Raw genomic sequence first — 72,089 nt, forward strand, 5'->3', positions numbered from 1 at the left:
CTCAAGGAAAAATTCTAAGGAACGGGAAAATTTTCAGGGAGAAGCACCTGTTGTGTTTCGGAGGGGAGGGCGTGTATGTGTGTGTACACAAAACGGTATTTTGAGGTTGCATAAGGATTTTTTTGGCATTGTTAGGGAAATGTCATATGTGTGATTGTGTTCAACGATTTGGGTGTTATCAGTCAATAAACATTTCATATTTAGTGGCTGATGAGATGAAATAGTTTACCAAATGGAAGAATTTTGGTCATATCTCACAAAGGTAAGCCATAATTGTTTGTCATTAAACCTAAAATTTGTCTCAATTTTCCAGAACTAAAACAATGTGAAAATCTTAAGCAAAGAAGAAACTATGAAAATGCATGGTAAAAACAACACCGATTTTAAATTAATAACATCGAATTTTGCCCTAAACCGAGAAAAATATCACCGAATTGCAGTAAAAAATACCATCGAAATTTAGGGAAAAATAAAACGAAAACTTCACGTCCCTATTTATACTACACAAAAATTAAGGTATGATACTTTATTTTAATTTTTTTAAAACTTGCTACGTTGCACTCCATGTACGTGGTTTGAAGACTGGAAATAATTTCGACGTCGATTTTCTATTGGAAAGTTACGTATCCTGAAGAACGCCTCCAAAGCTCTCCATTAGTTCACTTTTGCCTTTCGGTTCAATAAATCTCTGGTGGTATAAATTTTCATTTCTGTCTCTGTCTCTCTCTCTATTCCTAGCGTTATCCTCATCCCCACATCTCTTGTCTCTTTGAAATTCGTATACCGTAGATATTGATTTGCTTGTCGAAGTTTTATTAAAAGCTCCTTTTGATCATATCCATTAGAACATTCTGTCAGATATAAATGTAACATTGTCCACAAAGAGCATAGTTAATTTATAATGCATTAGTAATTACTTATAGGGCCTCTTCGGAAATCGTCAAGGTTTAAAAGAACAGATGGACGCAGAAAAGTGGTTTGAAACCGTAGCAGTTCCCTTGGATTTTGGGGAGAGTATTATCAATCTAATCTTTCCAATTAAATCTACAATAATGACATTGGGAATGAAAAATGACTGTGCTTTATAGGGTTTCTGGTTATTCAAATTTGGTCTTTTTATAAAAAATACATTACAGCCTTGGTAGCATATGCATCATATATTTGCATGGATGAATTCGGGCAGGTGGTACCCTACGCATGCTGTACTTTAGGTTTTTAAAATTTCAAGACCATGCCTAGCCTGTTTCTGCAGCCTAGTAGTTAGCATAATTCCTTGCTGTTCTATGTCCAATGTACGAAGTGAACGTTTCTTTGTTTCTTTTCTTATTTATTTTATCAGTTATCGGGGGGGAAAATGGGAGGCTTTTTGACGGCGTTATAATTTCAAAACGTTACCAAAGACGACCGTGCCAACACTTCGGCCATACTCAACGGTCCTGCAAGGCCACTACCGCAATTTGTGCCATTTTGGCACTTATGTCGGATCCCCATCTTATTTCGACAAGCTAGAGCTCTTTTGTAGCGTTCAGTGTATTCACTGTTTCAGACTGACACCATAAACGTAAGGGTTTTATTAATTTATTTAGATCTTATTTTATATGGCTCAGAATTAGGCTCGTTCTTTGTCTTACACTCAACCATAATATTATGTCATAATTTAAAATATAAATTCATAATATGATTCGCATATAAACACAGAAAACAATGAACATACAAAAACGTTTCACAACAGACAAACCACAGTAAAAATATAGTAATTCATAGACATACCCAAAACATACATGGAAGGCCAGGACAATGTACTTGTATGAAAGTATGTGGCATATAATTCCACAAAGCTTCTTCTTACTATTCTCTTATATAACATATATATATATATATATAACCTATTGAATCTAATTTTCTTATTTCATGTGAGAGTGCATTCCAGTCTCGAACCACTGATACAGTAAGAAAGTTACAAAACATTTCAGTTGTATCAGTTTTTATTGTTAACATATTTGATCTTTCAGACCTTGTGCATGATAAATCTGGGTTTCCTAGTGGAAGCAATCCCTCATAGTGATGTACAAAGGATTTCCTGTAGAAAGTACCTTTTATATATACATGTCAAGTAACACTAGTTTTCTATACCTACGTCTTTTGTTCTTTCTAATCCAGCCTAATTTATTATAATATTCTGTCAAATGATCATACCTCTTAGTATATCATGTACATTTGTTCTGATTTTTTTTTTCAATTCTCATTGCCAGAATCTCACTTCAATTGGCATGTACACTATCACAATAGTCAAAATGAGAGTGGTAGATGGCTTGTACAAGTTGCATAATAGATGTAAGGATGCACAACCTTTATTACATATATTATTAATATGATTAGACCAAGTTAGGTTTGTATCTATTATCACCCATACGAATACAGGTAGATTTCACTGGTCAACAAAGATTTTGTAAAATGAGTAATTTTTACTGATTCTTATGTTCTGTGGTGTGCCGATTCTGAATATGTAGTCAGAATTTCTCTATCGGGATCCATTTTTTGTAACGCGTTTATTTGTTTTCTCCTTGTAGCCCATTTTTAACCATTAAGTTCAATTATGGTAGCAAAAGTGTAAGCAATATGAGTTACAAAATATGAATTGAAGTGAGTTGCTTTACTTAAAATGCTTCTGCGCAAGCCAATTGATGACGACAATGTCATTGTTGACAACAATGATAAAATACTGTTTCATTACCATCAGGATAAACAGCAATGGTAACATTTCACTTGAAATCTAGTTCTCTTAGGTTTGTGATATAAATAAGTTTTTGGCACTAATTTGTGCATATTTTGTGTCATATACAGTGTGTATATATTTTAAAAATGCCTCATAAGTGTGTTAACCATCTAAACAATTTTTGTTCTATTTGCGGTCAGTCAGTGGCAGGTCCAGAAATTACAGTTGGGAGGGGCGAATTTCATTCAGGTACCTCACCTCTCCGAGAAGCTTTTCTAACCTATACCTGCACTGTTTCATGTAAACAATTTAGCGTACTGTAAAAAGAAAACACGCTAACTTCCATGTTCTAGAGATTAAAGTATTGTTTCACAAAAATAGGTGTCCAGGGCTGGAATAGATACAGTAGATATTATTGAGTGGAAAAAAGTGAGTAAAAACTAGATTAGGTCTATACTGATTTATTGAACATCCGTCTTCTTTTTGGAGTATAAATATTAATTTCTTGAACTTGTTTGGATGGGCAATCAGTGGGATAGAGCTATTTTCTTAAGGGGTAGGTCCAGTTGCGATTGACCTATCTGAGGATAAAGTTGATTTAAATCAAACTTTGAAAAATATTCTCGACATTAAACATGGTGATAAAAGAACATTTGAGCCTTCAAAAACATTAGTCATAATAATATATCCAATAACACCTGCCAGTTGGGAGGGATGATAATCCTTTTCACCCTCCCCGTGGATCCCCATCTGCTGTGAGTCAACTTCGAAATCTCGAAAAAGAAGCATAACTCAATTGATTAGGAAATCGTATGAACACTATTTTGGCTGCAAATTAGGTGACCAGAGGATAAATCTTGAGCCCTCATATCTGCTATGTTTCATGTGAGACACTTATGTGTGGCTGAAAGAGTTTGTCACATGCCATTCGGAGTGCCCTTGATTTGGAATAAACAGTTGAACCACACAATGGATTGCTACTTTTGCATTACAAAAATATCTGTAATAACTGCGAGGACTAGGAATATCGTGAAATACTATGATATTACTTCTGCCTGTGCCTCACAGTTCAGCCCTTCCCAGGTTCGAATGAAACTGATGTGGCACCAAGGGGATCACTCCAAGAAGTTCTAAAGAATTTCCACGGAAATCACAAGGTAGATAACTACAAAGAACTTGTAAGGTAGCATTTTGATAACTACAGAAACTGAGATGTAATGTGTTCTATAAATCTATTTGTTGGTCTATCATTTTCACTTATTCCCCTTGAAAAATGGCAGTGTAACTGACAAACAAGGACAACATTTCCATCTGGAAATATACACAATGGAAAACCGTTACCAAGGTAAATGAAACCCACGTATGTTAGCCGACTACTCCTGGACTCTCAAGGGAGATGCTTCTTAACATACATACAGCAGAAAATCCTTTAGAAGTACATTTTTGGTCAGTGTACAGAATATGTAACACATAATAGTTTCAATATAGCAACATTACAACAAAAAATGTGTATTGCAAAAAATCTAAGCCCGACAGAGAAAAAAAGTATACAGGTTTGAAATAAGCGGAAAAAAATACTATAAGATTCACCATTTCCTTTCCATTTAACAGAGAAAAAGTTAAAATTTGTTGTCCAGTGCTATTTACAGACTTGAAAAAATGTATACATACACCGTTTAGTTTTACAGTTGACATATGAACAAAATTTATTGCCTTTAGCTCACGTGATCTAATTAATATACATTGTGATTTGTTATAGTTTATATGCAATCCATGGCAGGTAGCCAATTTACTACGAAATTTCCATATTCGTCAGCTCTATCACACGTGATAAATTCAGTAATGAGATCGATATATATATAACACTGAAAATCTTCGGTGTACATATGATATACCAATTCCTTATGGTTATGTAAGGGTCACCCCTTGCATCCCAAATACAAGATAAATATCGCGGCTGTAAAGGGGAACTTCCTCTCACCAACAGAGCATTTGCAACAGGCGAAGAAGCAAACACATTGTCCTGACAGCCAGAAGCCAGGTTAATGTTTCTCGTTTGAACACTGTTCGAAATCTGTTAGCTCTCAAATACATCCATCTAAGTTTCTGCGAATGGGAGAGGCATAGCGATGGAATTGAAATTATCATGTCCTTTTCGAGGGAATGTTGGTGCACAGTCAAGCTAATGTATAAATCGAACGATAATAGAAGCAACATGCAGCACGTAACAAGTTTATCGTGTCCGTTAATGAGATTGATATTAGCGACAAGGAATGTCGATACAGAGTACAAAAGCATAACAGTTCTCTTAATGCAATTAGGCCTACATTCCATGCAGCGACTTGTCCCACGTTTTCGTCCAGACATGAAAGCGTGCTCTCAAGAACTTGTTGCCATCAATCGAATTTCAGCAATTCCATTTGAGAGAATGCACGTACACGCGTGTGCTTGAAGGTGTACGTGCCAGGGTGGAGTGGGGGTGATTATTTATTCATTGTAATTACTCTGTAAACTTGTATATTGGTAGTGCCAATCTACACGCTTGCTAGATAGCGTAGTGATTAACGGTATCTCTTTGTAATCAAGGGTTACAGGCTTCAATTCCCGATGGAGACAAACGTCCACTTCATATGGAGGGTATCAAGGCGAATAACTTTTCTCAGTGACGTTTTGCTCGTCGATGCCTAGTTTTGATATCGGCAATTTTTATCCTGTACGTTTGTAGCCTCGCGACACATATCCAGGATTGCCACAGGCATTTAATTTTCTGTCGGACACACACAAAAAGGTTTGGAACTATATCATGTCAGCAGAGAGGACAACTTGTTGAAGTATCAGCGTTTAACCCTTTCCCTTTAAATCATGTACGTATCACGTATGTACGTGTACAGTCGCATATCCTATTTTATGCCTTTTGCATCAACTAAGGGCTTTGTAAATTTTGTGTAGAATTATTCACATTCGAGAGTGTGAACCTTGCATTACACAATCTGTCTGTAGCGTATGAAAAAAATTGTCGTTTTGCGATAGCGATTTTGTGAGAGAAAAATGAAAACCTAGGCTGCTTACATACAGGATAGAAAATGTAGTTTTTGAGGGCTCGTAGCGTCCAAACGACACTAAACGAGCATAGTATTACTAATTAAACTTTTGGTGTTGATGCACACGCTGTGAAAGTTTGCCGCTGTTGTTTGGCGACACACTGTGCATCTTATGCTTCTGTACAAAGTGGTCTAGGCCTCCCCGATGTAACGTCATCGCCTTGTAATCAACGGATGCAGGGTTCGATACCCGGTGGAGGCACATAGTGGTTCGGATCTCACATTAAACTGTCCGTCCAGCCCCGATTAGCCTATCTGTGCATAAAGTGGGCTTTAAAACAATCTCAAAACGAAGGTGGGTTACATAGAAAACATACATTGTTTTACCCACAAACTTTGTGTAGTCGATATCGTCCAGTGGTGGCAGCACCGGTTGTGGAAACCAGGGTTGTTAAAGGTCCAGGAACCCATAAATTCTAATGGGTTCTATTGGGTTCCGCTGCAGAACCGGAACCTTTTTTCACAATTTAAATTCGGTCCAAGTTGCGTATTGTTACATTGAAAAAAGGTTCCTGGACTGTATTTAAATTGATGAGGGAAAAAATGTTCCTGGACCGAATTGAAATTCTTCCGGAATAGAGGTTCCTGGACCGAATTGAAATTAATTCTGAAAAAAAAAAAATTCCTGGACCGAATTTAAATTCATCCGAAAAAAGGGTTCATGGACCGAATTGAAATGATTTAAATATGAAAAGGGTATACACTGTCTACAACTCATTTACGTTTGCTAATTTTCTCTCCCAGTCCGGGATTGAATTTATTTACAATTCCTGGACCAGGGTTGACCGATTAAAAGTTGCCTTGTAAAAATGTCCGCGAGTACGTTTTACATTGGAATGTCACACTGCGGTTGTAGAAACCGTAGCGACGGAAATAGATCAAAGCGCTGTTGTTCTCTGGTGGGCCAGGTTCAAAAACTCCCTTATGGAAGAGTTACTGTACGTACATAACGCAATGGACTATATTAGTGTGGCATCACATGAGTTCAAACAAACCCGTCACGTGCTGCTCCGGCATCCGATCCAGGAACCGCAGCCAATAGGAGCCGTCGATGAGGTAACGTGAGGCTGCTGTGTTCCCAGCAGATATAGGGACGGGCAGTGCTGTTAAAACCAAGTGAAGGAACGCGCGCAAGAGAATGGGGCTACATGAAGAGGGGCAACGTGACTGCAGCGTTTGCGTTTCGCCAATTTCTACCTTGTACTACCTTAGATTCTCGAGACAGCCAGCACCTGGATTAGTCTTTCATGCTCACAAGTGGATAATTGTTTATCGTCAGGTCCATATTCGATCCAAGTTGCGTATTGTTTCATTTCAATACGGAACTTGGATCCTATTTGAACTGATTCGGAAAAAAAGGTTCCTGGACCGCTTTTAAATTGATGCTGGAATAAAGGTTCCTGGACCGAATTGAAATTCATCCGGAGAAAAAGGTTCCTGGACCGTATTTAAATTCATTCAGAAAAAATGTTCCTGGACCGTATTTAAATTCATTCAGAAAAAATGTTCCTGGACCGTATTTAAATTCATTCAGAAAAAAGGTTCCTGGACCGTATTTCTATTGATCGAGAAAAAAAGGTTCCTGGACCGAATTGAAATACTTTACAGATAAAAAGATTCTTTAGTCCAGAACCCATTTACACTTGCTGATTTTCACTTCTGAACCGGAATTGAATTTATTTAAAATTCCTGGACCTTTAACAACCCTGGTGGAAACTCCTAGCAGACCTTAATAAGGAGCCTCATACACATAGTCTCTCATAACACTCCTGTTTCCAGTCCGAAAGATAACACACTACTTGATTTTGCACGCAAATTCAATTGGGATGCATGATGATTGCGCTCTGTCTCGGGAATCTCTGGAGAAAGGTCGCGCACAACGGTAGAGAACGGGAGAAAGCGAGGGGGCGGAGCAATGCAGGGCGGGCTACTGCAAACACCTGGTAGCCGCAGCCGCGATTTCCCCTCCATGCACTCACTTTCCCTCTCACTCGAGTCCTACTTGCGCAGAGGACTTGTCTTCGTTCGCTTTTTCCTGATATTCCCGGGACAGTGGAGATGAAATTGATGAAGGGACACAAACAAAACAGGGACTCGAACCCGGATCCTTGGATTGCCAGTCGGCCAATTAAACGCTCTCGGCACAAATCTGCATCTTTACGTGCCAGGTTGGCGATAACATAATGGTAACGATGTCGCCTTGTAATCAAAGTGTTCAGGTTTCCATTCCCGGCGCATTGGTTCGGATCTCAGTCCCGATTAGCCTATCTGAACATAAAATGAATATAGCACAAACTGTACGCGCGAGAAACGGTTATCGTTGATTCCCAGCGATCTTTGCTCCATGACCTTTACACTTTGACACAGAGGTGTAGTGGGCGGGCTTGAATATTGCGGTCGATCAGAAGCTGCATAATATGCGGTACACAAGTCCCATTCATTGCTTATACAAAGAACAGACAATTGCTTTCACTTTGAAGCAAACGACTCTTGTTAATGATTTCCTAAAACAGAAAAAGAGAGGAAAAATAATTCCCTTCTAACAAATGGAAATTGGCACGTGTAGGATAACACATTAGCACTATTCAGCACGAGAAAGTAAGGAAATGGAACTCAATGACTTAATATATTTATTAATTTTCTTCTTGTATCTCTTCTCTGTAACAAGCCCTTCCCGACATTAAAATGCTGCGAAATTTCGAACTGCTATAATTTTGCAAACGATAGACGACGATGCAAATGCTATTTGAATATACTTGAAGGTACGTATTTATTGTACTTGCGATTATTTCACTTCACTTTTCTTCTCCAGGTTAATGGCGACGAAGAGGATGAATGGTGATTTGGTAAAATGCATGAATGAACGCAAAAAAATGTTCATTGCTTATCCATGATTGGAACCTAGGAGTTCTGCTTTCGAAACACCATTCCTTATCTTCTCTGCCATACGTACTGGCGTTAAAGATTGGATATGTCCCCAAAACCATATCCGTATTGGCTTCAACGTAATTATGATAGTTATTTTGAACATTTTTTCCACTTGTTGAGATCATTTTACTTGTTCCAGAATAAATTATATTATTTACCTCCTTCAACTTCCACCATTTTAAATAAGTTTAGAAGAAATAAAAATTAAAATGAATGCAAATTTTAAATTAAAATGATAATAGTTAAAAACTTGAAAGAAACATCTTACTGTTTGGCACGCAATCTATTTCAGAAGTGGTCAGCACAGTGCGCTACGATATTATGAGTCCTGGGTTCGAATCCCGGCCTGGGCATGGGTGTAATTTGTGAGAGTTCCCTCGTCAATTTAATCATATCATTACTCATCCTCATCATCGCGATTAGCCAAGAGTAGTAGAAATACGCGACGATAAGGATGAGTGATGATATGAAAAAATTTAGAGATGGGACACTCAACCCAGGCCGAAATTCGAACACGGGAACCCTGGCGTCGGTTCTCTAGAACTATAATCACATCACATAAAATATACTAATATTAACCCTTTTGAACAATGACTGCAGAGCTCCGTTATATAAAGAAAACTTCCGTGCATCAGTAACGGATGTGCTTTCGACTTATGAGGACGGTCACTAATCCTATCACATGCTGTGCATCCACATGAGCAAACTTTACTCTCCGTATACGCCAGAGACCGTCCTGTAACCCCTTCGCCGTCTCCTTGAACTGCAGTAATTTCGAAACCTGCTTTCAAATCCAAAGACGTGTGTAAATGTACGGCTTAGGGTGAGTGAAACCATTTTGTAAAGCTGGAATGGGTAGAGCTGTGGAGGAAGGAGGAATGAACTCCGGAAACACCTTTTTTTATTTTATAATGAACGAAAAGTGGTGTACATTGAAGGGACATTCTGTGTAAAATGTTTAATCCTCTCCCAATAAAGCCGGAAGTTTGAATCCCACACTGCCTTTTTGTTTCTATACGTCAAGCAATTTTTGCAGAGTTTTACTCAAAGCCTTTTTCTTGTATAAAAAATATTTTTACGGCATGCTTTTTCATGTAGTTTCCATTTGCTTTTCACACACGCTTACATACAAATTTCATGTTGGTAAGACTAAATGCATTACGATATCTACAAATTATGTATCAATATTAAATGTTATAATGTTAAATATTATTTGGCTTTGTAATTTTCCGTCTATATTTTAACTTTCATCGTAGGCAGCACTACTCCCCTAGTGAAGAGATATGATGGAACTTTGTAGACATGATGATAGGTGAGTACCTGAATTAAATTTCGAAGTTTCATGTTTTTATAGTAGGATAAAAGAGTTCCCACTAATAGTTCGGTGCTGTGTATTAGTTGCCCACACTCTATATGGACACATTACCACTTGCTTTGTGTCAAAGTTGTACATTTTCCTTTGGGTCTCCCACATTGCGTAGTTAGCTTGTAATCAAGGACTCCCGGATTCGATTCCCGATGAAGGTACGTTGAAGAGCGATTTAGATCCCACTTTAAACTGTTTATCCAATTCCCAATAGCCTATCTGAGCATACAATGGACTTTGTACTTGGACACATTCTTAGCATTTGTAGATCATCTTGAAATCCTTGAACAGAAATTGTTCAACCTACTATATTGCAGCGATGGCTTTATGCACGATGTGGAACGATTGATTTCATTCGAACATAATCAAAGAAATAATGTACACTTAATTTCATTTAAACGGTAGGGATATACGCTGAAGGCACCTGATATGTCTGATCTATCAAATACTAAGAGCAAAGTCGAAAGTTGAATGTAACAAAAAGCTTAGCAGTTATATAATAGAATATAACTTGAACGTCAACTGTCAAAATATCCTCACCAAATAAAGTTAGGGGTAAAATAACTGTAAATTCTTGTTTCTGAGAAAACGCACATCTTAAATGACCCCCTTCCAAATTCAAAATGTGGAGGTAATTCCAAAATGGCTGTTTTCAAGATGGCCGCCATGATGCATACTGGCCCCATCTGGTGTGCCCCCACCCCCGTTGCCCATATCCAAAGTTTCATCGTTCTCCGTGAAGCCATTTTCAAATTAAAGAGTGGTGCTGGACTATTGCTTCACCCTGTAGAGTCAGTAATAGTACATACAGTATCATCTTGTCGATGATTTTGAACACTTTTGATCAAGTGTTCGATGTGTTTATTGTTCAAATCTGAATATAAAAGACAACCAATCAGAGTTTGCTAATTTTCGGATATTTTGAGCGGCCATATGTCTCTTACACTATATTTTCAACTCTTCCAAATATTGGGACCTTGAATCAGCTGTGAGACTTTGTTAGCTCCACTCACAGGACCATAGACACACTGCCTGGGTAAATTTCACCCACACGTGCGCTCATATGTTTCAGTTAGGTATTTTAACATGTTCTTTTTTCTCATTTAAATCAATTGTGCAATACAATGAAAATGTTCAAAATTAATAAAATTAGTTTAATCAATAGTAGTAATCGTTATTTAAATGCTTTACGCACGGCGTATCCTTGCGTTCTGTCCTTGTGTTTTATCAACACAATACAAAAAAATATTCAAACTTAATGAAATTAGTTACATTCTTTAAAACAATTATAATTCGGTCTTAAGAAGCAATTTTCCTTGGGGTAGTTTTTACCCAGTGTGCGTCCTGTCAGGTTGTACCTTAAGTTTTATCATCTTGAAAATAATTGTAAATGATTAATAGCTCTTAGCCATGCATTTATTGTATCCACACTATTTTTCTAAACTGCCATATAGTCTCTTATCGGTGGAAACGTGGAAAGCAATGTGAAATGTGAATGCATTCTTCATATCATTTCTTTTCTACTTCACAAATTTATATTTACACCTAATACAATGCCTCAGTTACATCTAAAACTTGCTCAAATTTTTGATAGTGTTTTATTGTGTATAAGAATGGAATCTATACATTGTTGTAGTAATTTATAAAACGTTTTGTATTTGCATTTGTTTCATTTGTTCATTTAATCATTGAACAGTTTGAAGGAAAAAGTCACCATCCTTTCTAGAATGTAGCCTAAAATTTTCTTAGGTGTAGTTTTCTTTGGATGCGAGCGACACTTTTTTCTTCTAAAGGCAAGCTACTTTTTAATACAATTTATGAGCCCCTCGCTCCTTGTTTTCTTCAGACTTCTGGACGAGCCTTCTTTCAACGTTGGAGATAATTGGTAAAATCTGACATTGATAGTACTCAACGAAGATTGTGTGATGAAATGATGCCGCCGTTATTAACCTCCGAACCTGAACGTTCCTCCCATGTGGCATTAAGTAATCTGCGGAAGTCACCATCAAGTGAACTATTGACGTCATCTTTCATTATTCTCCCTTCAGACAGGGTTAGTGTTAATTGTGAATGAACGCCTAATGAAAAAGGTAACTAACCCCTGAACTTAAGGGAAATGCATCACGCGTTCTCTGATATCTGCTCGATGACAATCAATTGCACTTCATTAACATATCAAAATGTTACTAAAGCTGTTTCATTCATCGAATTAGTATAAATACTATCTGAAATCTGTATGCAGAAAAGAACATACTTCATATATTTACTTATTTTCTTCCAGTCTCTCTCTTAGTAGGGTTAATTAAAGTTAGCGAGTTTAATATTATTCTTAAATCCTCGAAGCTTTTTCGTCATTATGAAGCTTTAGAAGTTAAATTATATCATTAATTCCTACTAATTTATTAAATGTATCACTCTGTTTACTCCTACATATGTAGGCTATATGTTTCAACATTTTTCTACTTTTAACACTGGGCATCAAAACCATCAAGTACGACAGGAATAGGACGGAAAAGTTGAAACAATATTTGTAATTTTTAAATTGTTACATATTTACATGAGCGTGCATGTGCGGATATGCCATAATAAATGCTTTCCTGAATAATTTTATACATGCTCATATATTCTGGAATTTTCCTGATTTCTTAGATTTTGGTATCATTTAAACTGGTCTAAATTTGTTGTTGTAATTAAGTGAAAACATTAAGAATCAATAATGTTTATGAAGGTCATTTTTAACTTACTTATTTGTCTGTTCATCTTTAGATCCACATGTTACATACCGTATTTTTTATTACAAAGAAAATTGTCGCTGTAAGATTGCGTGAAAGTCCTTGGGATAATATTTCGTAACTGTTGCTACATAGCAACGACACACATAAAGTCAAGAGATGAGACACTGCATGTAGCCTACGATGTTTTGTTAGTCTGTGCATAGTCTATGGTCTGTGTATCTTGTTTCTTTTCTAGAAGATCAGCGTATGCAACGGATACTCATGTATTTATTTATTCTGTCGTTCTGGTTTACATGTGTATGAACTTTCATTGTATAATATATCTAATTTTACTAATAAAACAACAGGTTATGGGCCCAGTCATGGATATAATCTGCGTGAAGTTTGGATTTCGTTTTGAAAAGTACATGTAAGGCCCGTAGTGGATTACGAATCTACACGAAATGGCGGACACTGTGAAGTTTGCGATTCCAAAGTTGAATAATAGCAACTACCAGACTTGGAAGTACAAGGTAGAACTGTTATTAATAAAGGAAGATTTATGGGATGTCGTGACTAGTGAGAAACCCGCGGATCCAGATACAGAATGGATTAAGAAGGATGGAAACGCTAAAGCAACGATTGGATTGTTACTAGAAGATAATCAACTCGGGCACGTGGGTCGACTTGAATCAGCTAGAGGTTGCTGGGAAGCTTTGAAGAAATATCATGAAAAATCGTCGCTGACCAATAAAGTGTTTTTACTGAAGAAACTCTGTCGAATGCAACTGGATGAAGGAGGTGATATGGAAAAACATATCAACTTGATGCTGAATCTTGTGGATCAACTTACTGGATTAGGTAAAGTTTTAGCAGAACATTTAGTGGTTGCAATGTTGTTGTGTAGTCTACCAGACACCTATCAAACCTTGGTTACAGCACTAGAAACTCGACCTGAAGAAGATTTGACACTTGAACTTGTTAAAGGTAAGCTAATAGGCGAATATAAACGAAGAAAGGAAGTGCAAGGTACTTACAGTGATAAACCGGAAGTGGCACTAAAAACGATGTCTTCAAAGAACAAAGGTGTGTGTTACTTTTGTAAATTACCAGGTCATTTTAAAATAAATTGTGGTAAGTACAAGGCATATCAAAAGTTAACAAAGTGAGAAGTTATGTGAAGCATGATCAAGATAGTGATGAAGAAGAGAAAAATATTTGTGATTATGTATGCTTTAAAGCAAGTGAAGGAAATCTAAGTTCACAAAATTGGTATGTGGATTCTGCTGCTACCTGTCATATATCAAGTAACAAAGAATTTTTCAATGTGCTTGATTCAAATTTAAAAGGTAAAGTTCATTTAGCAGATGGAAGCACATTGGATGCAGAAGGTTTAGCAGAAGGCATTCTGAACATGATCAAGAGATTACTGTTAAATCTGTATTGTTTGTACCGGAATTATGCGGTAGTTTGTTGTCTGAACATAAGCTAGTAGAAAAAGGTTTGAATGTTCAATTCAACAATAACAAGTGTTTGATCAGTAAAAGTAAAAAGGTTATTGCTGTGGCAAAACAAGAGAATAATTTATATAAATTATGTATTGATATTGGACCGCAACAAGTTTCACAAACAGTTCACATGGTGAATGTATTCATGTTTGGCACAGGAGGTTAGGGCATAGAAATCCTGTAGACATTAGAAAAATGAATGAACAAAATTTAATTGTGGGCATGCATTTAACTGAATGTAGAATGACAAAAACATGTGAAGAGTGTGTTAAGGGTAAAATGTTTCGTAAGAGTTTTCCCAAGATGACCAACAGTAGATCTTCAGAAATATTAGAATAAATTCATTCCGATGTATGTGGTCCAATGCAAACAGAAATACCAAGTGGAAATAAGTATGTATTAACTTTAATCGATGATTATAGTAGGTATACAGTAGTGTATTTGCTGAAAAGTAAATATGAAGTTGAAGAAAAGATACAGGAATATGTTAAATTTGTAACTACAAAAATTCATAAAAGACCAAAGGTAATACGTACAGATAGAGGAGGTGAATATATGACATCAAAGTTGCAAGCATATTTTAAGCAAGAAGGGATTGTACATCAAACGACTGTTCCTTATACACCTCAGCAAAATGGTGTGGCTGAAAGGAAAAATCGTAGCTTAATGGAAATGTCCAGATATATGCTGATTGATGCAAAAATGCATAATAGATATTGGGGTGAAGCTGTAAACACTGCTAATTATTTGCAAAACAGTTTATTAACTTAATCTGTTGATGGGACTCCATATGAAAAATGGTATGGTAAATTACCATATGTGGGACATATAAAAGTGTTTGGAAGTATTGCATATACTTTAATACCAAAGGAGTAAAGACGGAAGTTGGATGTAAAAGCAAAGAAACTTATATTGGTGGGATATGAAGAAAATACAAAAGGTTATAGGTTGTTAGATGTGACTACAAATAGAATTACCATTAGCCGGGATTGTGTATTTATTGAAACTCCAAGCCATTCAACTCCAGTTTCAAAGAATGAAAACTTAAGTGAACATGAAAATGAACTGGATACTGAACATGAAGTGGAAGTGGAACTGTCAAATACAGAAGCTGTAGTGAAACATGAAGAGAGGAAGGAACCGATATCAGGAACCATAAGGAGATCTGAACGCACTACAAAAGAGAAGTTACCAGCAAGATTTGCACAAAAGGTGGTTTTTGATAATAATGAAAAGTGTATTGCTAGATGTGAAGAAGAACCAAAATCATATGCAGAAGCAGTTACGGGACCTGACCAAGAAAAATGGAAGGATGCTATGGAAGAAGAAATGAACTCGCTGCATTAAAATGGTACATGGGATCTGGTTCAACCACTAGAAGGAAAGAAGATCATAGGAAGTAAGTGGATTTACAAAATAAAAGAAGATTCTGAAAGAAAAGTTTCACGTTATAAAGCTACGTTAGTGGCACAAGGATACTCACAAAAGTTTGGGGATGATTATGATCAGATATTTGCACCTGTAGCAAAACAAACAACACTGAGAGTACTTCTTACCATTGCAGGGGAAAGAAAGATGAAAGTAAGGCATCTGGATATAAAAACATCATTTTTATATGGGGAACTACAAGAAGAAGTGTATATGAAACAACCAGAGGGTTATGAACAACCAATGAAAAAACATTTAGTTTGCAAATTAATGAAATCTATCAATGGTTTGAAACTAGCTGCTAGATCATGGAACCATAAGCTAAATGAGACACTTGAGTCAATTGGTTTCAAAAGAGGTAATACAGATTCTTGTTTGTACACAAAAGAAATAAGTGGAAAATTAGTGTATATATTAGTGTTGGAGAATTATCTCTAGAAACTAACCACGATATATCTTTTTATATATTCTTGTATTCGCAAATAACAGAACTTTTCTCTTGCTCATTTTGCTATGCATTTGTTTTTATATAACCAATTGCTTATTTTGTGTATATCCAGTGCTTTAAAAAACCTGCACTCCCATTGGTCAGTTCATATCGGGTGCGGTGCCTAGTTGCCGCCATCTTTGCGTGGAAGCTTACTTCCGCCAGTGTTCGTGCACAAGTCACTCCGGCAACAGCCGAAAGTCACCGCGTTGCGGATATTCATCAAAAACGTAAGCCTAACGTGGCTACGTTTCATTCAGCATATCAGTGAAGTGCAGTGATATGTAGTTCAGTTTCACAGGAACATTACAGTGCTGATATCATTCAGTGAAGAACTAGTGACGTGTTATTGTAAAACCGGCTTCCAATTTCATATAAACAGTTTACTGAGGCAGGAGTGCAGGACAGTGTAATTACGTGTACATATTTATTATTAATATAACGTTATAGTTTTAGTAAGTGCCTTCATTTTCTTTACACCTTATGAAGATCGCGGTGAACTCAGCTCTATGGTGATACAATCCATTCCAGGGAGACAATCAGGGTCCTACCGGGCAGCAAACGCAATCATTTATGGTCCTCCGCAGGCCGCGATCTCCTTTGTATTGAACATGAGGTACGTTACCATCAGTGCTTTTTAGTGACATTGTGTTGTGCAAACATTATTTTCAAGTACAATAACTACAAGTTACTGAAAGCATTACGTTATTCGTTGTAGCGCGAGATATTTTCCACGTGGCTGAAGGACGATCGGGACTTCCCCGATCGACATTGCTCTCGCTGTTCGCTTGTCAGTGAATTTTCACACTCCGCTCCCTTCTCCCCTCCTGCTGTGTGAGGAACAGTCGGCGACCAGTGACATGACGTCATACACCGGTGGTGTGTCGCCGAGTTATTTTTAGACTGCAGTTTTTTGTTCCTTCACGGGACTGGCTTTTTCGTTCGTTTTCGTGCGGAGAAACGTATCGCGGAGAGTTGCATCAAGCAGCCCACGCGTGCAGACGTGACATCACCATAGCGACCGTGCATCAGCTGTTCCAGTACTCGTCAGTGTTGCAGCCTAACCAGGAGTTCAGATGCCCAGATGGTCCAGTGAATGCCAGATCGGTGAGTACAACAGTGTTTGGTTCAATATTTCCTCACTTTTTCCTTTCATTTCAATACGCATTGCTTTGTCCCTCCTACCTTGAGGCATGGCAGACTTAGCACATCTTCTAAAGCAACGTGCCGCCTACAGGGGGCAAATAACGAGATTGCAGTCGTACATTAGCAGTGTTGATCCAGAGGCGCCGAACGTTCAACAGATCAAGGTTCGGCTGGAGCAACTGAACACATTATGGCCCAAGATAGAAGAAATTGAGGATTGCATTGAATTTGAAGCCACAGACGATGAACACACGGCAGTTCGAGAGACAATCGAACTTTCATATTTCGATCTCAAGTCGCAGATGCTAACATTAATTGAGGGAAATCATTGAAATGCAGACGGCGCGGAAAATGAACACAGGGCTTCGTGCAAGTCTCAAGTCAAGTTGCCATTAATAAAGCTTCCGCATTTCAGTGGAAATTACACCCAATGGGTATCATTCAAGGACACATGTTCTTCGCTCATACATGATAATTCGGATATTTCAGATATTCAGAAATTCCAGTATTTACGTGTCGCACTGAAGGGTGAGGCATTGCAAATCATTGAAAGCATACCAATTACAGCATCCAACTACGGTGTAGCGTGGAAACAACTCCAAGAGCGTTTTGACAACAAGCGTCTCATAGCTGCTTCACACGTCAATGATATTTTGCATATAAAACCAGTGTCGAGAGAAAACGCAGAAGAGTTGCGAGCGTTCACAAACACAGCTATCAGTTCCATCTCAGCGTTAAAATTATTAGCAGGAGATAGTTCACTATCAGATATAGTGTTAGTTCAACATCTTACTTCTCAGCTTGATGCCACCACACGAAAAGCTTTTGAATTAGAAGTGAATGATTCTGAATTCACCACTCTTGACAGTTTGTTTCAATTTCTAGAGCACAGAACCAAGGCTTTAGAGAAATTCAAACCAATTTCCAATGAAAAATCAACATTCAAACCACAGTTTAGTGGCAACACCAAACAACAAAGTCACAAACCTGCGCATCCTTCTCCTTCAAGATCGTATGTTTCTACTGTATCTCCTTCATGCCTGTATTGCAAGGATACTATGAAGAATAATAAGAATAATAAGTATCCGCTGTTTGCGTGCAGTTCTTTCAAAGCAGCTACTATAGCTCAGAAGTACAAATTTCTTCGAGAAAACCAGACCTGTTTCAATTGTCTTGGACAGTCAGATCACCAGGGATTTAGGTCAGGATGCAAGGCAGGATCTTGCAAGTACTGCGGCGAGAAACATAATTCCCTTCTTCATGAAGATAAGAACAGCAGAGAACGTCAAACACAGAAGCAGCCCAGTAAATCCAGAAGTAAATCGGCAGTAGGCGATGATACTCGTTTTCAGGATAATGATGCCCAGACTAAAGCAACATATTGTTCTGTCAAGAACAGAGAAACTTCGCAAGTTCTCCTAGCCACAGCAGTCATAAATATCAAGAACGCATACGGCGAGTGGCTCCCATGTCGTGCACCTTTGGATGGAGCGTCGCAGAGTAATATTATGACAGAGAACCTTGCTCAGCAGCTACGCATCAAGAAACAAAAACGCCGAATTCCAATCCAAGGGATAAATGAAGCTACAGTGGAAGCCTTTCACACCCTGGAGACGCAGATTAAATCCAGCATAAGTGGATTCACCATGGATATATCTTGTTCCATCTTGCCAAACATCACAGGTTCGATGCCAGCGCAGAGGCTCGAAACTTCCACATGGGGAATTCCGAGTGACATACATTTAGCAGATCCTAGCTTCCATACACCTGGCAACATTGACCTACTTCTGTCTGCAGATGTGTTCTACAGGATTCTCAAGCCAGAAAAACTTTCAAGAACAGGAAACTATCCAGCGTTGCAAAACACTGAATTTGGATGGATTGTAGCAGGAAGGATTCCCAATGCACCATCTACGAACGGACCTTCGAAGTCATTCTTTGTTCGCACAGAAGATACAGTCAATTTCCATTTACAGAGATTTTGGGATTTGGAGGAATTCCATGATAAGTTGCCTTCACCAGAAGAAATCACCTGTGAAAAACATTTCCAGGAAACTACATCTCGTGATCGAGAAGGTCGATACACGGTCAAGCTACCCTTGAAGAAGGACAGATCCGTTCTTGGGGATTCTCTGCAAACAGCGATTTCACGATTTAACCAATTAGAAAGAAGACTTGATTGGAACATGGAATTGAAAAGAGAGTACACAGAATTCATGGTCGAGTACCAACAACTCAAACACATGCAACCAATTGGGGCATTGGAAGATGTATCCAGAGACAAGGAGACAAGGTACTACATTCCACATCACTGTGTGATCAAGGAATCAAGCAAAACTACACGTTTAAGAGTGGTTTTTGATGGAAGCTCGCCCACAACTACGGGGGAATCGTTGAACAGTATACAAATGATTGGTCCCACGATACAAGAAGAATTGTTTTCAATCCTGCTCAGATTTCGTAGTCACAAAATCGCACTGACTGCAGACACGGCTAAAATGTATAGGCAAATTAACATGCATTCAGAAGACAGAACACTTCAATGCATCTTATGGAGAGCATCACGTGACGAACCGATCCATGTTTACAGTTTGAACACAGTCACTTATGGATTAACTTCAAGTTCATTCTTGGCCACAAGATGCCTCAAACAGTTGGCAGAAGATGAATCATCAAATTTTACAGTTGCCACTCATGTCTTGACACATGACTTCTACGTTGACGATTTTCTGGGAGGAAATCATTGCATTGAAGGTGCAATAAAGCTGCGTGAAAGTCTCACAGAATTACTCCAGAAGGGAGGATTCAATTTACGTAAATGGTGCTCCAATAGCAAGGCAGTGTTACAATCTATTCCAGAAGAATTGAAGGCAGTACAGGACCTAGTGCAATTCGACACAGAAGGCACAAAAACATTGGGAATTTCATGGCGCCCATCCACGGACGAATTTCTTATGGACAGCAAGGTCGCCACAACAGTGGATGTAGGCTCGTTGAAGATCTTCTCAAAGCGCCAAGTTGCCAGCATAATTGCACAAGTGTTCGATCCAATCGGACTAATATCGCCAGTGGTGATCACATACAAGTCATTCCTGCAGCAGTTATGGCTCCACAATGTAGGATGGGATGATCCGCTTCCTATAGATTTGCAGAAAACATGGGGTCGTCATCATTCGCAGCTCACATGTATTAACGAAGTAAAAGTACCACGGTTCGTTTTGGCTCCAAGAAGACGAGACACAGTGGCCATCATCCAGTTTAGCATTCCGTCCAGACGACAACAATATTCCAGAGCAGCGTAAGATAGCAGCTACCACATTGGTCACTCATGTATCAACTGAAGAAGAAATCATATCTAGATATTCAAGTTTATCCAAGCTACTGAGAGTAGTGTCACTCTGCAAAAGGTTCATCAACAATTGCAGAAACTCAAGAGACAAAAGGAGTGAAGACCTTACCACCTTTGAAATTCAAGGCGCCACACTTGCCTGCATCAAGATAACCCAACGTGCATTCTTCTCTCAGGAAATCAAAGATTTGTCTGACAAGCAGCAAGTACACAACAAAAGCATTTTGAGGAACCTTCATCCATTTCTCGACAATGAAAAAGTAATTCGTGTCGGAGGAAGATTGGAAAACAGTGAATTGGAGTTTCAAAGCAAACATCAAATTATCCTTCATCCGAAGAGTCATTTCGCGAAAATTCTGATAGCATCAGAACACAAGAGACTTATGCATGCTGGTCCACAGCTTCTGATATCATCACTTCGTGAGAAATACTGGATACCTCGCATGCGACAGGTGGTCAAACAGATCATTCATCAGTGCAACATATGCTATCGTTTGAAGGCTTCAGCCGCCCAGCAGCTGAGTGAGACCCAGCAAGGCATTCCATCACGTAGGCGTTGATTACGCAGGGCCATACCACATCAAGACCGGAGCCGGAAGAAGCAGATCCACAAGAAAATGCTACATTGCAGTTTTCACTTGTCTTGCCACAAGGGCAATTCATCAAGAGATTGTCTCAGACTTGACATCACAAGCCTTCATCGCAGCTCTACTACGCTTCACCGTGAGAAGAGGAAAGTGTGCAAGTATTTTTTAGCGACAATGCTACGACGTTCCATGGTGCTAAAAATGAATTGCAGGAATTACGTAAACTCTTTCAATCACAAGAGTTCAACAAGGACATCAACAGATTTGCAGCAGAAGAGAATTTCCAATGGAAGTATTCTCCACCACGCAGTCCATCATTCGGCGGGATTTTTGAAAGTGCAGTGAAGTCTATGAAATACCATCTTCGCAGAGTAGCAGGAAACGCCGTGCTAACATACGAAGAACTAGTAACTCTGCTATGCCAAATAGAGGCCTGCCTCAACTCCCGTCCTCTTTCCACACTCCCTGATTCTCATGATGAATTCAGCTACATTACCCCTGGTCATTTTCTTATTGGAGGTCCTCTAACCTCATTTCCTGAACCAAACATTACAGATCTGGCTGCCAACAGATTATCCAGATGGCAGCGCATACAGCAGTTCCAGCAGCGAGTGTGGAGGAAGTGGTCTCAGGACTACCTGCATAGTCTGCAGCAGCGACAGAAATGGACAGCCGTTCAGTCGAATTTGAAGCCTGACACACCAGTGCTATTGAAGGAGGACAATCTTCCACCACTCTCGTGGAGAGTCGGCGTCATCCAAGAAGTGTTTCCGGGAAGGGATAACCTAGTGCGCGTAGTCACCGTTCGTACTAGAGACGGAGTCTACAAGAGAGCATTAAGCAAAATTGTGCCTTTACCACATTGGGAAGAAGACACTCCATGAGCTAAAGCATTGACAATGTATCCCCTAGTGTTAGGTTGGATGTGAACATTCCAACGGGGGGGAGTATGTTGGAGAATTATCTCTAGAAACTAACCACGATATATCTTTTTATATACTCTTGTATTCGCAAATAACAGAACTTTTCTCTTGCTCATTTTGCTATGCATTTGTTTTTATATAACCAATTGCTTATTTTGTGTATATCCAGTGCTTTAAAAAACCTGCACTCCCATTGGTCAGTTCATATCGGGTGCGGTGCCTAGTTGCCGCCATCTTTGCGTGGAAGCTTACTTCCGCCAGTGTTCGTGCACAAGTCACTCCGGCAACAGCCGAAAGTCACCGCGTTGCGGATATTCATCAAAAACGTAAGCCTAACGTGGCTACGTTTCATTCAGCATATCAGTGAAGTGCAGTGATATGTAGTTCAGTTTCACAGGAACATTACAGTGCTGATATCATTCAGTGAAGAACTAGTGACGTGTTATTGTAAAACCGGCTTCCAATTTCATATAAACAGTTTACTGAGGCAGGGGTGCAGGACAGTGTAATTACGTGTTATGTGTACATATTTATTATTAATATAACGTTATAGTTTTAGTAAGTGCCTTCATTTTCTTTACACCTTATGAAGATCGCGGTGAATTCAGCTCTATGGTGATACAATCCATTCCAGGGAGACAATCAGGGTCCTACCGGGCAGCAAACGCAATCAATTAGTTTATGTTGATGATGTATTGATTGCAAGTGAAAATGAATCTTCAATTGCTGATATTGAGAAAATTTTGTCCCAAACATTTCAAGTTAAGGATTTAGGGAAACTAAATCATTATTTGGGATTACAAATTGAAAGGAATGAAGAAGGAATATTTCTTATTCATAAAGCCAACTACATTGAGAAATTAATAAAAAGGTTCAGATTGGAAGATGCAAGGACATCGAAAGTTCCAATAGACACTGGCTATTTGAAAAATGTAAATACATCAGACTTATTAAAAAATAATGAGTACTATCGTAAAGCAATAGGAGCATTATTATACATTAGTGTGAATTCAAGACCAGATATAGCTGCAAGTGTATCGTTATTGAGTCAAAAGGTTACACAACCAACACAGTTAGACTGGACAGAAGTAAAGAGGGAGGGACTAAGTCGTAGAAACTAAAACTTGGATGCAAAGAAGAAAAAGGAGATAGTAAATTAATTGGGTATGCAGATGCAGATTGGGGAAATGATTTACATGATAGAAAATCAAATAGTGGATATTTATTTAAATAGAAAGGTAGTATAATAAGTTGGGCGAGTAAGAAACAAACATGTGTAAGATTATCTTCTGCGGAAGCAGAATATATTGCTGTTTCGGAAGTTTGTCTAGAAGCAAAGTGGATTAAACAATTAATCAAGGAAATGAAAGATAATTGTACTGAACCAATTGTAATGTATGAAGACAGTCAAAGCTGTATTAAAATCATTGAAAGTGAAAAGGTAAACACTAGAACAAAGCATATAGATGTAAAATATAATTTTGTTCGAAATTTAGTCCACAATGGTGAAATAACACTAAAGTATTGTCCAACAGATATTATGATTGCTGATATTTTGACAAAACCATTACAAGGTGTAAAAACAAAATAAATTTGTAGATTAATGGGTTTTGATGTAACTTGAATGTTATTTAAAATTGCATACTTTATTGTGTCATTGAGGATGTGTGTTGGTATATAGCAACGACACACACAAATTCAAGAGATGAGACACTGCATATAACCTACGATGTTTTGTTAGTCTGTGCATAGTCTATGGTCTGTGTATCTTGTTTCTTTTCTAGAAGATCAGCGTATGCAACGGACACGCATGTATTTATTTATTCTGTCGTTCTGGTTTACATGTGTGTGAACTTTCATTGTATAATATATCTAATTTGACTAATAAAACAACAGTAACCAATTACAGTCATGGACACTTCTATTGGTTGTCCATTGGTTGTGTACATAGACGTTCATACTTTCATGTATTCTTTTTTTATCTATTCTATCTTGTTATCTATTCACAGTGTATTATGTTCAACATAATTGGGAAATGTATCCTGTGCTGAACAAATAAATAATAATAATAGACTGTTGGGTATATGAGAACAGCGTTGCCGCTTGCCGCAGGGGCGAGTAACGGACATGCTGGCAGTGAAAGTACAAGACCAAACAAACGTTTGTGGCGCTTGAATCGCGAGTACGTGCAAATTGAAGAAATAAGTTCACGGTGAGCTATTATTAAAAACAAGAAACAAATTCACAAAATTACATAAACTGAAAGAATAATTCTTAATGAACTTACTTTTCTCTCACATGTCACTCCAGGGGGTTAATTCCTTCCATTGCAGAATCATCACCAGAATCATTTTCTTCTGTCAGATCATCACTCTCGCTGGAATCTTCACCCAAGTGGATTATTATCTGATCAACGTCATCCTGCAATTCATCTGCATTCCACATTTCCTTCTCTATGTCCATGACATGTTTTACGTAATTTTGCCAGTTTTCAACTGTTACTGTCTTAAATGATTCAGTGATTAAATTGTCAATGTCTTTAGTTTTGAATGTAGTGTTGTTACACCGCACATAATGTTAACCTGTGACCACACAAGTTCAATCGGGTTCAGTTCGCAATGATATGGGGGCAAACGAAGCACCGTATGCCCCAACTGTTTTGCCATCTCATCGATCTTATACTTATCGTACTTAATTTTATGAATATTTGTCAGTTCCAGAAGATCTCTCCGTAACATGTCGTCATCATAACGAATGCCATGAGATTTCAACCATTCTCCTAAATCATTCTTCTTCCACGAGGTTGTCGGCATTGGCTCTTGCTTGCGGCTATGATAAGAGGCATTGTCAACAACAAAAACAGATCCCGGAGAGAGATTGGCGAGCAACTGTTCCCGAAAATACATCTCATACGTTTCTCCATCCATTTCATCATGGGCATCTGTTGTATTCTTTTTGCACTGAAACACAAGTTGGGCGTTTTGCAGAAAACCGCGTTCGTTACCCGCATGCACTAAAGCGTATCGCGCTCCGCGAGATGTTGGATTTTTTAAACCAGTGGAAAGACCTGCCAGAAACGCTTGTTTTGCAGTTGTAATTGTCTTGTCTTTCCATTCATAATTGACTGAGTTTCCGGTGTTCACCCAGGATTCATCAGTGTAAACAATATTTCTATTTTCACGCCTAAACTTCCTAATCTCTCTTAAATATTTATGGCGAAGAGAAATTAAATCTTCTCTTTCCATTAACATGGATTTGTTGCCCCTTTTCTCATACGAAAAGCCAAGTTCTTTGAGAAAGACATGAAACATTGATCTTTTAAAATTCGGTAATGTGGAGTCAGAATTAACAGCAACAAGAACAGAATTAAGTGTTGGGGGTTTGTTTTTAAAAAATAATTCGTGAACTTTACGTCGCACAGCACTTGTGACAAAATCATTATATTTTACATTTCTACTTGTAATTGGAGATCTTTTCCTGGGTCGTTTCTTACCTGGTGTTTCAAGAAGACCTTAGTAGAATCAATAATACTTACCGGCTGTTTTCATCGATTATCTGTCATTTTTAATTATGATTAATGTTTTTTTTAATTCAGTATCGAGGGGTGACGCTATTGTTAATTAATCTAGCGCCACGTGTTGTGGGTGGTGGAGGAGATGAGTCATCGATGACTCATGCACACGTGTGAGTTTGGAATTAATGGTTTTCCATTAGTGCACAAAAGACACTATTATGTATTCCGTTTTTACCCTAACCTAACACTATTGTTGTATTTTATTAATGCGTTTCTGCCGGATATGAGTCATGGGTGCTTTATACAGACGTGGGAACTTGGAATTAATGGTTTTTCCATTAATGTACAAAAGACATTTTCGGCCTATTCTAAGGCGTCACGTCCGGCCATTTTGGCGTCGGTGGTGAGTCATATTTGGTATAATTGAGGAGCTCGAACGGTCCTGGGTAGAGGCTAGAAAATATTAACCAATGAGAGAAGGTTTTTAATAAATGATTCAACCAATCAGAGAAGAGTAATGAAAATAATATTTATATTGACTGGCCTTTTGTCTAAGAATCTATAAATATCGAGCGGAAGACGAAGCGGTCCAAGAGAGTTCTCAAGTGTTTGGCTTGAAAGTCGTACAGATTTTTTAGCGTGACTGAGTTGTTCCAGTGCAACTAAAGGCTTTTTAATTTGGTAAGTATCTTTTTTTGTGTACTATTCTTTATTTCAAGTTGTTTTTTTAACGGCCATGCAAACAAAGTTTAAGCGTTTTGCATTATTTTTGAAAATATTATACAAAGAATACTCGAAAATAACACTAACAATATGTATTGTTATTGTTCCAGGTTCTGTCACTTTCTCTCTTTTTGAATTCCACCCATTCTTTTGTCACTGCGACGTTTTTTAAAAAATATTATACAAAGAATACTCGAAAATAACACTAACAATGTGTATTGTTATTGTTCCAGGTTCTTTCTCTCTTTTTGAATTCCACATACGAGGGAAGAATGGCTTCCAGCTCCAGGTCCAACATCAGTGCGGTGAGTACAGCCGAATCCATTTTAACCGATTTTAACCTGGGATATTACACTTCTCCAGATGATATTATTAACGCGTATTACAAGTTTTGCGAGAGGGTGGTTATTTACTACGATTACCCATATTCTGATCCAACTTTGTTTTGCGAGACTGCTCACAACATATTGAATCAAATTGGTGCTGGCGAACCCCTTTTTTCAATAGCGGGGGAACGGAACAGATATTTTAGACGCTTTGCCATGCTAGGCAGGGAGGTTTCTTTTGATATCCCAGCGCAGGTAGTCGGGGACCCCCATTCTTTTGTTAGATCGATGTTCCAGTTCATGATGAGAAGGGTTTTTTATGATGTTGTACCCGAAAGTCAAGTTGGGGTGATTATTTCTGCGGGAGGTAACGACAGGGATATCTATATCCCGTGGCGTCGCCTTTCAGCGCTAAATGTGGACATTATCCAGCATTATGTTGCCAAAGTGCTCAATAGCAACGAGTCTTTTTTTGTGGGGAATACCGTTAAATGCTCGGCGCATATTGTGGAACCGCGACGCGGAAGAGGAAAGAGCAAAGTCCCTCTCTACAGAAAATATGCTCCGTTACTAACAATGAACAATCCTAATCAAAGACAACGGGCTATCACTGTAATTAACAATGATGATAATTTGTGTTTACCACGGGCAATTACACTTGCCAAGGCTAAAATTGACAAGGATACTAACAAAATCGATTCTTTCCGGAGATATGACAATACATTTAAAGAAGCTGCTATGCGTTTGTGTTATGAAGCAAGCGTCGACCCTTCCAACGGGTGTACAGTGGAAGATATTATGAAGTTTCAGAATAAGTTAGGGCCAGAGTACCAGATTATTGTTTTTGCATTGAAAGACGGGGAAAGGGACTATGAGGTGATACGGGCTACTTTGTTCGCCCCTAAACAAATCAATTTGGTGTATCATAACGAACACTTTGACATAGTCAATTCAGTTCGGAATCTTCTTGTGAAAAAATACTACTGTGCAAAATGCCAATTAGGCTATAATAACAAATATCAACATAGTGAGTGTACTTTGCATTGTTCCAAATGTGAAGGTACTCATTTAGAGGAAAATACTAACTCTGTCCCGCGAAAATGTGGAGAATGTAACCGTACGTTTCTGTCTGGAAAATGTTTCCAGAACCATTTACGTACGGAAGGCCGTAAATCCAGTTTGTGTGAATCCATTCAACAGTGCACAATCTGTTGCAAGATTATTAATACAAGGACCCGTAAAACTCCCCATAAATGTGAAGAATTCTTTTGCAAAAGCTGTAATGCTTTTGTCGACCCTACCCACAAATGTTATATTCTCCCGGTCAAAGTAGAACCAATTAGTAAATTTCTGTATATTTTTTATGATTTTGAATGTATGTTGGTTGACGGGGAAGATGCGCAGAAACACGAAGTGAATCTGGCTGTTGCCAAGCAGGCTTGTCACGCATGTAAAGACTCTGAAGCAGATTTCTGCGAAACGTGTGGCCCTCGTATGCATATTTTCCCCAATATTGAGGAATTTATGCATTATATTCAAACACCCAGGGAAGGATTTGAGAAAATTGTGTGCATTGCACATAACGCGGGACGTTACGATTCTCATTTTGTACTGAACTATTTGATCACTAAAGAAAATATTATGCCTTCAGTAATTATGAGAGGGCGTAATATTATTGAAATGACCGTGGGCAAGAAAATCATTTTCCGTGATTCATTAAATTTCATGTTAATGAAATTAAAAGACTTGCCTACAAGTCTGGGTCTCGGAGATGAACTGTGTAAAGGCGACTTTCCCTATCTTTTCTCTACGCCTGAGAACCAACATTACGTGGGGCCTTACCCTGATATTTCTTTTTATGATGTGGACGCCAAGTCCACTAAAGAACGGGAGGAAATTCGCAAGTGGCATGAGGAAACTGTTCAGGCTGGTAAAATATTTGATTTCCAACAAGAGTTGCGACAGTATTGTATTAGTGATGTTGAAATCCTTACAGCTGCGTGTATTAAATTTTCAAATTTAATTGAACAATTGTCGGGAATTCAATGCTTTCTGAGATGTGCCACACTTGCATCTTTAGCCTCATTGATATTCAGGACTAAATTTCTAAAAGAAAACACACTTATCAAGATACCACCGATGGGATTCCGGGAGCAGGATACTTATTCTCTAATTTCGTTGAAATGGTTGAAATGGATAGAATATTCCAATAATATTACATTGAGGCATGCTGGCAATCTCGGGGAAGCGAAAGTAGGGCGTTATAAGCTGGACGGGCTCCATGAAGAGTCTAAAACTGTGTACAGTTTTCTGGGATGTTACTTTCATTCATGCCCGTTATGTTCCCCTGAAAATAGGAATCAACCCCTTAATGAAACAGGAGAAACATTAAACCAGAGGTACGAACGCACAGTAGCAAGAAAAGCGTTGCTGGAGCAAATGGGGTACACGGTAATTGAAAAATGGGAATGTGAGTTCCATAACGAAATCAAAACCAACCCGGAACTACGCAAATTTATTGGTGAGAACTGCTACTCGCTTGACTCCCCGCTTATCCCCAAACAAGCCTTCAATGGCGGACGTACTGAACTTTTCAGGGCTCTATACGATCGCCAAGATGGCGAGAATTCATGCATGAAACTTTTAGATGTTGTTTCCCTGTACCCGGCCATGATGAAACAGCGAAAGATGCCCACGGGCAAACCTGTGATTTACACTTCCGAGTTTCCCCCACTGGAGAACATATTCGGCGTAGTAAAGTGCGATGTTCTCCCACCTAAAAATTTATACTTACCTGTGCTTGGCATGGCATGCAATAGCAAGTTAATGTTTGCTCTCTGCCGTGCATGTGCACAAAGTGAGAATCAGGAAGAGTGCCCACACACCGAAAAACAAAGATACTTACATGGCACCTGGGTATCAGAAGAACTCAAGTTGGCTGTAGAGAAAGGGTACAAAATACTAAAAATTTATGAAGTATGGGATTTCCCTTCAGCACAAGAATCAGATAATGTGTTCAGAGAATACGTAGATACTTTCCTTAGACTGAAACAACAGTCCTCAGGATATCCTTCCACTTGCAGTACAGAACATGACAAAGACAAGTATATTCGAGATTATTTCGAACATGAGGGTATTCAGCTTATCAAGGAAGAAATTGGATACAATGCTGGGCTGCGTTACATATCCAAAATACTCCTTAATAGCCTCTATGGTAAATTTGGAGAATCTGTATTAAAAACTAAGTCAGTTTTTGTCAATACAGAGAAGAAATTCCATGATATTGTATTCAATCCGCAATTTGAGATTAAAAATGTAGTCCCTATTTCTGAAAAATGCTTGCTAGTAAACTTTGTCGACCTGGAAACGGCCAATTCGCCGCTAGTGCTCTCCAATGTTCTTGTCTCAGCATTTATCACTGCTTATGGAAGAATGCATTTATAGTATTCATTCATGGATCAAGTAAAAGAATCTATCCATTATGTGGACACTGACTCTGTATTCTATGTTGAAAAGCAGGGTGAAACGCTGTTACCTACAGGTTCCTTTCTCGGTGAACTGACCGATGAGATTAAAGAGCCGTATGAAATCTCATGTTTTCTTGGTGGTGGCCCCAAGAATTATGCATATAAAATGGAAAACAAATATGATGCAACCGATGAGAAACATGTCATTAAAGTGCGCGGAATTACCATGAACTACAGGACGCAATTGCAAATTAATTTTGACTATTTCAAGCAACTTGTTAAAGGAGAAATTGAAAATAGAGTGGTTGAAAACCCTCGAAAAATTAAACGTAAAGCTAATTTCGAGATAGTCTCGGAAAAGGAACAAAAAACTCACCAGGCAGTTCACACGAAACGCCGAAAATTGGAGTACTATGTCTCTTTACCGTACGGGATGTAAACAAAATATAAATGTCATTTTTCAAGAAAATATATTGTAAAAATAAATACTTACATAATTAGACACACACACACACACACGTATTTGTATATTGTTCTTTTTTTACTGACTATTATATTGTCTTTTATATATAGTTATAAATGTTAGGCCCGAGCACGGCTTCCGCGAAGTTAACTCTCTTCTTCTTCCAATGTAGGGGGGATGGTGTAAATATATATGATGTAAAAGGTCCTTCTTCCCCCTAAACCCTTGAATTTCACACCAGGGGCACTCCTGCTTTATGTCTTCCTGAAAACAAAAAATGTACCATGTAACAAATATTATACTCTGACAGAAGGTTGGGGGTTATCTGACTTCGAAATTTTCAGCTCATGCATAAAGTGGCTCTAGGACCCACCAAGCCTCAATAAAATATAAATTATAAATAACAAAGAAACTCTAAAATAATCTGTTCTGTATATCTTTATTCTTTCTCCTACTATTGAAACTGATTTCACGGGGGTCTTATTGTGACGTATATTTTGATTAGAGCAAATATCCCTTCAGTTGAGTGAGTGTCAGCCACAAAGTCGGATCACAATATGAGAGCCGTTATTGATTTTATAGGATTTCGAAATAATCATGGAAAATATATTCCAAAAGAAATAGCTGTTGTGGATCCAGATTCTAATTGTTTGCAATCATGGGTATTTAAACCTCCGTGCGCATGGGATGATCTCGATATCCGAATACAAAATGAAAATTTATGGGAAACTCAAAATGTGCACGGCCTCTCTTGGCAAGCTGGAGAAGTGAATTTTACCAATATGTCCACTATTTTATCCTGCTGTACCGAAAATGTCGCAGGCATTTATTCCTTTGGCGCAGAAAAGTGCCATTTCCTTTCTACCTTACTTCATCGCACTGTGATTAACTTGGAGCAGCTTGGATGCCCTAAATCAGCTCTACTAAGTTTCCCTGCCTATACCTGCTGTGAGAAGAACCACCGCCTGAGAAAAATAGCTTGTGCTCTGAGAAACGCGCACCTGTACGGTCAGTTTCTACACCACTACAGTTTCATTCAGCACGTTGTACCTGCATGTGCCTCAACCCAAGACGAGAACAACTCGACATCAGACTACAAAGAAGGCAGCATCTCGTCGTCAGACGAGAACTTATATTCATTGAATTCGGGTGCAAAATGGTTACCATAAGCATAGCCATGTCAGTGTTCTATGTGAAAATTTTGTTGGAGTGTTTGCAGACAATACGTTACCGAAAAATATCAAGTTTCAATAAAGACAGAGATTCGGGGCCTGGAATACATTGGACTGGTCCTGTACATTGATTCGAATTGCCACGGAACATACTTTGACAGTTTTGGTGAAAACCCCAGTGCTTCTGTGACAGAGTTTTTTTTAAACTGAACTGTATAAACAGAATAATTATTCCTTGACCAATGTGTAGCAGGAACTGATAAGATTTGAAAAAAATAATAATTTACAAATGTGATTTTCTTGACTTTATCAACAGTGTGGATGCTGTGAGAGCCTAATCAATGAGCAGTGCCTCGTAGAAGCTGTGGCCCAGTCAATAGTGTTTTACTATCCTCACCCTACTTGTGTGGAATGCGAGCTTGGAGAAAAAGAAGAAAGCAATCATAGATGCCTTAATCTTGAGTGCATAAAGAAAGAAAAAATGAAGCAGTTGATCAACAAACACAAAGGACGCGTGTGGGGCCTATTTCAATCCAGTCACAACAGAATAGTAGTGAGAAATAAACAAACCTTTGAAACAAAAATATACAGTCTGGATATTACTCTTGTTATGCAATTATATAACAAAATGCTATCTGATCTTCAGGTCAGCTTTGCATATACATGCAATGATCTGTGGCAAGGAAACAAATCAAGGACTGAGCAAAAAGGAGTAAGCCACATAAATAAATTTGTCACCAATGATAATAAAGTGTATTTTTCTGGTACCCCCATACAGACATTACGAACAAGGGAGTTGTACGGTAATCCCGTACGCCACTGTTTGTTTAGATATAATGAAGTCCCGTCAAAAAAGTTTCACTTTTGTGGGCAGGGACCAATATATGTACCCAATTCTACGTGTGCATTACATACGCACCCTGCTCACATTCATGATCGTTCTTTAGAGGATGAGTTCTGGGAGGCAATTTGCAACAATCAATCCAAAAACTAGCAAAAAAAAAGAGGAGCTTTTTCTCAAACAATAATGTAATGTTTACAAATGTATATTTGAGATAAAAAAAGCGTTAGTATAACGCTACTTTGTAGTAGAATAGTATTCTCTGATATGTAACAATTGAAAAAACTTGATGTATTACATACTTTGTAGTAGTCTAGTTTGTGAAAATAAAAATTTCGTGTGTGGAAACCATTTGTTTCATTTATAAAAAGTGGAATTGAGTTACTAAAAAAGGTACTTGAAAATATAATTACAATACTTACAATACTGATAGGCAAAGATGTCATCTTTGGATAGAACACTCTTCGCTCCACACTCCAAAGTAACAATTTGGTGTCAGATTACAAGAGGGAGCGTCTATATACCCCCAAGCTTCATAAAGTACCTTATAAAAAATCCAGCTTTCATTTTACCCGCTAACTTTGCTATTCAGGCTTGCAGTCGCTTCGTAGCCCTCCCGGATACATAACTTATTTCTTCCTATTTATAGAATGTGAGATATGTGGCATGTCTCTTTCCAGTAAAACTATCTATATTCGGTAAACAATTATAGATGTTTTTTCACTGAAGTCTCGACTATCCCGGGGCGCGTGCAACTTTCCAAAATAAAATATTGGCGGCACGTGCTAACCACTACAAATTTAAGCTCCATTCAAAAATCATAATAGAGGCAGGGCGTAATGCCCTTTAGATGAGAGGGAAAAAAAACCTTTTAGCAAAGATTGCGAGAACTAACAATGGAGGCTCACACCATCCGCCGTGCGAGCGACTGGTGGGAAAATTTTCCCCTGGGTTAGGGTCTGGCAGTCTTTCTTTGCTCTCCGCAAAACGTTTGTCCCGCACTTGTTCAGGGGATTTTGTGAACCGTGTCTTCTAATGAATAGTAATATCAACCTTATATTTTCCTTTCATACACATAACACTTGTATGCTATTGATCCCTTGGATATTTCTTAACATAACCAACTTTTCACATGTAGAGCGCGTGCCCGGATAGCTTAGTTGGTATAGCATTAGGCTTTTAACCTAGCGGTCCAGGGTTCGAGTCCCTGTCTGGGCTGTTACAATTTTTAAACTTTTGTCATTGGACTTTTGCAAAAGGCTATTTACATAGCAGAATCTGCTTTTGTAATTCTGTCTAGTTAGTGTTGGGGTGCAAGTGCTTCTGGTACATGTAGTTACTTGAAATAGCAAATATTGGCTGTGTAACTGGTAAAGCTTGCTTTTTGTAGTACTTTGCGCATATATATATATATATATCCAACAAAATCAGTAAGCATTGCAGTCTACTAGAGATACACATAAAAAACACAAGATGGAACCAGAAAGCCGCTACAACATTGATAACCACATGGATGTCGTTATTCGAGGTACTTTCACCGACACTGAATTGATTTTGAAACATGAAAAAAAATTACATTGTCCTAAATAAATAGCGATGACTACCCAGCATGCGTGTACAAATCAGATGCGATCTTCGACACTTACAAGAACAGATTCCCCACACGAGAAGAGAGATTCAGATCTATAAACATTATAGGAGAACTTTACTTCACCTTCGAGGGCAGTGTAGAAAACATAAAAGTGGAAATCAGCAACGCCACCGGAGAAGTCACACTAAATTTTGAACAATGGCGAAAATTTCTCTCTTACTATGACACCCTCATGGAGGAATTCCAGCGACGATTAAACTGTAATGACTATGTGATTTTCGCTTATTGGTAGTCTACTTTTCGTGTATATAAATCTGATATATTCTTGAATAAAAATAAACTTTTAAAAAATACTGCAATTGTTTCATTTGAATCCTAAATGAATATGTAAACTAAAAAACAGATACAAGGCAACATTATTTCTCGATGTAAAAAGGTTCTTGCACACTAATAATGCTCTGGCATGCGTTCCTATGCCTCTGTTACAACCCTCTGTAAAGTTCATATTGCCTTGTGATTAACCAATCAACATGCTATAGAGCCTAAGCTTTAAGCTTCTGTCAGTGGAATTTAGTCCTGACTGTAGTAAAAATAAGACTCACATGATATAACGCCCACAAATAATCCCTGGTATTACTAAACACTCAAAAAGTCTATAGTTCTTGAAAAAAGGCCTATAAGGCTAAATAACAACATAGAAAACAATTATTTTTTCACAAATCTTTTATTATTTGCTCTAAAATACATTACATATTGGTAATTTTAGTATTGTACCAAGATACAAGTCTTTGTACATTTCTGAATGCACAACCTTGTTCTGATGGAGGCGAAGTATCAGAATGATACTTGCACAATCCTCCTTGAAACATATACAAATTTCTAAGCGAAGGACAGTTTGCACTTTGCAAATCTACAATATTATAAATATTGAACAAATCTTTGAGAAGTTTGGATTTTTCTTCTCCCTTGCAATAGAAAGTTGAACCTTGACAGTTCAAATTTCTAATTACACTACGAACATAGTACACTTCACATCCCAGAGGAGTATCGTACGATAAAGCATGAATATTTTCTTTCATCCATTGGGATTCATTATTTTCTTTGAAATATTCTGGCACTTTTACAAGAGCATAATACACAGTATCCAAATTTGTAGAACTAACACACATCTCACGCAATATAAATTTATTATTGTACATAAAACCTTGCGCATCAATAATATATTGCGCCATTTTCACTTTAGATATTAACAAATATTGTTTCTTAACCACGAGCAAGCTCCGCTTCTCGTATAGGCGCTATAAGAGTTTTTACTAGTTCGAAATCATTTGAAATTTCACACAACACACTGTAAAAGTCTCTGTATCCTGTCGATTCCTCCTGTGCCTTCAAACCATCACCTACATCTTCATGATTAGCAAGATAAAAATCAAAAATATGACTTGTATTGTCCGGATCCTGCAGATAACGCTGGATTCTCTCGCACATCCACTCTACACAATTCTGGCATTCATTCTCTCCGCATTCCTCTTGGCAAATTATAAAACAATCGGAGAGTTGAACTTCGTCTTTACCGCGCACATCCTCGCACTCGTAAAAATGTTTAATAACACAATCGTGGGCTAGTTGGTTGCTAGTTGGTTGCCTTCATTTGTAATGAAGCCCCAACATGTAATGTACTTGTAAGGGGTATACTTTTTCAAAGCCTCCAGCACACAATCCTTATCGATATAATCGAAGAAACATGGACATATAAGCACCAAATCACTCATCTCCCTGCGGTCCTGCTCAGCAACGTCCGTTTTCACTATTCGTTTCTTCCAATCGGGCTTTCAGTTCTTTGCAGAGTACTTCACATCTGCTTCTCAGAAAGAACCTGCAACAATAACAATACACATTGTTAGTGATATTTTCTAATATTTTTGTATAATATTTTTTAAAAAAACATCGCAGTGACAAAAGAATGGGTGGAATTCAAAAAGAGAGAAAGTGACAGAACCTGGAACAATAACAATACATATTGTTAGTGTTATTTTCGAGTATTCTTTGTATAATATTTTCAAAAATAATGCAAAACGCTTAAACTTTGTTTGCATGGCCGTTAAAAAAACAACTTGAAATAAAGAATAGTACACAAAAAAAGATACTTACCAAATTAAAAAGCCTTTAGTTGCACTGGAACAACTCAGTCACGCTAAAAAATCTGTACGACTTTCAAGCCAAACACTTGAGAACTCTCTTGGACCGCTTCGTCTTCCGCTCGATATTTATAGATTCTTAGACAAAAGGCCAGTCAATATAAATATTATTTTCATTACTCTTCTCTGATTAACTAACTAACTCTCTAGCCTTCTTAAACCCGAAGGTTCATGGCTGCAGCAACACAGGCCTTCCATCTGTCCCTATCTTGAGCAAGATCTATATACTCTTTTCCATCCCTACCGATTTCCCTTAGGTCCATCTCAACGTTGTCCCTCCATCTTCGTCTTGGCCTTCCTACAGGTCTCTTACCATCTGGTTTCCCAACAAGAATCCTGTAAACTCCTCTTTCCTCTCCCATTCGTGCCACATGGCCTGCCCACCTAAGTCTTCTCGATTTAATTATTCTAATAATATCTGGACATGAATACAAATTATGTAGTTCTAAATTATGTAACCTTCTCCACTCACCTGTCTCCTCATCCCTTTTAGGTCCAAATATTTTCCTAAGAATCTTATTTTCAAATACTCTCAATTTATGTTCCTCTTTTAATGTAAGGGACCAAGTTTCACACCCGTATAATACTACAGGCAAAATTACTGTTTTGTATATTTTAACTTTTAGTTTCTTAGATATTAAACGAGAAGACAAAAGTTTATGAAGAGAGAAGTAACATGCATTTCCTGAATTAAGCCTACTTTTTATTTCCTCTTTAATATAATTTTCATTTGTTAATATTACTCCTAAGTATTTGAATTTGGAAACTGGTTCAAACGAGTTGTTATCAATAATTAGATTTTGATTATTACCTAACACTTGGTTTCGGCCTGTAAGCATATATTTAGTTTTCTCTTTGTTAACTTCCAAACCTATCTCTTTAGCAGTTTTGAAAAATATTTTAGCATTATTCTTAATTGTATTTATATCATCCCCCAGTAAGTCTACATCATCTGCATATGCTAACAACTGAGTCACACCATTTAATTTTAGTCCTTCTTTAGTTTCTTTTACCTTCCTTACAGCATATTCTAAGGCAAAATTAAAGAGCAATGGAGATAATGCATCTCCTTGTTTTAACCCATCATGAATTATAAATTTGTCAGACATATTATTACCCACACGAATTTTACTTTCTGTTTCACTGGTGCATATTTTTATCATACTAACAAGCTTCTTAGGTATTCCAAACTCTACTAATATATTATATAATTTATCTCTTTTGACCGAATCATATGCTTTTTTGAAATCAATGAATAGCTGATGGACATTTTGATTATATTCCCACTTCTTTTCAAGTGTCTGTCTGATGTGAAAAATTTGATCTGTAGTTGATCTGTTACGTTTAAATCCACATTGATAATCACCTATAATTTCATTAGCATATGGGGTTAGTCTTGTTAAAAGAATGTTAGACAATATTTTGTATGTTGTTGAGAGTAGAGAAATTCCACGGTAATTATTGCAGTTCATTTTATCACCTTTTTTAAACACAGGAACAATTATGGATTCTTTCCACTGTTGAGGGATTTCTTCTTTATTCCATATTAAACAAATTAATTTATGAATTTGACATATTAATGAATTTCCACCATATTTAATTAACTCAGCTGGTATTAAATCAATGCCAGGTGCTTTGTTATTCTTAAGCCTTTTAATAGCATCTTTAACTTCAGTCAAGTTAGGTTCTGGAACTAAAGGTTCTGCTGTGTGGACTTCATTTACTTCTGATTTATCTCCTACATGGACATTTAAAAGGTCATTAAAGTAGTTCTTCCATCTATTTAGAATATCGCTTGGGTCAGCTAGAAAATCACCGTCTTTATCTTTTATCAAGTTTACTTTAGGTTGCCACCCCTTTCTAAATTCATTTACACCTTTATATAAATCTCTGATATTTTTATTTTTGCTGTTTGTTTCAATTTCGTTAATTTTGCTTTTCAAGTAATCTCTTTTTTTACTTCTAAACGTGCGGTTAACTTCTCGCTTTATTGTATTATAATTGCTTAGATTTGTATCATCCGAGTTATTTAACCACCTAAGTCTAGCCTGATTTCTTATTTCTGTTAGATTATGACATTCATTATCAAACCATGGCTTACTTTTTCTTGGTTTATGGTACCCTATAGTTTCTTTAGCTGCTGATTCTATTGCATTACGTATGTGCTCCCAATTCTTATTTACGTCTGTTTCATTTATATTTTCATCATCATTTAAATCCTGCAAAACCTCAAATCTATTTGACAGTTTAATTTGGTAATCTTTCTTAATTCTTTCATCAGCAAACTTTCCTGTATCAAATTTTATAACTTTTAGATTTTGTTGCTTATGATTTATCACTGAGAGTCTTTCTCTTAATTTAGCAATTACTAAATAATGGTCACTGGCACAGTCAGCACCTCTATGTGTACGAACGTCAATTATACTAGTATGCCTTCTCTTATCAATGAGAATATGGTCTATCTGATTATGAGTTTTACCATCTGGAGAAGACCAGGTATATTTATGGATATCTTTATGTTTAAAAGTGGTACTTTTCACAATTAAATTCTTTGAGGTTGCAAAAGTAATCAATCTTATACCATTATCATTACTTAATTCATGAAGACTTTCTTTACCAATCGTGGGTTTAAATGTATCTTCTTTGCCAATCTGTGCATTACAGTCACCTAACAGAATTTTCATATCATACTGAGAAAATTTATCAAAGACCTGTTCTAACTCTGTATAAAAATCATCTTTAGTATTATCATCTTTATCTTCCGTTGGTGCATGTATGTTTATTAATATAATTTTACACCACCTACCCTGTAAAACTGCATATGATATCCTATCATTAATAAATTCTACTGTTTTAAGAGCCGAGATAATTCTATTATTTATGAAAAAGCCTGTTCCAAAATTATGATTTTCAGTACCACCATAGAAAAAAGTATAATTTTTAGTTTTACAATTCCCTTCTCCTGGCCACCTAACTTCCTGGACAGCTACTACATCTAATTTATACTTCACTATCTCATTAACTGTACACTGAAATGCCCCAGGCCGGTAAAGGCTCAGAACATTCCAGGTGCCTAATTTAATATCCTTATTCCTAACGTAGATCTTATCCTTAGTCCAGGGACCTCCCAAAGTAGTCCCCACCCGGAGATCCGAACGGGGGACTATTTTACCTCCGGAATATTTTACCTTGGGAACATCCATGGCCTTATATTTCTGTTTCTTGACATGTCTTTTTACAGTGCAGAGTTGTCAGCTCTACGCCTAACCCCCGATATGAATGGAGGAACTACTACACAAGACAAACACAAACATATTAGACAGCACAATTACTACAAAAGACGAACACAAACACATTAGACAGCATAACTACTACACAAGACACACACAAACACATTACAAGCTGACTAAGCATAACCCAATTAAAAACTGTCTGGTAGGCATTGGGCTACAAAATGGTCTTGCATCACACTTATTATTATTACTAAAAAAAAGTGGGGGGAAGGGGCTAAAATTAGGAAATGTTCAGAATTTCCTCACACTGAAAACCTCTATTTCTCCACAAATTGTTTGATTTCATATTTCTGGAAAGAAAACTACCATTTCCAAGAAATTTGAAACACTTACAGTACAGAAAATTACAAGAATTTAGCACTTTCAATACAGGTCCGCTTCCCCTGTTGCTGCAGCTAGCATGTTCATAATGGGTTTCATGCTTAAGGGAGATAAAAGTAAAATATTAAAGTTTGTTTTAAGGGCACTTTATGCTCAGACTGGACCTACTGTTTAAGTGGGATCCAAACTACTATCAGCCTCTACCAGATATTGGCTACAAGATTACGTTACAACTACATCACTGGGAGGTCTGATTTAGATAAAAGAATGACTGATTTTCAGATTTCATAACAACTAAACACACTTGCATATAGAATTAACGTTGGACAAGACAAACGTAAATACAAGAAAGTTTCTGTATTTAATTATTATTTCCGAGTATAACTAGAATGAAAATAATTACCAATTACACTATTTGGGCATTCCATTAACTCTTCTCTGATTGGTTGAATCATTTATTAAAAACCTTCTCTCATTGGTTAATATTTTCTAGCCTCTACCCAGGACCGTTCGAGCTCCTCAATTATACCAAATATGACTCACCACCGACGCCAAAATGGCCGGACGTGACGCCTTAGAATAGGCCGAAAATGTCTTTTGTACATTAATGGAAAAACCATTAATTCCAAGTTCCCACGTCTGTATAAAGCACCCATGACTCATATCCGGCAGAAACGCATTAATAAAATACAACAATAGTGTTAGGTTAGGGTAAAAACGGAATACATAATAGTGTCTTTTGTGCACTAATGGAAAACCATTAATTCCAAACTCACACGTGTGCATGAGTCATCGATGACTCATCTCATCCACCACCCACGACACGTGGCGCTAGATTAATTAACAATAGCGTCACCCCTCGATACTGAATTAAAAAAAAACATTAATCATAATTAAAAGTGACAGATAATCGATGAAAACAGCCGGTAAGTATTATTGATTCTACTGACCTTGAGAAACCTCGCCCCGAATTTTATACACAGTAGCCCGAGAAACTCCAGTTGCTTTCGCCGTCTCGCTGGCTAACCAACTTACACTGCGATCCGGATTTTTCTGTTTTAAATAAACAAAAATATTCATTACTATTTGCCTTTCTTTACTTTTGAGAACCTCACCACGCCTTCTCATCTTTACACTATTTTCCCTCATATTTCAGTATTAAAACCAACGGTTTTTTACAACACAACACAACCCAACGCACAGATCCGCCACAGTCATTCCTCGTCGAAACCAACGGTCAGGCACCCTCTCCTTCCGAGAAATTTTGTCTACCGCAGTACTGGCTGAGGGGGTGGGGTGGAAAGCAGTCGACAACGCTGGGCTCGCCGTTCCCCTCCGTTCACGTGCCCCTGCACAAACAAAATTAAAAACACGCGCTGCTGGAAGGTAATTTTGCTGGTCTGAAAGCTTAACCAGTTCCAGAATAGCGTTTTACATTCGAAAGAAAAGCAAGTGTGTTCACCTTTGCGCTCAGTGGTGAAAACAATATTTAAAAAGAGGGAGGATGTAGGGAAAGTAAAAGCCCATTTGAAGCAACAGTCTATTCTTTTCGCTGGAAAAGTTAATTAGTGTGTTACAACTCAAAAGTGTCCGTGACTGTACACACAGTCCAGCAAATTACATTTTTCTGCAATCTTGTTTTTTTTCTATGATTGTGCACGGTCCTATCTACGACTTCATGTCGGGGCGGACTAAGGCTTATTTTCCGTACCAAATGTTATGTTTCTTTAGTCGTTGCACTGCTTGGTCGAACCCTACAGCCCTTGATTGAATGACTGTTATTGGCAAACATCCCCTCCATTTATACTCTGTCTCTGGAATCTGTGGAGCAAGGCCACGCATAACGGAAGATAAGGGGAGAAAGCGAGCAAAGCAGTGCGCGCTGCTGCAAACGGATGATAGTTGCACCCACTTCCCCTCTCACGTGTTCATTAGTCAAGCCCCCTCGAGACTTCTTGCGCAGAGACTTGTTTTCGTTCGCTTTCTCCAGAGATTGTCAGGATAGGGTGTAGGCTAATCGGAACTGGACATACACTTTAAAGTGGGATAAAACCACTGGGTATCGAACCCAGGACCCTTTATTGGGTTTGAGGATATATCGGGGGGAAGGGGGTGGGGAGCTAAAACCCTATATATTCCTCCTTAAACATGACCCTGAAAACCGGACCGTGTAATTAAAATTCTGAACAAGAAAGTAACAAATATTATCTGAACATGACTTGTTATTTTTTGCCAAATGAATCTCTCGTGTATGAAATAAGCTAACATTGATAATTGCATTTTGAATGCTAGTTAACGTTTGAAAGTGAATAGGCTGGCTTTGAGAAGGGAGTTCATTATCTGCAATCTTAGACTTCCTCTTGTTCGTCAACATTTTTCCTCTCAGATTTATTTTACACTTCCTCGTTATCTCTCACCGTGGCTGCTTCTGGAAAGGGCATGGCTGTGTCACTGAGTTATCATTTCGCCCCGCGATATCTCAATTTGTCTTTTAACAAGAACCACATCTGCTTCTCCTGACAGAAAGATGTAACTACCGAGAAAGCTTGTCCTCTTTTCCTCAGAAAAATAAACCCTGATCTTCACGAGAGAGATTTCGTCTTTCTCTCTCTCTCTCTCTCTGTGTGTGTGTGTGCTGAGGGCAACAGCCGAGGTGCTAAAAGGTTACTCTATAGACTTCGGAAACCTACACGTGAACAGATTTACAGCATAATTTTACTATATTTTTGTACTACCACCAGTGACGGCGCCAGGGAAAAGTGATTGGGAAATGGGGGGGGGGGGGGGGCAAGAAAATATTGAGGAGGCAGTCACATTGAAACGCCTGAAAAGACTACACCCCCCACATATGCATACACACACACACACACACACACACACCCACATTTATATTCATATGTAAAAAATTCATGTATGGTGTTTTGTGTTTGTCCTTTAAGCAGAGTGTACTTTTACTGATTAATAAATTTTATTCTTGATTACGAGTTAATTTCCATATGATTCGTTTTAGTAAAGGCATTTTTTTTTTATTCGTGGGAGAACTGCAGTCAGTTGCGTTGTTTTTAGTGGCCTATTTCAGTGTAGGGAGACAGTAGAAAATGGTCTAAAATAGTTTCCCTATATATAATTTCATAATTCATCTTCTTTCTTGAGACGAAAATAGTGATACAAATATTGAAGTTACTACATAATAATATAAATAACAAAAATAAAATGTTTCGAAGAGTTTAATTTTCTTGTAAAATAAACATGACGTTGGAAGAAACTAACTTTCTTAAGTATTAGAAACAACGAAAGTCAGTTAGTAAAGTGCAATTCTCTTGCATCTTGCAGGAGAATTATGTTATAGCTATGTGCTTTGGAGAAAACATTGACCACCTTCGGTACGTCCAAGACTTGATATTCCTCCTTCTCAAAAACAATGACAGTCAAATGAGACAACTGCCATCCAGAATACTGTTTCGAGCAGGATGGTTTTCAGAGGTTTCAAACACGAAAGGTATTTTTCACACGCTGCATTAGAAACTTGAATTGCTACAACTAGAGTGTGAACCTCGTGAAATGCAAATTTACACTTTCCTAGGATATCGAAAAATCCATTAAGTGGACTACTTTTTTTCCATCTTCGTAACGCTTAAGAGTTTTTGGTAAAAAATCTACATTTCACCTTTCAGAGCAATTATATCAAAGGAATAAACATCTGAAAAAGGTTACAGTTATTTGATTTTCATATATCAAAGAGCGAACCAGGACCTAATGGCTGAAGAGCGGCAAATCCTAATAAGCGTTCTTTTACCTTTCCGCCATACAAATATCAGACAACTGACACCTGTTCCTTCCTCACAAGTATTTTGTTTCATCTGTCATCAATGCGAATACTTCGTCTCTTCCACTTCGTGGCTTATTTTGCTGAGAATAAGTGTGGACATTGTGTTTTTGAACCGTATTGTGAGCAAAATTTGCATTTTAATGTTCAAGTTCAATACAATTCCGAATAATATCGCCTCATTTTGAAATTAACTTCAAGAGTTTCCCTGTTAAGGCTTGCCTCAGACTCATCATCTTATCGAAAAGCAAGCCTCTGAATAGTAAGAATCCGCGATGAATCCACGACAACTGGCATGTGGTATCGGTTTTCTTGAACCACCTTTCAATGTCTCTCACCAATTAGCATTGCCACTGAAGATCCACTATTAGAATAATTTGCTCGTACCACAGATGATGTTTTGTAGGTCTCTGAATGTCCATGATTTTTTAAGACCATCCACATTTAACGCTTTTTCCTAGTTCTTAAAACTGGATAAAACTCGTGCAGCGGTTGGGTTCACATCTCATAGCTCTACCTTGAACTGGTAGAATCGGTCTGCTGAAATCATCATCTGTGTACTGGTAGTAGTTATTATTAATATATTTAAGTTTAATATAAGATTCATGTTACTTGATTTAGTTAATTAGTTTCATTTGTGCACTATTTGTTTATGTTTAATCCTACCATTACGCAGATGGTCCTTTCAGAGTTGTCCGATATCCACTAATCATGTTCATTTGTATTCAATTAGATTTAGAACTTCCCTATTCAAAATTGCTGATTAATAAGATATTTTCCACGTAAGAATAATACAGAACATTGAACCAACCTTAATAAGTAATGGGAAACACAATCTGATTCCGGTACATTTATTTTGCCCTATATTTGTAAATTGAATGATTAATGTCAATCAGATAAGTTATGCTAATTTGTTACTGGAAAATTTCTATTGTTAAAGTTACTACTGTTGTATACGACAAATTTCTAGTAGTTGTTTCCTCAATAAATTGTTAAATATACTATTTACTTATCGTACTTCCCACAAAGGCCTCAGATTCTGCTAAATATTTTAATAAGCAAAGGTCAGCTCGTAGTATATATAATTGTAGAGGACTAGTGGTATAATCCAAATCTAAATTATATGAGAAAATACTTGGGTGGTGACAGAGATTATAGAACATAAATGAATGAGGATGCACCTATGCCCAAGACGGCGCACAGTGTTCAATTCTCGCAATCTAGCTGGAAAAAAATCATTTTTAGAATCTTGTATTCACGGCTAACTGCTACACAGGTGTGTTAGGAAATGTCCAGGGGTAATTGTTGTTTTTTCATTTGACTTTGAACCGGAAGTTGTGTTTAGATGGTCATGAACCTCGTGTCACTAGGCACCACGCGCAGAGGCATTTAGTTCGGGCGTGTAATAGGTCATGTTTAGACGCGTGTTGTTTTATTATTTATTGTTCGTGACTCACTACGTTCATTGTAGTGGTAACGTGGATATCTCTGCTGTGTTTGTGCGGGGTGTTTGTGTAGCCATATCGTAAGTACTGTTTGCAATAATGTTAAGTGAAAAATGGTGCTACAAAAGTATTATGTTATTCCCTGTCAAAACTTGACGAAGGATTACAAAAAAAGTACCATATAGTACACCCGTGTAATTTGCACATGTTGCGTAACGAACTTTCCGCTTGCGTAAAAGGTTAACACTACGTGCGCGTAGGTGCGCGATTTACAACAGCATATAGTTTTATTGCGCAGTGCACCCTGTTCAGGTGGGAGTTGTATGATGTATGGCTGCAGTCTTCTCCCCAAAACAGAAGCGAAGAACTGTACAGATTTGTTGTGGATAGATTGGAGATACAAGATTGTCCTCCAGAAGTCGAAGAACGTAATAAACTGTATTGTGTGAAAATTAGGGCCCGATGGTTGAAGAGTAACAGGCATAAAGACAGATTTTTGTGAGGTAACGCACAGTGGCTCAATGATCAAATCAGTTTTTCACCAGAGGTATACGGATGTGTTCCTGGTACGTCCAGTGGATGTGGTCCAGGTCGTCCTACGAAGTTGTTCCAGGAGAGTGGCCCAAAGACGAAGAACAAGGCAGTTGCAGACCCGGTGCGGAGCCGAAGTCAGGGAGAATTGTCACAGTTCACAAGATTTTAGTACATGGTGCAGACATTATTCGGTCTTGCATCCTGCCTATCGGGCAGCTGTCAGAGGACGTACAGGAGGTAAGACATAAGGACATTAGGAAGTTCTGGGAAGGTCATAGCAACAAATGATGATTTGCTGCACATTCTGCTTGCATCCTCGGATCCGGTAATATCATCGCCCCGAAAACTCCCAATCAAGAAGTCCGGAGCACTGTCACCAGCAGTTCTAGGTCTGCTTTCATCCGGTCTCCAAAGAAGGGGCAGTTCCACCATACCAGCATCTGACAGTTCTGGGAGCAGCAGCACGAGCGGAATGGATGAGGACACTGATTAAGATATGTACATACAATTCTATCATTGCAATCTAAACGTTTTGACTCAACACTGACCTGATGTGTAATCATCTTTTGTAATTCAAATAATATTAGTACGTAATAATAATTCATTTGAAGTGCAATTTTTTCATTTAATCATTTATTCTCTGTGCGATGAATAATATCATCATACTAGTATCAACAATTAAAATATTAATTTCATATTTGTCAGCATCAATTATGTGACAGCTTTCCAGCTCATTACAACCCAACATATATTTTTTATTCTAAAGTACTTCAGTTATAAGGACCATCCGAAATTTAGAAAGTAGTCTGATTAGTATAACTTTCTACGTCAATCTCGGTGGCCAAATTAGTGCGCAGGAGTAACAGCAGTGTAACGCCACTCTGCGACTATCAGATAATGAGCTCTGACTACTTCCTCCATATGTCCTCCTTATGTCCGTTCAGGTGCTGGAAAAATTTCCATTTATGCACGCTTAATAAGAACGCAACAGGAACACAAATTATCTTCGCGTAGCGGGTAACGCTCTACGCGACTTTCAGATAATGATCTCAAACTTTATCCTTCATAATTGCTCCTTATGTGCGTTTATGTGCGCCATAAATTTCAATTTGTGCGCGCTTATTAACAACGCAATCAGATGTCAACTTCCGGCAAGCAGGTAACACCTCTCCGCGACTATCAGATAATGAGCTCAAACTTCGTACCCCTATATGTGCTCCTTATGTGCGTGTACGTGCGGGAAAAATTTCTGTTTGTGCGGGCTTAATGAGAACGCAATTAGATGTCAAAATCCGCGGAGCAGGGTAACGCCTCTCCTCGACTATCAGATAATGAGCTAAACTTCTTCTCCCATATGTGCTTTATATACATTCATGTGCGCGAAAAATTTATATTTGTGCGCGCTTAATACGAACTCAATAGAAACAAAAACTAGCTTCGGGAGGCAGGGTAACGCCACTACGCGACTATCAGATAATGATCTCAAACTTCATCTTCGATTTGTGCGCGAGAAAAATCCATTTGTGCGCGCTTATTAAGAACACAAATAAGAAACAAATAGCTTCGTGGACCAGGGTAGCGATCTCCGCGACTTTCAGATTATAATCTCAAGCTTTGTCCCCATATGTTCTCCTTATGTGCGTTTATGTGCGAGAAAAATGTATATTTGAGCGCACTTAATACGAGCGCAATTAGAACACAAAATATCTTAGCGGAGCAGGTAACGCTCTCCGCGAATTTTAGAGAATATTCTCAAACTTCTTCCCCTATATGTGCTCCTTTTGTGCGATTATGTGCGCGCTTAATAAGAACGCAATAAAATGTCAAAATCCACTTAACAGGGTAACGTCTCTCCGCGACTATGATAGATATAATGAGCTCAAACTTTGTCCCCCATATGTGCTGCTTATGTTGTTTCATGTGCTCGAGAAATTTCCATTTATGCGATCTTAATACGAACGCAATAGGAACATAAAGTATCTTCGCTTAGCGGCTAACGTTCTACGCGACTTTCAGATAATGATCTTAAACTTCGTCCTCCTATATGTGTTCCTTACGTGCGTGTATGAGCGCGAAAAATTAAATTTTTGCGCGCCTAATAAGAACGCAATAGGATATCAAATTCCGTAGAGCAGGTAACGCCTCTCCGTGACTATCAGACATAGAGCTCAAAAGTCGTCCCTGATCTGTACTCCTTATGTGCGTTTATGTGCACGAAAAATTTCAATTTGTGCGCAATTAATAAGAACGCAATAAGAACACAAATAGCTTCGCGGAGCAGGTAACGCTCGACGCGACTTTCGGATAATGATCTCAAACTTCGTCCACCATATTTGTGCTCCTTATGTGCGTTAATGTGCGCGAAAAATTTCCATTTGTGCGAGCTTAATAAGAACGCAATAAAAACAGAAATAGTGTCGCGGAGCAAGGCAACGCTCTCCATGACTTTCAAATAGTAATCTCAAACTTCGTGTTCCATATCTGCTCCTTTCGTGCGTTTATGTGCGCGAAAAATTTCCATTTGAGCGCGTATAATAAGAAGGATATAAGAAAACAAAAAAAATATCATTGCAGAGAAGGGTAACGTCTCTCCGCGATTATCAGACAAGGAGCTCAAACTTCGTCCCTGATATGTGCTCCTTATGTGCTCCAAAAATTTCCATTTGTGCGCGCTTAATATTAACGCAATAAGAACACAAATAGTTTCGCAGAGCAGGGTAACGTTCTCCGCGACTTTCAGATAATGATCTTAAACTTCTAACTAACTAACTAACTAACTCTCTAGCCTTCTTAAACCCGAAGGTTCATGGCTGCAGCAACATAGGCCTTCGATCTGTCCCTATCTTGAGCAAGATCTATGTACTCTTTGCCATCCCTACCGATTTCCTTTAGGTCCATCTTAACGTTGTTCCTCCATCTTCGTCTTGGCCTTCCTACAGTTCTCTTACCATCAGGTTTCCCAACAAGAATCCTGTAAACTCCTCTTTCCTCTCCCATTCGTGCCACATGGCCTGACCACCTAAGTCTTCTTGATTTAATTATTCTAATAATATCTGGACATGAATACAAATTATGTAGTTCTAAATTATGTAACCTTCTCCACTCGCCTGTCTCCTCATCCCTTTTAGGTCCAAAGATTTTCCTAAGGATCTCATTTTCAAATACTCTCAATTTATGTTCCTCTTTCAATGTAAGGGACCAAGTTTCACACCCATATAATACTACAGGCAAAATTACTGTTTTGTATATTTTAACTTTCAGTTTCTTAGATATTAAACGAGAAGACCAAAGTTTATGAAGAGAGAAGAAACATGCATTTCCTGAATTAAACCTACTTTTTATTTCTTCTTTAATATCATTTTCATTTGTTAATATTACTCCTATGTATTTGAGTTTGGAAACTGGTTCAAACGTGATTTAATTAGATTTTGATTATTACCTAACACTTGGTTTCGGCCTGTAAGCATATATTTAGTTTTCTCTTTGTTAACTTCCAAACTTATTTCTTTAGCAGTTTTGAAAAATATTTAGCATTATTCTAAATTGTATTTATATCATCCCCTAATAAGTCTACATCATCTGCATATGCTAACAACTGAGTCATACCATTTAATTCTAGTCCTTCTTTAGTTTCTTTTACCTTCCTAACAGAACAGCATATTCTAAGGCGAAATTAAAGAGCAATGGAGATAATGCATCTCCATCATGAATTGTAAATTTGTCAGACACATTAATACCCACACGAATTTTACTTTGTTTCACTGGTGCATACCTTTAGCATGCTAACAAGCTTCTTAAGTATTCCAAACTCTACTAATATATTACATAATTTATCTCTTTTGACCGAATCATATGCTTTTTTGAAATCAATGAATAGCTGATGGACATTTTGATTATATTCCCACTTTTTTTCAAGTGTCTGTCTAATGTGAAAAAATTGATCTGTAGTTGATCTATTACGTTTAAATCTACATTGATAATCACCTACAATTTCATTAGCATATGTGGTTAGTCTTGTTAAAAGAATGATAGATAATATCTTATATGTTGTTGAGAGTAGAGAAATTCCACGGTAATTATTGCAGTTCCTTTTATTACCTTTCTTAATAACAGGAACAATTGTGGATTCTTTCCACTGTTGAGGGATTTCTTCTTTATTCCATATTAAACAAATTAATTTATGAATTTGACATATTAACGAATTTCCACCATATTTATTTAACTCAGCTGGTATTAAATCAATGCCAGGTGCTTTGTTATTCTTTAGCATTTTAATAGCATATTTAACTTCAGTCAAGTTAGGTTCTGGAACTAAAGGTTCTGCTGTGTGTGTACTTCATTTACTTCTGATTTATTTCCTACATGAACATTTAAAAGGTCGTTAAAGTAGTTCTTCCATCTATTTAGAATATCGCTTGGGTCAGCTAGAAAATCATCGTCTTTATCTTTTATCAAGTTTACTTTAGGTTGCCACCTCCTTCTAAGTTCATTTACACCTTTATATAAATCTCTGATATTTTTGTTTTTGCTGTTTGTTTCAATTTCGTTAATTTTGCTTTTCAAGTAATCTCTTTTTTTACTTCTAAACGTGCGGTTAACTTCTCGCTTTATTCTATTATAATTGCTTAGATTTGTATCATCAGAGTTATTTAACCACCTAAGTCTAGCCTGATTTCTTATTTCTATTAGATTATGACATTCATTATCAAACCATGGCTTACTTTTTCTTGGTTTATGGTATCCTATACTTTCTTTAGCTGCTGATTGATTCTATTGCATTACGTATGAGCTCCCAATTCTTATTTACGCCTGTTTCATTTATATTTTCATCATCATTTAAATCCTGCAAAACAACAAATCTATTTTAAACTTCGTTCCCCATATATGCTGTTCATATACGTTTTTGTGATGAGAAATTTTCATTTGTTAATTTGCGCTTAAAAAGAACGCAATAAAATCACAAAGTATTTTCGCGTAGCGGGTAACGCTCTACGCGACTTTCAGATAATGATCTCAAACTTCGCCCACATATCTGCTCCTTATGTGCGTTTATGTGCGCCATAAATTTCAATTTGTGCGCGCTTAATAACAACGCAATCAGATGTCAATATCCGGCAAGCAGGTAACTCCTCTCCATGACTATCAGATAATGAGCTCAAACTTCGTACCCTTATATGTGCTCCTTATGTGCATGTATGTGCGCGAAAAAAATTCCATTTGTGCACGCCTAATAAGAACGCAATAAGATGTCAAAATCCACGGAGCAGGTAACGCTCTCCGCGACTATCAGATAATGAGCTCAAATTTCTTCCCGCATATATGCTCCTTATCCGCGTTAAAATGCGCTGAAAATTTCTATTTGTGCGGGCTTATTAAGACCGCAATAAGATGTAAAAATCACATAACGCCTCTCCTTATAATGATCTCAAACTTCGTCCCCCTATGTGCTCCTTATGCGAGTTTATGTGCACGAAAATTTGTATTTGTGCGGGATTGATAACAACGCAATAATATGTCAAAATCCGCGGAGCAGGGTAACACTTCTCCGCCACTATCAGATAATGAGATCAAAAATAGTCCACCATATGTGTTCCTTATGCGTAGTGTTGCCCACGAGACGAGACGAGACGAGACTTTGGTCTGTCCCGTCCCGTCTCGTGAAAATGCTGTCTCGTCTCGTGTCTCGTCTCGAAAATATTCGTTTGTCCCGTCTCGTGTCCCGTCTCGAAGGGTTCTGTCTCGTCTCGTCTCGTCCCGTCTCGTTTTGTCCCGTCTCGTCTCGTAAAAGTGATCCGGGATATCATGCCAACAAAAGTCAAAAGTAGCAGAAACACGAAATATTATTCCGGAAAGTGGGATAAAGCTCCAAATATTTTACCCATTCCGTGGTGAGAATAAATAAAATTTGTTAATCATGAGGACATTAATATTAAAAATGCAGTTTGTTGGTTACTGATTGCTAGGTATCTTATGAAATCTACCTTGTGGTTTTTCTCGCTTCATACAACTGTCTATCCATCGTACATTTATACCAAGTTTGTTAGAATCTGTCCCGTTTCCCGCGCTAGCGATCGCTCGACACTTTTGGTGCTAATGAGAAACGAGAAAAAAGTCGTCTGCTGGGCAGCGAGGAGCGAATGGAAGCCAGAAGAGAGGAGCTTACGTAGACGTTGTTGCCACGTTGCGTATTTTAATTTGCTGCCTGGCTTTGGCTTTCCCCAGCACGGAGTTCAGGCGGTCTTCAGCAGCAACACCGCTTGGTTTATGCTAGAAAAGCCAGCGATCAGCTACGGCGGGAAGCCGGACAGGTTGTAACAAACACGGTATAAGTGAGTGCTCTTTTTCATTACTGCTATACCTTTTGGAAGTCTTGAAATGTTTCCCAATAGACCTTCTTTCTTTCTGAATGTCGAACTTCCGTGCACTATGAAAATGTACATTTTTTCTTGAAATTCTAAGCTTGGCGCTGGGGAGCAACAAAAAAGTTTTTAAATGTGTAGTACGAACACAAAAGACTATTTAAAATTTCAATATTTAGTATATTACAAATAGAAAGCATTTATTGTTCTTAATATTGTTAAACATCTTCTATGACATAAGTTTCAAAAAGTGTTTCTTTGTGATATTGTGCTGTTTCTTATGCTCAGCTTATGACGCACATACTTCTTTGTTTTCCCCTTTAGCCTCTAAGTCCGGTACCACCACCGCTTGATCTAATTTATCCTTCGGCAGGCACGCATCTAGAAATATATGTCGGGGGAGGGTGTCTGATCCAAGTGTTTCAGAAAAAATGATAATAATAACATTAACGACAACAATTAAGCAAATGTTTAAATTAATGCATTAATATAATCCATAGGTCTATTCACTTGAAAATGTAAATTAATCAATTCTATTATTGTTATTGCATGACATGTTACAAAGATGGTAGAAGAATAGTAATATAACAGCACAAATATTAGCTAATATCTAGCTTACGTGTAGTTAAGATCGTCAAAATCTGCATAAAAACAGCTGTCCTGGCAAGAAAATTAATGTAAAAAAAGGTGAGGAATTGAATATTTGCGGAATAACAAAAAAAGATATTACATCCAGTTGACGAAAAATAAAGTTCCTGATTAATATTTTATGCTCATTATTATAAGTAGTAGCGTACATAAAACTTCATTGATACTGTCATTCAAAGCAGTATGATCCGAATAGAATCCTTGTTTTCTAGTAAGTTCGGCAGGAATATGTAACCCTCGATTATGCTAAACAAATATTTTTTTGTTTAGCTAGAGCCAGGCCCCAGGAGGATGCAAGAAGCCTTTCCTGCAAAAGTGTATGTTTTACGAAGCGAAGAAACGTGACAAAACCACCACGTATTGAAGGCAAACCTGCATTAATTTAATATCGCACGTTTACAGAGCCGTGCCTCCTGAAGTTATAAAAATCCCAACTTCAATGATTCTTTTAGACATGCTATAGTTGAAAAAAATATGTTTAGATGCACCCAAAGTGCATCATTATCAGATTATGCATATAACGTGTTATTGGAATCAACATATTTGTGTAAATTGGGTGCCTCCCCGATGGCGTAGTAATAACGTCGAGGTCTTGTAATGAAGGGTCCTCGCGTCGATACTCAATGGAGGCACAAAGTGGATCAGATCGCACTTTAAACTGTAGGTCGGTTCGCGATTTAGCCTATTTGCGAATCAAGTGGACTTAAAAAAAACAAAAAGAAACAATATCAACCTTAAGAATATTAGAATAAACTAATTCACCCGCAGGTAAGTCAAATTTCACATATCCTTCTTCATCCTCGTTCATAGACTTCCTGCAATACTCTTGTGTTGCATCCCACCAGGTGCGAAAAATGTGAAGTTATTATTTCCCCGTACTGCGTTATTTCTTTTCATAACAGTAAGGCTAAATTCTCGTTTTGTCTGAACTTTTAAAAAATGTGCAAAATACGTCTCTATCTTTAAACAACCACCCTTTCCCATGTATGTGTAAAATAATCCCACTCTGTCTCAGAAAACCTCTTCCTACGATCAAATGAAGGAAACAACTCTCAAGTCTCAACAATTATAAATTTTTGCTAAAATTTCCTATCATTTATACAAACAGTAGCACATATCACGTCCTTTGGTGCAACACTGTCAACAGCTAATGTTACTTTCCTCGTCCTAATAAATTTACTTCCAACCAGTGACGGCGCCAGGGAAATTTGACTGGGGGTGGGGGGCGGGGAAGGCTGGCAACAAAATATTGTAAGGGGGAAGTCACATTCAAACGCCCGAAAACACTACACATATATATACTTATATAATAATAATTATTATTATATTCATGTATGGTGTTTTGTGTGTGTCTTTTATTTAGAGTGGACGTTTACTGCCTAAATTTACTTCTTGATTACGAGTTTATCTCCACATGATTCGTTTTAATAAAGACATTAATTCTTTTTTATTGGTAAGTTGCGTTGACTCTAGTGGCCTTTTTCAGTATTGAAAGACATTCATAATTTTATAATTCATCGTCTTTCTTGAGATGAAACTACTGATATAAATATTTAAGTTATAAGATAATAATATAAATGATGAAAATAATGCTTCTAAGAGTTTAATTTTCTTGAAAAATAAACGTGACGTTGGAAGAAATGAATCTTCTTAAGTATTAGAAACAATGTGGGGCACTTCTCCTGTAGAAGAATTCTGCTCTATGTGCTTTGGAGAACACATTGCGCACCTTTGGTACGTCCAGGACTTGACATTTCTTCTCAATAACAAGGACAACCAAATGAGACAGTTTGCATCCAGCATACTGTTTTGAGCAAGCCTTTTCAAAGATTTTAAGGACAACCATCTTCGTAACGCTGAAGAGTTTTGGGCATAATTTGTGTTTCACCTTTCAGGGAAACGTTATCACAGGATAAAAAATCAGACAAAGGTTACAGTTATCTCATAATTCAAGAAATATTCTGATCCTGGCAATACTTTCTCTTACTCTACCACTCCAACGTACGTCTGTGCTACCCAATTACAGGCACCTATGGAGTTCGTGGGAAGAAGTTCTTCGATTTTGATATGTACGAGAAAGAGCGAACCTGCATCTAATGATTGAAGAGTGGCAAATCCTAATAAGCGTTCTTTTACCTGTCCGCGATATGTTTTGAATCGAATTTTAAGTGTAATTTGCATTTTAAGGTTCACGTTCAATACATTTCCAAATAATATCTATCCCCTCATTAACTTCAAGAGTATCGAAGAAATTCCCTTTGTTAAGGTTTCCTCAGACTCATCATCTCGAAATTCAAATCCCTGAATAGTAAGAAACCGCGATGAATCCACAACAACTGACATGTAGTGTCTGGTTTTTCTTCGATCACCTTTGGTCCTGGGTTCGATACCCAGTGGAGGCACTTTAAACTATAAGCCCAGTCCCGATTGGCCTTTCTGTGCATAAAGTGGACTTAAAACACCAAATCAACCAACCAACCAAATCTTGAATCAACGTTGAATGTCTTTTAATAATTAGCGTTGTCACTAACGACCACGATTAGAATAATTTGCGCGTACTACAGATGATGTCTTGTGGTCCTGAAAATTTTCGTGATGTTTTAAAACCATCCACATTCACCACTTTTTCCCAGTTCTTAAGACTGGTTAAAACTTAGGTTAATCTCGGCTATTACAGGACATAAATGAATGAGAAATCACCTATGCCCAGGTCGGTGCTCGAATCTTGGACGAAACAAATTAATATATGTTAATCAAGTTGGTATTATAAGCAGGAAAGTGATATCATGCAGAATACACCACTTTGAAAAGGTGAAAATTGTCATACTCTTATAAATGAACTCTCTTATTATTCGATATTTAATTAACTTCAGTTGGGGGGCCCGGAGGGGGGGCGAAGTGTCTGACATGGGGCGTCCCCCTGCCCCCTCTGGCGTCGTCACTGCTTCCAACCCTCTAATAACTTCGCTGCTGATAGCCTCACCTTCGAAATGGAAGCTTGTGTGTCGGCGAATAATACAAAGAACTTGCGTTCACTGTCCCTCTTTCATTCAAAGTCTGCCGTTTTCCTTTTCAGCTTTTCCTGCAAAACTTCCTGTCAGCAAGCAAACCAAATTACAGAATTTTTATTGCCCCTCCCTTGCATCAACTTTCATTCCTACTTTAGGCCTGGATTTATGGCACGTACCCGCTACTGCAGGTCAACCTCGCCCTATGTTTGGTGTTTGCCCCCTGAAGCAACGGTGTCCATTGTTCAAAGCGAAACCTTTGTCAGTGGGGAACGGCGAAAAATAGTCTCGGAATACACCCTGGTCGTAAACAAGCTCCCGCCACCCTGACATTGCTGTCAGCTTCCCTCTGAAGTCCGATAAAACTACTTTGTGAAATGTGTTTAATAACGAGTGAAAATTTAGACAGTAGATCCTACATGTATTTTGCTCATAAACTTGAAGGCTAAATTTACAGAATAAAAAGAACAGCTACAACATTCCTTCATCTGATTTACAGAAAGGCTAAACTGGACCAACAGTTTAAAGTGGGGTTCAAATCACAATGTGCCTTCACCGGGTATCGAACCCAGGACCCCTTGATTACAAGGCGACGATGCTACCACTGTACCATCAGGGAGTCCCCTCATAGAACAAAGTTTCCTTCTACGACGATTATACAGAACTTAGTGCACTTCCTTCATTTGAAATCTATTCTATTTCAGGCTCAGTATTTCGTTATTACAATCCAAGGAATAGTATTCTCCTTAAATAAGAAATAAAGAAATAAAAAAAAAAACATTGTAAATAATCTTCAAACGGACGTAAAAAAATCGAATCCAACCACCTGCAGAATGCCTGAGGGAAACAACAAGAATTTTCTCAACAAAGACATATCCGAAATTTCCATAACATTCTAATAATTTCGCAACCCGTGCAAATAATCATGTGGTAAAATCTTGTCGTGGTTCCCTGTAAACACTAAAATCACCAAATTACTTCTTTCCATATTTCCCGTATTTTCTCCTCCTCTTTAGCTCTCAGCTGTTCGGAGTGGGATAATGCAAGATTACTTGTCCCTAATTATCTCCTTCTCTTAGTCTTGCTTATAACTTGGACTCCTTGATAACTTTCCCAACAACTCCTTATCAATTTGTACTGCCATGTTTCCTACAATGCTTTTCCTACTTCCTAATAACAATTACTTCTGTACACCCTTTGATGTAAAAATTAAATAATAAAAATAAACCATATCCGTCGGTCCGTTTATCTTTCCAACCTATAGAGCTGAGACTATTTTTACAAGATAAACCTCGGACGCAGACATTCCACCTTTTGGCCCCTCCTTCAACCTTCTCTACCTGCCCTATTACTTGATGTTATTCAGAATTGTATTAGTATCTGGAGTACTATCGTAACATAAAGTTATTAACCTGGAATAATTTTTTTTTAAAAAAATGGGGAGTAACGCTGTGTTTCGAAAGAGTATAGGAAATAAGTTTAGGTATTCATTCATGCCTCTCTCTAGAATAGTCTTCTTATTTTGACTTAATACACACTTATCAACGTTTCTAATTGAAATACTTTATTCCAAGCAAACAACTATTTGCAACTGATTAAAAATTTTGCTTTTATTTTTTCGAGACATTCGAGACGAGACGAGACTTTTCAAAAGCCGTCCCGTCCCGTGAGCAACACTACTTATGCGCGTTCATATGCGTTGAAAATTTCCATTTGTGAGGGACTAATAAGAACGAAATAAGATGTGAAAACCACAGAGCAGGGTAACGCCTCTCCTTATAATGAGCTCAAACTTCGCCCCCTATGTGCTCCTTATGTGCGTTTATGTGCGCGAAAAATTTCAATTTGTGCGTGCTAACAACAACGCAATAAAATGTCAATATCCTGCGAGCAGGTAACGCCTCTCCGCGACTAACAGATAATGATCTCAAACTTCGTCCCCTATGTGCTTTTTATGTGCGTTTATGTTCGCGAAAAATTTCTATTTTTGCGCGCTTAATACGAACGCAACAAGAACACAAAAAGTTTCGCAGAGCAGGGTAACGCTCTACGCGACTATCAGATAATGATCTCAAACTTCTTCCCCCATATGTGCGCGATAAATTTCAATTTCTGCGCGCTTAATAACAACGCAATAAGGACACAAATAACTTCAGGGAGCAAGGTAACGCTATACCCGAGTATGAGAAAATAATCTCAAACTTCGCCCCCATATGTGCTTTTTATGTGCGTTTATGTGGGCGAAAAATTTCTATTTGTACGCGCTTATTACGAAAGCAATAAGAACACAAATAGATTCGCCGAGCAGGTTAACTCCCTCCGCGACTATCAGATAATAATGTAAAACTTCGTCCCCCTATGTGCTTTCTATGTGCGTTTATGTTCGCGAAAATTCTTGTATTTGTGCGCGCTTAATAAGATCGCAATCAGAACACAAATAGTTTCGCAGTGCAGGGTTATACTCTCCGCGCCTTTCAGAAAATGATCTCAAACTTCGTGTTCCATATCTGCTCTTTTTGTGTGTTTATGTGCGCCAAAAATTCCATTTGTGCGCGCTTAAAAAGAACGCAATAAGGACACAAATAGCTCCAGGGGGCAAGGTAACGCTATCCGCGAGTATCAGAAAATGATCTCAAACTTCGCCCCCTTATGTGCTTTTTATGTGCGTTTATGTGGGCGAAAAAAATCTATTTGTGTGCGCTTAATACGAAAGCAATAAGAACAAAAATAGATTAGAGGAGCAGGTTAACACTCTCCGCGACTATCAGATAATAATGTAAAACTTTATCCCGCATAAGTACCCCTTATGTGCGTTTATGTGTGCACTTAATAAGAACGCGACAAGAACACAAGTAGATTCGCGGAGCAGGGTAACGTTCTCCGCCACATTCAGAAAATGATCTCAAACTTTGTGTTCCATATGTTCTTCTTTGAGCGTTTATGTGCTCGAGAAATTTGTATTTGTGAGGGCTTAATAAGAAGGCAATAAGATGTCAAATCCGCGGAGGAGGGTTACACCTCTCCGCGACTATCAGATAATGAGATCAAACTTCGTCCACCATATGTGCTCCTCTTACGCGTTCATATCCGCTGAAAATATCAATTTGTGCGGGCTTGATAAGAACGCAATAAGATGTCAAAATCCACAGAGAAGGGTAACGCCTATCCTTATAATGATCTTAAACTTCGTCCCCCTATGTGCTCCCTATGTGCGTTTATGTGCGGGAAAAATTTCAATTTGTGCGTGCTAACAACAACGCAATAAAATGTCAATATCCGGCGAGCAGGTAACGCCTCTCCGCGACTAACAGATAATGAGCTCAAATTTCGTCACCCTATATGTGCTCCTTATTTGCGTGTATGTGCGCGAAAAAATTATATTTCTGCGCGCTTAATACGAAAGCAATAAATAAGCACACAAATTGGATTAAGGAAGCAGGGTTACGCCACTCCGCGACTTCCGCGACTATCAGATAATGATCTCAAACATCGTTTTCCATATGCACTCCTTATGTGCTTTTTTGTGGGCGAAAAAATCCATTTGTACGCGCTTAATGAGAACGAAATAAGAACACAAATAGCTTCGCGGAGCAAGGCAACGCTCTGCGCGACGTTCAGATAATGATCTCAAACTTCGTCCCTTATATGTGCTCCTTATGTGCGTTTAAGTGCGCGAAAAATTCAATTTGTGCGCGCTTAATAAGAACGCAATAAAATGTCAGAATCCGCGGAGAGGGTAACACCTCACCGCCACATTCAGATAATGATCTCTAACGTCGTCCCCCATATGTGCTCTTTATGTGCGTTTATGTGCGCGAAAAATTTCCATGTGTGCGCGCTTAATAAGAACGCAATAAAAACACAAATAGTTTAACCGTGCAGGGTAATGCTCCCCGCGACTTTCAGATTATGATCTCAAGCTTCTTCTCCCATATGTGTTCCTTATGTGCGTATGTGTGCGCGAAAAATTTATATTTGTGCGCGCTTAATACGAACGCAATAAGAACTGAAGGTTACTTAGTAGAGCAAGTAACCCTCTACGCGACTTTCAGATAATGATCTCAAACTTCGTCCCACATATGTGCACCTTATGTGCGTTCATGTGCGCGAGAAATTTCCCTTTATACTCGCTTAATAAGAACGAAATAAGAACACAAAGTATCTTCGCGTAGAGTGTAACGCTCTACGGGAATTTCAGATAATGATCTCAAACTTCGTCCACCATATGTGCTCCTTATGTGCGTTTATGTGCGCGAAAAATTTCCATTTGTGCGCCCTTAATAAGAACGCAATAAGAACACAAATAGTTTCGCGGAGCAAGGCAACGCTCTGCGCGACGTTCAGATAATGATCTCAAATTTCGTCCCCTATATGTGCTCCTTATGTGCGTTTATGTGCGCGAAAAATTTCCATTTCTGCACGGTAAATAAGAACGTAATAAGAACACAAAAAGCTTCGCCGAGCAGGTAACGCTCTCCGCGACTATAAGACAATGAGCTCAAATTTCGTCTCCCATGTATGTGCTCCTTATGTGCGTTAATGTGTCCGAAAAATATCCATTTGTGCGAGCTCAATATGAACTCAATAAAAACACAAATAGCTTCGCGGAGCAGGGAAACGTTCTTTGAGACTTTAAGATAATGGGCTCAAACTTCGTCCCCCATATATTTGCTCCTTATGTGCGTTAATGTGCGCGAAAAAATCCATTTGTGCGCTCTTAATAAGAACGCAATAAAAACAGAAATAGTATCGCGGAGCAAGGTAACGCTCTCCACGTATTTCAAATAGTAATCTCAAACTTCGTGTTCCATATCTGCTCAATTTGTGCGTTTATGTGCGCAAAAAATTTCCATAATGAGAAGGATATAAGAAAAAAAATATCATCGCAGAGCAGGGTAACGTCTCTCCGCGATTATCAGAAAAGGAGCTCAAACTTTGTCCCTGATATGTGCTCGTTATGTGCTCCAAAAATTTCCATTTGGGCGCTTGATATTAACGCAATAAGAACTCAAATAGTTTCGCAGAGAAGGGTATCGCTCTCCGCGCCTTTCAGATAATGATCTTAAACTTCGCTCCCCATATTTGATGTTTATATACGTTTATGTGGTGAGAAATTTCCATTTGTGCGCGCTTAAAAAGAAAGCAATGAGATCACAAAGTACTTTCGCGTAGCGGGTAACGCTCTACGCGACTTTCAGATAATGTTCTCAAACTTCGTGTTCCATATCTGCTCTCTTTGTGTGTTTATGTGCGCCAAAAAAATCCATTTGTGCGCGCTAAACAAGAACGCAATAAGGACACAAATAGCTTCAGGGAGCAAGGTAACGCTATCCGCGAGTATCAGAAAATGATCTCAAACTTCGTCCCATATGTGCTTTTTATGTACGTTTACGTGGACGAGAAATTTATATTTGTGAGCCCTTAATACGAAAGCAATAAGAACACAAATAGATTCGCGGAGCAGGTTAACTCTCTCCGCGACTATCAGATAATAATATATAACTTTGTCTCCCATATGTGCTTCTTATGTGCGTTTATGTGCGCGATAAATTTCTATTTCTGCGCGCTTAATAACAACGCAATAAGGACACAAATAGCTTCAGGGAGCAAGGTAACGCTATCCGCGAGTATCAGAAAATGATCTCAAACTTCGTGTTCCATATATGCTTTTTTGAGCTTTTATGTGCGAGAAATATTTGCATTTGTGCGCGCTTAAAAAGAACACAAGTATCTTCGCGGAGGAAGGTAACGCTGTCCACGACTATCAGATAATGAGCTCAAACTTCGTACCCCTATATGTGCTCCTTATGTGTATGTATTTGCGGGAAAAATTACATTTGTGATCTCTTAATAAGAACGCAATAAGATGTCAAATTCCACAGAGCAGGTAACGCTCTCCGCGACTATCAGATAATGATCTCAAACTTCGTCCCCCATATGTGCTCCTTATGTGCATTTACGTGTGCGCCTAAAATTTCCATTTGTGCGCGCTTAATAAGAACGCAATAAGAACACAAATAGCTTCGTGGATCAGGTAACGCTCTCCGCGACTATCAAATAATGAGCTTAAATTTCGTCTCCCATATGTGCTCCTTATATGCATACGTTTATGTGCGCGAAATTTTCCATTTATGCGCTCTTAATAAGAAGGATATAAGAACACAAAAAACTTCGGAGAGTATTTAACGCTCTACGCGGCTTTCGGATAATAATCTCAAACTTTGTCCGTGTTTATGTGCGCGAGAAATTTCCATTTGTGCTCGCTTAATAAGAAAGCAACAAGATGTCGAAATTCGCGGAGCAGGTAACGCGTCTCCGCGACTATCAGACAAAGAGCTCAAACGTCTTCTCTGATATGTGCTCTTTATGTCCGATTATGTGCGCCAGAAATTTTCATTTGTGCGCGCTTAATAAGAACGCAATATGAACACATGCGTTTATGTGCGCGAGAAATTCAATTTATGCAGGCTTAATAAGAACAATAAAAGAACACAAAGTATCTTCACGGAGCAGTTAACGATCTACGCGACTCTCGGATAATGATCTCAAACTTCGTTCCCCATATATGTGCTCATTATGTGCGTTTATGAGAGCGAAGAATTTCTATTTGTGCGCACTTAATAAGAACGCAATAAGATGTCATCATCCGTGGAGCATTGTAACGTCTCACCGCGAGTATCAGATAAAGAGCTCAAATTTCGTTACCCATATCTGCTCTGTTGAGACTTTATATGCGCGAAAAATGTGCATTTGTGCGCGCTTAATAAGAACGCAAATAGAAAACAAATAGCATCGCCCAGTAGGATAACGCTCTCCGTGACTTTGAGATAATAATCTCAAATTTTGTCCTTATATGTGCCTCTTATGTGCGTTTATGTGCGCGAATGATTTCCATTTGTGCGCCCTTAATAAGAACGCAATAAGATGTCAAAATCCGCGGAGCAGGGTAACGCATTTCCGCGACTATCAGATAATGAGCTGAAACTTCGTCCCTGATATGTGCTCCTTATGTGCGTTGCGGTGCGCAAAAAATTCCATTTGTGCGCGCTTAATAAGAACAATCGTGTCATTCTAAAGAATGAAGTGATCTGAACCAGTTGTTTAAGCAATTAATTGCTGGGGTGATGTAAATTGGTCATCATTCATCCTTGATGAGACCACTCGTCATTAGCATGGCGAGTTATCGCTTGGCAATGCGAAAGGTACAAAATTACACTAAGGAACTAGACTACAGAAAAGACAATGGTCACTCGTTGGGTTTTGCGAACCGTTGAACCTGAATCATGGCTGGGTGTAGGATAATTACCTGTCTATCTGAAGTCTTTATCTGAATCCAAATAAGCGAAGTCCTCTGTAAGCTTCTCTCCTATGCTGACCAAAGCGTCCTCCCACTTCTGACCTCCTGCCTTGCTGACCACCTCGTCTCTCTCCAGTCAATCCCAAAAGTCACCCCCCCCCCCTCAGCTTGTCTCACCTCTATATTACTAGGCCATCGAGCCCTTCCTCTATGCCGAATCGTGTTATTTAATTGCTACCATGCAAACTGCTGACTCTATAACCAGAAGTATTACATGTTTCCTGAATGCTCAGGAGGTTTGCATGGCACAACACAATGCATTGTAAACATGCCTAAGAGGCTTGAGACAGCTGAGAAAAACAAGTGAATGCCCTGGTCAACGTGAAGCGTTCAGAGAGACTTAAATAAAATAAACATACAATCTTAGGGATTGATACGTTCGCCTCCGCGGAGAAAAATTTTCACCATTGAAAATTTAAAAGTCAAATCGCAAAGCTTGACATGACCAATGTTCGCCAATTCCATATATTTTCTTAAAAAAAACCAAATATACAAAATAAGAGTATAATAATATAAGAACACAAAGTATCTTCGCGGAGCAGGTAACGCTCTCCGCGACTATCAGATAATGAGCTCAAATTTCGGCTCCTATATGTGCTCCTTCCGTGCCATAATCTGCACGAAAAATTTCCATTTGTGCGAGCTTAATAAGAACGCAATAAAAACACAAATAGCTTCGCGGAGCAGGGTAACGCTCTCCGCGGCTATCAGATAATAATTTCAAACCTCATGTTCCATATCTGCTCTTTTTGTGCGTTTATGTGCGCCGAAAATTTCCATTTGTGCGCTTTTAATAAGAACGCAATAAGAACACAAATTCTTCCGGAAGCAGGGTATAGCCAGTCCTAGACTCTCAGATAATGATTTCGTGTAACATATCTGCTCCTTTTGTGCGTTTATGTCGGTGAGAAATTTCCATTTGTGCCCCCTTAATAAGAACGCAATAAGATGTCAAAATCCGCGGGGCAGGGTACCGCCTCTCCGCGAATATCAGATAATGAGCTCAAACTTCGTACACATAAGTGCTCCTTATGTGCCTTTAGTGCGCGAAAAATTTACATTTGTGCGCTATTAATAAGAACGCAATAAGAACACAAATTCTTCTGGAAGCAGGGTATAGCCACTCCTAGACTATCAGATAATGATTTCAAACTTCGTTCCCCATATGTGCTCCTTATGTGCGTTTATGTGCGCGAGAAATTTCAATTTTTGCGCGTTTAATAACAACGCAATAATATGTCAATATCCGGTGAACAGGTGACTTATCTCCGCGACTATCATATAATTAGCTCAAACTATTTCCTCCATATGTGATGCTTATGTGCGTTTATGTGGGCAAAAAAAATCCATTTCGGCGCGCTTTATGGAACACAAATAGCTCCGCAGAGCAAGGTAACGTTCTTCGCGACGGTCAGATAATTATCTCAAACTTCGTCACTCATATGCGTTTATGTGCGCGAGAAATTTCTATTTGTGCGCGCTTAATACGAACGCAATAAGAACAAAATTCTTCGGGGAGCAGGGTAACGCCACTCCGCGACTATCAGATAATGATTTCAAACTTCCTTCCCCATATGCGCTCCTTATTCGCGTTTAAGCGCGCAAAAAATTTCAATTTGTGCGCGCTTAATAAGAACGCAATAAGATGTCAATATCCGGCGAGCAGGTAACGCCCTCCGCGGCTTTCAGATAATGATCTCTAATTTCACCCCCCCCCATATGTGCTCCTTATGTGCGTTTATGTGCGCAAAAAAAATGCATTTGTGCGGCCATAAAAAAATTTTGCATTTGCGCGCGCTTAATAAGAACGCAACAAGTAGTCAAAATCCGCGGAGCAGGGTAAAGCCTCTCCGCGATTATAAGATAATGAGCTCAATCTTCGTCCCCCAAATGTGCTCATTTTGTGCGTTTATGTGCGCAAAAAATTTGGATTTGTGCGCGCTTAATAAGAACGCAATAAGATGTCAATATCCGGTGAGCAGGTAAAGCCCTCCGCGGCTTTAATAATCTCAAACTTCGTGTTTCATATCTGCACCTTTTGTGCGTTTATGTGCGCGAGAAATTTCCAGTTGTGCGAGTTTAATAAGAACGCAATAGAAAACAAATAGCTTCGCGGAGCAGGGTAACACTCTCCGCGATTTTCAGATAATGATCTCAAACTTCGTGTTCCATATCTGCTCCTTTTGTGCGTTTATGTGCGCGAAAAATTTCCATTCGTGCCCCCTTAATAAGAACGCAACAAGAACACAAATTCTTCGGGAAGCAGAGTAACGCCACTCATAGACTATCAGATAATGATTTCAAATTTCGTTCCCCATATGTGCTCCTTATGTGCGTTTATATGCGCGAAAAATTTCAATTTGTGCGCGCTTAATAACAACGCAATAATATGTCAATATCCGGTGAACAGGTGACTTATCTCCGCGACTATCATATAATGAGCTCAAACTTCTTCCTCCACATGTTCTGCTTATGTGCGATTATGTGCGCGAGAAAATTTCCATTTCGGCGCGCTTAATAAAAACGCAATAAGAACACAAATAGCTTCGCGGAGCAAAGTAATGCTCTTCGCAACGGTCAGATAATGATCTCAAACTTCGTCCCTCATACGTGCTCCTTACGTGCGTTTATGTGCTCGAAAAATTCCCATTTGTGCGCGATTAATGTGAACACAATAAGATGTCAAATTCCGCAAAGCAGGTAACGCCTCTCCGCGACTATCAGACAATGAGCTCAAACTTCGTCCCTGATATGTGCTCCATATGTGCGCCAAAAATTTCCATTTGTGAGCGCTTAATAGGAACGAAATAAGAACACAAACAGCTTCGCGGAGCAGGTAACGCTCTCCGCGACTATCAGATAATGAGCTCAAATTTCGTCCCTTATATGTGATCCTTATGTGCGTTTATGTGCGCGAAATATTTCTATTTATGCGCGCTTAATACGAACGCAATAAGAAGACAAAGTATCTTCGCGGAGCAGGAAACGCTCTCCGCGACATTAAGATAATGATCTCAAACTTCGTCCCCTATATGTGATACTTATGAGCTTTCGAGTGCTCGAAAATTTCCATTTGTGCGCGTTTAATAAGAACGCAATAAGAACACAAATTCTTCGGGGTGCAGGGTAACGCCCCTAAGCGACTATCAGATAATGATTTCAAACTACGTTCCCCATATGCGCTCCTTATGGGCGTTTATGTGCGCCAAAAATTTCAATTTGTGCGCGTTTAATAACAACTAAATAAGATGTCAATATCCTGCGATCTACGCGACTCTCGGATAATGAGCTCAAACTTCGTCCCCTTATATGTGCTCCTTATTTGCGTGTATGTGCGCAAAAAATTTACATCTCTGTGCGCATAATAAGAACGCAATAAGATGTCAAAACCCGCGGAGCAGGGTAACGCTCTCCGCGACGTTCAGATAATAATCTCAAACTTTGTCCCGAAATATACTCCTTATGTGCGTTTATGTGTGCGAGAAATTTCTACTTGTGCGCGCCTGATAAGAACGCAATAAGAACACAAATAGCTTCGCGGAGCAGGGTAACGCTCTCCGCGACTATCAGATAATGAGCTCAAATTTTGTCTCGTATATGTGCTCCTTATATGCATTTATGTGCGCGAAAATTGCCATTTATGCGCGCTTAATATGATCGAAATAAGAACAAAAATATTCTTCGCGGAAGATTTAACGCTCGCTCTACGCGGCTTAATGATAATGATCTCAAATTTCGTCTCCCATATATGTGCTCCTAATGTGCCATAATGTGGCGAAAAATTTCCATTTGTGCTAGCTTAATAAGAACGCATTAAAAACACAGATTAGCGTAGCAGGGTAACGCTGTCCGCGACTATCAGATAATAATTTCAAACTTCTTGTTCCATATCTGCTCTTGTTGAGCGTTTATGTGCGCTAAAAATTTCCATTTGTGCGCGTTTAATGAGAACGTAATAAAAAAAACAAATAGCTTCGCGGAGCAGGGTAACGCTCTCCGCGACTATCAGATAATAATTTCAAACTTCTTGTCCCATATCTGCTCCTTTTGTTCGTTTATGTGCGCGAGAAATTTCCATTTGTGCGAGCTTAATAAGAACGCAATAAAAACACAAATAGCTTCGCGGAACAGGGTAACGCTCTCCGCGACTATCAGGTAATAATTTCAAACTTCTTGTTCCATATCTGCTCTTCTTGTGCGTTTATGTGCTCCAAAAATTTCCATTTGTGCGCGCTTAATAAGAACGCAATTGAAAAACAAATAGCTTCGCGGAGCAGGGTAACGCTCTCCGCGAAGTTCAGATAATAATTTCAAACTTTGTCCCGAAATGTGCTCCTTATGTGCGTTTATGTGCGCGAGAAATTTCTACTTGTGCGCGCTTAATAAGAACGCAATAAGAACACAAACAGCTTCGCGGAGCAGGTAACGCTCACCGCGAATTTCAGATAATAATTTCAAACTTCATGTTCCATATCTGCTCTTTTTGAGCTTTTATGTTAGCCAAAAAGTTCAATTTGTGCGCGCTTAATAAGAACGCAATAAGATGTCAAATTCCGTGGAGCAGTGTAACGCCTCTCCGCGATTTTCCGATAATTACCTCAAACTTCGTCCCCCATATGTGCTCCTTATATGCGTTAATGTGCGCGAAAAATTTCAATTTGTGCGTGCTTAATACGAACGCAATAAGAACACAAATTAGTTTCGGGGAACAGGGTAACGCCACTCCGCAACTATCAGATAATGATCTCAAACTATGTGTTCAATATCTGCTCCTTTTGTGCGTTTATGTGCGCGAAAAATGTCCATAAGAACACAATAAGATGTCGAAAACTGCTGAGAAAGGTAACGCCCCTCCGTAACTATAAGATATTGTGCTCAAACTTCGTCCCCCTATGTGCTCCTTATGTGCATTTATGTGCGCCAAAAATTTCAATTTGTGCGTGCTAACAACAACGCAATAAAATGTCAATATCCTGCGAGCAGGTAAAGCCTCTCCGCGACTATCAGATCATGAGCTCATATTTCGTCACCCTTTATGTGCTCCTTATTTGCGTGTATGTTCGCGAAAAAAATATATTTCTGCGCGCTTAATACGAACGCAATAAGAACGCAAATTAGCGTCGGGAAGCAGGTTAACGATACTCCGCGACTATCAGATAAAGATCTCAAACTTCGTCCCTCATATGTGCTTCTTATGTGTGTTTATTTGCGCGAAAAAGTTCCATTTCTACGCGCTTAATGAACGCAATAAGAACGCAAATAGCTTCGCGGAGCAAGGTTACGCTCTCCGCCACATTGAGATAATGATCTCTAACGTCGTCCCCCATATGTGCTCTTTATGTGCTTTCATGTGCTCGAAAAATTTCCATTTGTGCGAGTTTAGTAAGAACGCAATAAGAACACAAATAGCTTCGCGGAGCAGGGTAACGCTCTCCGTGACTTTCAGACAATAATTTCAAACTTCGTGTTCCATATCTGCTCTTTTAGTGCGTTTATGTGCGCCAAAAAATTCCATTTGAGCCCGCTTAATAAGAACCTAATAAGATGTGAAAATCCGCGGAGCAGGGTAACGACCCTCCGCAACTATCAGATATTGTGCTCAAACTTCGTCCCCATATGTGCTCCTTATGTGCGTTTATGTGCGCAAATGATTTCAATTTGTGCTCGCTTAATAAGAACGCAATACGGTGTAAAAATCCGCGGAGTAGTTAACGCTTTTCCGCGTATATCAGATATTTAACTCAAAGTTCCTCTCCAATATGTGCTCCTTATGTGCGCGAAATATTTCCATTTGTGCGCTCTTATTAAAAACGCAAATAAGAAACAAATTGTTTCGCGGACCAGGGTAGCGCTCTACGCGACATTCAGATTATAATCTCGAACTTTGTCCCCCATATGTGCTCCTTATGTGCGTGTATTTGCGAGAAAAATTTCCATTTGTGCGCTCTTAATAAGAACGCAATAAGATATCAAATTCCGAGGAGCAGGGTAACACCTCTCCGCGACTTTCAGAAAATGATCTCAGACTTCGCCTTCCATATGTGCTGTTTTTGTGCGTTTATGTGCGCCAAATATATCCGTTTGTGCGCGCATAATCAGAACGATATAAGAAAACAAAACTATCATCTCAGAGCAGGGTAACGTCTCTTCGCGATTTTCAGACAAAGAGCTCAAACGTCGTCCCTGATATGTGCTCTTTATGTGCGGCAAATTTTCCAATTGTGCGCGCTTAATATTAACGCAATAAGAACACAAAATATCTTCGCGGAGCAGGTAACGCTCTACGCGACTTTCGTATAATGATCTCAAACTTCGTCTCCCAATATATGTGCACCTTATGTGCTTTCATGTGCTCGAAAAATTTCCATTTGTGCGAGTTTAGTAAGAACGCAATAAGAACACAAATAGCTTCGCGGAGCAGGGTAACGCTCTCCGTGACTTTCAGACAATAATTTCAAACTTCGTGTTCCATATCTGCTCTTTTAGTGCGTTTATGTGCGCCAAAAAATTCCATTTGAGCCCGCTTAATAAGAACCTAATAAGATGTGAAAATCCGCGGAGCAGGGTAACGACCCTCCGCAACTATCAGATATTGTGCTCAAACTTCGTCCCCATATGTGCTCCTTATGTGCGTTTATGTGCGCAAATGATTTCAATTTGTGCTCGCTTAATAAGAACGCAATACGGTGTAAAAATCCGCGGAGTAGTTATCGCTTTTCCGCGTATATCAGATATTTAGCTCAAAGTTCCTCTCCAATATGTGCTCCTTATGTGCGCGAAATATTTCCATTTGTGCGCTCTTATTAAAAACGCAAATAAGAAACAAATTGTTTCGCGGACCAGGGTAGCGCTCTACGCGACATTCAGATTATAATCTCGAACTTTGTCCCCCATATGTGCTCCTTTTGTGCGTGTATTTGCGAGAAAAATTTCCATTTGTGCGCTCTTAATAAGAACGCAATAAGATATCAAATTCCGAGGAGCAGGGTAACACCTCTCCGCGACTTTCAGAAAATGATCTCAGACTTCGCCTTCCATATGTGCTGTTTTTGTGCGTTTATGTGCGCCAAATATATCCGTTTGTGCGCGCATAATCAGAACGATATAAGAAAACAAAACTATCATCTCAGAGCAGGGTAACGTCTCTTCGTGATTATCAGACAAAGAGCTCAAACGTCGTCCCTGATATGTGCTCTTTATGTGCGGCAAATTTTCCAATTGTGCGCGCTTAATATTAACGCAATAAGAACACAAAATATCTTCGCGGAGCAGGTAACGCTCTACGCGACTTTCGTATAATGATCTCAAACTTCGTCCCCCAATATATGTGCACCTTATGTGCGTTAATGTGGGCGAAACAATTCTTTTTGTGCGCACTTAAAAAGAACACAATAAGAACACAAGTATCTTCGCGGAACAGGTAACGCTCTCCGCGACTTTCAGATAATGATCTCAAGCACCGTGTTCCATATGTGCTTCTTTTGAGCTTTTATGTGCGCGAGAAATTTGCATTTGTGCGCGCTTAATAAGAACGCTATAAGATGTCAAAATCCGCGAAGCAGGGTAACACCTCTCCGCGGCTATCACATAATGAGATCAAACTTCGTCTACCATATGTGCTCGTTATGCGCGTTCATATTATTGATGGCCAAACGGATCCGGATCCGAAAAATTCGGATCCCTTCTGATCCGGATACAAAAATTACAGATCTGGATCCGGACCCGAAAATTCCGGATCCGGGTCTGAAAGTTTCGGATCTGGATCCGGATCCGAAATTTCCGGATCTGGATCCGGATCCGAGAGTTCCGGATATGGATCCGGATCCGAGAGTTCCGGATATGGATCCGGATCCGAGAGTTCCGGATATGGATCCGGATCCGAGAGTTCCGGATCCGAAAATTCGGAATATAATCCGGGTCTGAAAGTTTCGGATCGGGATCCCGATCCGAGAGTTTCGTATCTCAATCCCATTATAATATTACCACACCTTAAAAGGTATTATGATCTTCCATTACAAAGAAATTTTTCATTAGTTAGTCCTACAAGATTTTTTTTCAAGTGTTGTTCCTAAAATACTTCGCTACGCATCGGCTAACACACTCGTGCACAAAAATAATCTTACTTGTTTAACATAAAATGTCAGAAGTGATTTTGTAAATGCCATTGAAACGAATACGTATTCATTCGAATGTATTGGAAATGAAAACACACATAAATTTGAGACATTCCATTCCAGGATGAAACCTTTAACACATATAACAAGATCGAAATGTTATACAAAAATTATACAATTGTTCTACAGTTACAGTTTTACAAATTAAAATAAAACATTATAATATATGCAGTGTTATATAATTACAAAGTGTAAGACTAACAAGGGAGGTTATCTAAGTGACCCCCTCCGATTTCCATGAAACTTGGCAGGCGTATAGTGGGGCCCAAAGGAAGAAATACGTGTTTTTTGTTTCAGCTAAAAATTGTTTTAGGGGCAAAACCCCCTCATATGTTAAGATGAGGACAAATTGAAGTGAGGATCTGACCCCTGCGTCCCCCCCCCAATTTCCATGATACTCGGCAGGTGTGTGTATAAAGCGGCCCAAATGAAGAAATAAGTTTTTTTTTGTTTCGTCAAAAAAAATGTTTTAGGGAGCAACCTCCCCTCAAATGTCAAGATGAGGACAAATTGAAGCGAGGATCTGACCCCTGTGTCCCCCTCCGATTTCCATGATACTTGGCAGGTGTGTGTATA

The 72,089-nt window shown here is 38.5% G+C and overlaps 1 non-coding gene across 1 annotated transcript; it reads left to right on the forward strand.

The window, feature by feature from the left end:
- Positions 1–33,904: 33,904 nt before the first annotated feature.
- On the forward strand, positions 33,905–33,977 carry TRNAK-UUU (transfer RNA lysine (anticodon UUU)). Its single transcript has one exon. It is a non-coding gene; the product is annotated as a tRNA-Lys (tRNA).
- Positions 33,978–72,089: the final 38,112 nt, after the last annotated feature.

This window comes from Lepisma saccharinum, chromosome 2 (genome assembly GCF_977018435.1).
Source record: "Lepisma saccharinum chromosome 2, izLepSacc3.1, whole genome shotgun sequence".
Classification (NCBI taxonomy): Eukaryota; Metazoa; Arthropoda; class Insecta; order Zygentoma; family Lepismatidae; genus Lepisma; species Lepisma saccharinum.